The sequence below is a fragment of the Carettochelys insculpta genome, chromosome 10, assembly GCF_033958435.1.
Source record: "Carettochelys insculpta isolate YL-2023 chromosome 10, ASM3395843v1, whole genome shotgun sequence".
NCBI classification, from domain to species: domain Eukaryota; kingdom Metazoa; phylum Chordata; order Testudines; family Carettochelyidae; genus Carettochelys; species Carettochelys insculpta.
Genome location: NC_134146.1, coordinates 46,270,957 through 46,340,010, shown reverse-complemented (window position 1 = coordinate 46,340,010; position 69,054 = coordinate 46,270,957). Strand labels below are relative to the sequence as shown.

The 69,054-nt window shown below is 57.6% G+C and overlaps 2 protein-coding genes across 3 annotated transcripts; both read right to left on the bottom strand.

Moving 5' to 3' along the window:
* Positions 1–20,117: 20,117 nt before the first annotated feature.
* Positions 20,118–24,530, bottom strand: LOC142018359 (mitochondrial ubiquitin ligase activator of nfkb 1-A-like). The gene is made up of 4 exons (XM_075004103.1): positions 24,329–24,530; positions 22,940–23,027; positions 22,385–22,505; positions 20,118–22,166 (listed from the first exon to the last, which is right to left on the bottom strand). The coding sequence occupies exons 1-4, from the start codon at positions 24,443–24,445 to the stop codon at positions 21,440–21,442; spliced, it is 1,053 nt and encodes a 350-aa protein (XP_074860204.1). The 5' UTR covers positions 24,446–24,530; the 3' UTR covers positions 20,118–21,439.
* A 4,358-nt stretch (positions 24,531–28,888) lies between these two features.
* On the bottom strand, positions 28,889–56,329 carry ECE2 (endothelin converting enzyme 2). 2 transcript variants are annotated; one of them, XM_075003863.1, is made up of 19 exons: positions 56,288–56,329; positions 52,201–52,287; positions 50,961–51,105; positions 49,974–50,189; positions 49,046–49,170; positions 48,154–48,300; positions 47,515–47,580; positions 46,730–46,918; positions 37,638–37,780; positions 37,215–37,329; positions 36,502–36,612; positions 35,765–35,863; positions 35,376–35,453; positions 33,816–33,919; positions 32,936–33,046; positions 31,794–31,861; positions 29,790–29,980; positions 29,546–29,641; positions 28,889–29,065 (listed from the first exon to the last, which is right to left on the bottom strand). In XM_075003863.1, exons 1-19 carry the CDS (start codon positions 56,327–56,329, stop codon positions 28,889–28,891), a joined length of 2,310 nt encoding a protein of 769 aa, XP_074859964.1. The 2 variants fall into 2 exon arrangements, with proteins under 2 accessions (XP_074859964.1, XP_074859966.1); XM_075003865.1 differs by lacking the exon at positions 52,201–52,287 and having other exon boundaries at positions 56,288–56,320.
* Between the last annotated feature and the right edge of the window lie 12,725 nt (positions 56,330–69,054).

Genomic DNA, 69,054 nt, shown 5'->3' with positions numbered 1-69,054 from the left:
GAGCCCAAATGAGTTCAGTGGCTTGTTGACTTCTACCCCTTCCTCCAGTAAGTAACCAGTGAGTGTTTTCAGTGGCACAGGGCAGCGTTTTAAAACAAGGCCACGTTTCTTAGTCACCTGGGATCCAGTGTCTGGCATGGAATAGACAAGTTTATGTCAGTGGCTATATAGGCAGACACAATGGCCCCCTTACTCCAGGCCTTCTTGGACTTCGTCTTGCCCTGTCTCTTTGTTTCTCCTGCTCAAGACATTTCCACTCTGCTTCCCTGCAAACAGCTGGAGGATGCTCTTGACTACCAGTTGTTAGGAGTTAATGGTCCAGGCCCTGGGTCTTCTGTTCATATGTTTTGATTTCATTCAGATATTGATGGTGCTGCAGAATCCAATGCAGCCAGCTTGAATGCCTGCAGGACAGTCCCCGCTGCCCCTGGTCCCTTGAACAGGAATTAATGCTCTTCCTACTCAGTGCGTAAAGTGGTTCACAGCTATTGTTCGCAGACTTAATACAAAAATGTCACACATCCACCACATCTTGTTTGGCCTGGGTACAGCGTAAAGCCAGGTGGATATTCTGGTGGTTGAGGACAATGATGGTCCATGCCGCAGTTACTAGCTCTAGTAGGCATCCTTCAGTCTGCATAGACTATGGATCGTGCCCTTTAAAGTTTCAACTGAGGACTTCATTTACAGCGTCTTTTGTGACTATGAAGACCCACACGAGAGTGACAGTCCTTGCTGCATCTCTTGCAGATGTAGTGGGTGTCTGGCAAATCCTTATTGTGCTTTCTGTGCGCTCGCTTCTCCTCTGCTAGCTGTCTGATCTTCATCTCGCCCTTCTGAAGGCCCTTGTGTAACCCCTGCCTCCATCTGCTGCGGTCGTCTGCTAGTTCTTCCCAGTTGTCCAGCTCGATGTCTACCTCTCTGAGGTCTCTCTTGCAGACATCTTTGTTGTGCAACTTGGGGCATCTGGGAGGTCTTTTGCCAGAGGCTAGCTCACCATACAGGATGTCTTTTGGAATCCTTCCATCATTCATCCTGTGGACGTGGCCAAGCCAGCGGAGTTGACGCTGCCTGAGGAGGGTGTGCATGGTTGGGATTCCAGCTTGCTCGAGGACGGCAGTGTTGGTCACTCTGTCCTTCCATGATATTCCAAGGATGCGCCTGAGGCAGCACAAGTGGAAGACGTTCAGCCTCTTTTCCTGGCAGGCATACAGGGTCCAAGTCTCGCTGCCGTAAAGGAGGGTGCTGAGGATGCAGGCTCTGTAGACTTGCATTTTGGTGTGTGTACACAGCTTGTTGTTATTCCACACTCTCTTGCTGAGTCTGGACAGAGTTGTGGCTGCTTTTCCGATCCTCCTATTTAGCTCAGTGTCCAATGACAGAGTGTCAGTGATGGCGGATAACGTTGTACAAGAACAAAGGAGACAGAAGCAACTGCAACAACTACCGTGGAATCTCCCTCCTAAGCGTCTCTGGTAAATTGTTTGCTTGCGTCATCCTTGGCAGACTCCAGAAGATTGCTGAGAGGGTGTACCCCGAATTGCAGTGCGGATTCCGCGCAGAGAGGTCTACCGTTGACATGGTCTTCTCTCTAAGGCAGCTGCAGGAGAAGTGCAGGGAGCAGAGAAAGCCACTCTACATAGCCTTCATCGACCTGACCAAGACCTTTGACTTGGTCAGCAGGGATGGTCTGTTCAAACTGCTCCACAAGATAGGCTGTCCTCCACGGTTACTCAAGATGATCCAGTTGTTCCACAAAGACATGAGAGGAACCATCCAATATGACGGTGCATTATCGGATGCTTTCAGAATCAGGAGCGACGTCAAACAAGGATGCGTGCTTGCTCCGACATTGTTCGGGATCTTCTTCGCACTCCTCCTGAAGCATACCTTTGGATTTTCAACAGAGGGCATCTTGCTGCACACAAGATCTGATGGGAAACTGTTTAACCTTGCAAGGCTGAAAGCTAAGTCTAAGGTGCGGGAAGTCCTCATCAGAGACATGCTGTTCACAGACGATCCTGCTGTAGTGTCTCACACAGAAGACCAGCTTCAAAAACTGCTGGATCAGTTCTCCAAAGTGTGCAAGGACTTTGGGCTTACCATCAGCCTAAAGAAGACAAAGGTACTCGGTCAGGATGTTGCTGAATCCCCATCAATCAGCATTGACAACTATAAGTTAGAGGTCATCCACGAGTTACTAGCTCTACTGGTGGCCTTTAATACTGCAGCCCAGGAGGTGGAGCTGCTGCTTTCATGGGAGAGGACAGGGCTGCCCAGAGAGGGGTTTCCTCCCTGGACCTCTGACGAATCTCCCAGGGTAGTGCTGGACAATTCCTCTTCTGCCCCAAAAGATTTCTCAAGTGGGTTCCACAACGTTTTTCACGGTCCCCCATTTATTCAATGGGCATGTGTAGCCACCCATGGCTGAGCGCTATCAAAATGCCTAACACAGCTTTGTTGCCTTTTCCCAGCCCAGTGAGAGACTGGTGGAGCCAAAGGCGCGTGAGCCAGGAGTGATCTCACAAAGGTATGACGTCCAAGGGTTAGAGGTGGCACCCGGGCAACTTGGCAGAGATTATATCAGCCCCTGAGACTGCAGGCTTTGTCCAAAGCTTGAACCTTGGGGTGCTGATTGGATTTTAGATGACCAAGCAGCAGCAGAGATAGAGACACTGGTTTTCCATTTGTGTCTGCCTGGAGATGTTAGGGCCTTTTTCTCAGATGTGCACCTTGAGGTGTGATCTTTGCCTGTCCTCTCAAGACTGGACAACTGTAATTCTGTCCCTCGATGGGGAGTGGTGGCACAGCAGATACATTCCGCTGCTGAACTTAGCGTAGATGGCAGTGGCTGGTTAAATGGCAGATCCCAGCATGGGGACGTGGCATCGGTACTCCGGACTCTGCATTTGGCTGCTGATTGCCTTGGGAATTTAAGGTGTTGGTTCTCATCTACAAAACCCTAAGTGGCCTGGGGAGATGTGAGTGTCTGTGCCATTCCTGCAGTCAGCCAGAGTCTGCCAGGCAGGAACAAGACAGGCAGCTGGCAAAGTGCTCTCCAGAGGTATGCTTGATATTGGAACTCGCTCCTCTTGGCCTGCAACCGCGGGACTCTTGCGCTTCCAGATGTACGGCAGAGCCCAGTCTATTGCCGCAGGCATTTGTTTCTTGTGGGAGCCTGAACCGTGGGTGGATTTGTTCCAGGATTGGTTCTTTTCGGGTAGCGGTGAGCTGGGGGCAGGGGTGTTATTCATGGCTAGCTTGTGCCAAGGTTGCATTGGAATTGGTGGCAACCGCTCCAGACGTTGGGATTGGCCTTTGTAATGTGTCTCTAAATCCAAACAAACAGCCATCTTGGTATTTGTCCCACAAGGCACTGAACTGGGAACCCACCAGCTCATCTCACTTGGGGCCATCTGACCACCGTCAGATGCGAACTCCTGCCAGTCGTTCCTCCCCTGGCTGCGCTGCGGGCCAAAATCTTACTGGGCCTGCCAGGGCCCTTTAGTCGGTCCTATTGGGAAGGTGCTTGGGCCTTTTCACACGCCCTTTCTGGCGACGGTTGCAGTGATGGAGAATTATAGCAACTTAGCTGGAAGGGAGCGCGAAGAGCCATCAAGTCCAACTCCCTGTGCTGAGGCAGCACCAGGAAAACCAAGCCCACATTACCCACGAAAGCTTATGCTCCAGTATGTGTCACTCCACAAAGCATCACAGGACTTCTCCTTATTTTTGTGCGTAGACTAACACGGCGATCTCTCTGACACTAGTCAAGTATTATTTTTAAATTAAATATCTTCCAATAAAGTTGTTAGCTGCTGTCTGAACATCTCTGGGTGGTTTCCTTTTTTATCGACTGACGTGTAGACGATGGCTTGAATGGGCTTTGGTGGGGTCTGTGAACAGGTTGGGGAGAACTTGTGGGGTTGTGAATGGCAAGAGGGGAGACTGGAAAAGGCTGGGAACCACTGATCTCGACTACATCGGCCCTGTTTTTACCCTTTCCTCAGAGGTCAGATTTTCTAAACCCCCTATATCACTTGTATTGGTTGCCTCTGGATTCCCCCTGGGTCGCCCCCAGCTTTCTGAATGCGTGGGGCCCACAACTAGCTGCTGCGTTCCAACCAGGGTCACATCAGTGTGGCCTCCTGTGTCTTCCATTTACCTCCTGTGTCTTACGTCCAATGCGGCTATTAATAAACCCCAGAATCATATTAACCTTTTGCACAACTGCATCACGTTGTTGACTCATATTCAATTTGTGAGCCACTCGCCCCGCCAGCTCCTTTGCCGCCTCACCCGTTCTTCCCCCTTTGTAGCTGCGCATCGATGAGCCCAGTGACGGTCGTCCCTAGGAGCAGAAATCCCAGCCGGCAGTCATTCAGTTCGGCCCCCTGTTCCCGTAGGGGTCAGAACCAATCCTGCACCTTTGCTAAGTGCACAGGCTCTTTGCTGTTGTAACTCTGGCCCCTGGGCAGTTCTTGCTCAGGGGGTTAGGAGAGTGGTGGGCAACCTGTGGCCCATTAGGGGTTCCATGTGCGGCACCCCTTCTCTGACCCCTCCCCTCATGCTTCTCACACCTGGGGGCCCTGCATCACCCACACCGCTGCCTTCCCAGCACCCCCAAAGCACTCTGAATTGAGCTCTCAGAGGGAAGGGAGGAGTGAGGCCAGGAGGGATTCAGTCTATTTGTGGTGCTCAGAGGGGCTGGGAGGGTGGAGCATGGACAGCGGGTGCTTGGGAGAGGAGGCGGGAAGGGTGTGGGCAGGGATTTGATAGTATAAACCAAGGGTAAATGTTTATTTTTGTTGTTGTTTGAAATTGATGGAAGTTCTGTTAATACATAGACTCAAAGAACACTAGAACCAGAAGGGACCTGTTCAGGATAGTCAAACTGTTCAGGATAGTCAAAACCAAAGCAGACTGTGAAGAACTTCTGAAAGATCTCAGCAAACTGAGTGATTGGGCAGCAAAATGGCACAAGAAATTTAATGTGGGTAAGTGTAAGGTAATGCACATTGGGAAAAATAACCCCAGTTATACATACAATATGATGGGGGCAAATTTAGCTACAACAGATCGGGAAAGGGATCTTGGAATTATAGTGGATAGTTCTCTGAAAACATCCACGCAGTGTGCAGTGGCAGTCAGTAAAGCAAATACGATGTTAGGAATAATTAAAAAAGGGATAGAGAATAAGACGAAGAATATCATACTTCCCCTATATAAAACTATGGTACGCCCACATCTTGAGTATTGAGCCAAGATGTGGTCTCCTCACCTCAAAAAAGATATATTGGCATTAGAAAAGGTTCAGAAAAGGGCAACTAAAATGATTAAGGGTTTGGAAAGGGTCCCATATGGGGAGAGGCTAGAGAGACTGGGACTTTTCAGTCTAGAAAAGAGGAGACTGAGGGGCGATATGATAGAGGTATATAAAATCATGAATGCTGTGGAGAAAGTGAATACAGAAAAGTTATTTACTTGTTCCCATAATATAAGAACTAGAGGACACCAAATGAGATTAATGGGTAGCAGGTTCAAAACTAATAAAAGAAAATTTTTCTTCACACAGTGCACAGTCAACCTGTGGAACTCCTTGCCAGAGGACACTGAAGGCCAGGACTCTAACACAGTTTAAAAAATAAATGTTTGGAGGTTAGGTCCATAGATGGCTGTTAGCAAGGGGTAAGGTATGGTGCTTAGCCTTTTGTCGAAGGCGGGAGATGGATGGCAGGAGACAAATCACTTGATCATTGTCTTCGGTTCACCTCCTCTGGGGCACCTGGCATTGGCTACTGTTGGCAGACAGGCACTGGGCTAGATGGACCTTTGGTCTGACCCAGTATGGCCGTTCTTATGACCTTGAGCGGTCCTCATGGCAGGACCAAGCACCGTCTATCCCATCCCCAGTAGATGTCTACCTATCCTAACATGACTGAGTCCGGCATTTTGACTTGTTTGGAAGCACTCAGCTGGCTGTGTATCCATCCTATTCTTGGGGTCGTGGTTAGTGCAAGTGGCTGATGGCCATCTGGTGGCCCATGGAGATGAAGGAGGGCAACTCATTCAGCCCACTCACTAGCCGTGGCTGCCCAGTGCTGGGCTGGGAGGTTGTAGGGCTTGGGGAGGGAGATGAAGGAGGAAAGGTGATCCTAACCGTCAGCATGGCCAAACCCTGGAATAAATTGCCTCGGGAGGTTGTGGAATCTCCATCGCTGGAGATATTTAAGAACAGGTTAGATAAGTGGCTATCAGGGATGGTCTAGACCGTACTTGGTCCTGCCATGAGGGCAGGGGGCTGGACTTGATGGCCTCTCAAGGTCCCTTCCAGTCCTGGCATTCTATGGTTCTACGATTCTATGATTCTAAGGGCTGGTGGTTAAAGAAACATGGAAGGTTTTTATGCTGATGGGAGCATCACCTAAGACCACCTCAGAGAAGGGTTGATGTACAGGTGATCTGCAGGCCCCGCCTGTAACCAGGGCTACAAGTAGAGCACTACTGGCCTAGCGAGACCAGACCCAGGGCATGTTCTCAGTGAAGGATCAATTTAAGGGCCTCTGGCAGCCCACGAAACGCGGGGAGGGGCCTGCATGCGGCACCAGGCAGCCGAGCGGATGCTCGGAGCTCAGCCAGGAACGGCAACTGCTTTGTGACAGCTGCTCTAGGGGTCAGGATTGTGCCCCCACCCTCAAGCCCTCGGAGGGAGCAGCTGGTTGAACAGGCCACTAAGAGGCCGAGGTGAGGTCCTCAAGCCAGCAACCGTGCCCCAAACAGAGGGTCTGCGGATGGCTAGGCCATGAACGGGAAGGAAGTTGGAGCGGCTCAGTGACTGGCTTAGGCACGTTGCTAACCCTCTAGGCTCTGGGTGGAGTAGGGGTAGAGCCCTGTGCAGGTACTAACACGTGGACCTACCCCAGATCTGCAGCCGCCAAACTCAGCGCCTCATCCAATGCACAAGCCGGATGTCACACGTGTCCACACAAGGAGGGGCGGGAGCACAGCTGAGCCAGGAGGGTGCAGGATTGGGCAGGGAGAAGGCAGGCAGCTGGAAAGCAAAGACGGGGGTGAGGGGCAGCTGGGACCTGGGGCTCCACAGAGCAGTGCTCAGCAGGCAGGGCTGGTGCATGGTGCCTCCTGCAGGGAGGGGTAGATTGAAACTTCCTGAGTCCTTTCTGTGCTGGCAGAGCAGGCTTCTGGCCTGGCACCCTCCCACCCGCCCCAAGCTGGTGAGCACTGACTTGGCGGCTGGGTGGAAGGTGGGAAGAGTCTGTGTGGGTTATCCATTTCACTAGCCATGGATGTGACGCAGATGCACAGGGCTCTAGTGTGTGGGCCTGGGTCTCCCCCTCCTTGCCTTCCTGCCCTGACCTTTGTAGCGACCAACCTCTGGGGTATTCACCGGAGCACAAGTGGGTGATACATGCTGTAGCCAGAGCCCCCTCTGGGACAGGGAGAAACCATATGGCCATGAGCTGACCACTAGGCCAGCCGGTCAGCCAACCTAAGACAATGGGAAAGCAGCTAGGACCAGGGCACACTGGTGTCCTGCATTATTGGCTTTGCTGCAGGAGGGCCTGGGGGAGACATCATGTTCTTCCTCCTTTAGGTGAGATGTGACGATGGTCTCAGCCCCGAGTGGCTGGGAAAATCCTGGCAGGGCCAGGGACTCTGGTAGGATCCAGTGCAGGGGATGTCACTGGGGCTGTTCCCTGCTGCCCGCTGCCCTTCCCAAAGCTGCCTGCGTGAGTGTGTAGGTGACCTCCAATGCCACTGCTCTGAGCCTCTTGGTGACACACATCCACCGAGCTTCCATCTGCAGCACTCTAGGCAAACCCTGCTGGCAGCAGCCCACTCTGCCTTCGACAGCTGGCTGGCTGGGCCCTACTCCGGTAGCAAAGAGGAGGGGGCATGAGCCTTCGTCACTCCAGCAGGAGGCAAGGACAAGAGCGGAGAAGCAGGAGCAAGGGGGACATGCTTAAACTAGGTCAGGGTGGGGGCTTGCTGGGGGAATGGGCCTGGGAGCCCCAGGACTGACTGGCTTTCCTTTTAGCAGAAAGTGGCATCATTGGGTGGAGCCTGTTGGCAGAACACTGTGGGGAACTCCTGGCCTGCAGCCTGAGCTGCCTCTCTGGGATCCAGAGATGGGCAAGGCCTGGACAGGGCTTGTCTGCTGGGCTGAAATCCCCGGTCATTCTAGAATGGTGGAGTGGGATGACAGCTCTGTGGAGTATCCCCCAACAGCCCTGCCCCTCTTTCCCTGTGGGCAGGTCACATCTTGCCCTGGGGGCCCACCAGGAGCTGCAGGATTCAAGCCAAGCCCAGGTTCTGCCGAGGTTCTCTCTTTACCAGTCACTCTCAGGTGGACATTCCTGCGCTTTACATCCCTCCCCTGAAGCAGAAACCTCCCTTACGACATTGGGTCTCTCCCTCGCCCAGGGCTGACACCCTCTAATAAATCACCTCCACATCTCCTCTCCTCCTGAGCCGATGAGTCCTGTCTCCTGAACTTCAGTTGCCATCCTTGCTGTGGCCTTCTCCATTACCGCTTGTGCTCTGCCGTCACATACTCTGACACAGGCTGCCAGTGGCTGTAACGGACCTGTGATGGGGGTCGAACCCTCTCCACCGTGTAAGAGTTAAGAGGAGCTGGACAGCCCAAAAAACACCCCCAACTGGGCCAGAACCAATGTGAGATAAAGGCCTGTTGGAGTGGAGGAGGTGGCTACCACAAGGGGAAGGCTTCAGGACTCAGGTTGAAGAGGAAGGGGAGGTGGCCACTGGGGGCAGTGGGTCTTGGCAGGCTGTCCTGAGAGGAAGCTATGGAAAAGGGACAGGGAAGTGCAAGGAAAGGAACATCCCTGGGCAAAGGGTCCTGAGGGAAGGACATGACTGGGTGGGGGTTTTGAACAGGGACTTAAACCCTGGGGGAGGATCAAGGCTGGGCAAGCAGAGCTAGAGGGGCAAAGTGCAACAGAGGGGACTGCATGAAGGAGCTTGTACCCTGAGGCTGTCCATGAAGCTGGGGCGAGGGAGACGCAGGCATGAGCGCAGAGAGACTCCGGAGAATAATCTGAGGGCCTGGCTCTGGGAGGCAGAGCTGTGGGACAGCCTGAGGACGAACGCTGCAGACCCCAGGAGGGGGACCAACCATGTGTGGAGGATGGATGCTGGGAAGGACCAGAGTGTTTTTGCTCCAGAAGAGGCCGACTTAAATCGAGAGCTGGCTGCAGGGCTGAGTCAGGGGACGTGGCAGACCAGTGCGGCCACCGGCATGGGGGAGGTGTGATGGGGAGGGAACCACTCGTGTGTGCCGGGCCTCTGTCTGTCAGAGGCCGGAGATGGGTAGCGGGAGAGAGATCGCTTGATGGATACTTGTTCAGTCCACCCCCACCCCCCCCGGGCACCTGGTGCTGGCCATTGTCGGCAGAGGGGCTACTGGGCTGGATGGACCTTTGGTCTGACCCAGTCTGGCCGTTTTCATGTTCTCACACGGCTCCCAGTCCAGGGAGAGGCTCCAGGGCTCCAGCAGTGGGTCTGCACCCACAGTGCCCAGCCGCTAACAAACAATGACCAAAGCCATGGGTGGGGGAAGCGGCGTCCTGCAAGGTCAGTTTGGGGACAGGGTATCGAACAGACACATGGGAGAACCAGGGACCATGGAGACCATCTCCCTTCCCCCAGAACTGGGGCTCTCCTGCCCACCCGCATGCCCAGGGTGCAGAACGCCGGCTGCCTGGTGGCAGGAGCAGGCTGGACTGCAGATGGACGGGGCGAGTTCCTTGAGGCTGCCCTCTGGCGTGCTGCGCATCTTTTGGAGAGGGCCTGTCTCGTCTGGCTGCTCTCTGCCTGGCGGAGGCGCTCCAGCGAGGGGGCTGCTTGGGCTGAAGTTTTGAACCCCAACTGGCTCTAACACCAGCCTACCTGGCCTGAGCCCAAGAGGGGCTAGACCTTTGCAGAACCTGACCTTTCTCTGGGAACTCCTGCCAGTGGGACAGTGTGGAGGTGGCTGCAGGTGGTGGCTCCTACCAGCTGCTGGCCCCTGCTGTGCTGCAGAGCTAGAGGTCCTGTGACTCCTTGGTAGACATGCTGTAGCACTCACGTGCAGCCAGTGGAGGGTACGCAGCCATGTCTGCACTGCCCCCATGGGCAGGAGGTTAGCAGAGGTGACCTGCCCCAAGCCTGAGAAGACTGGAGTTTTGTGGTCTGACCTGGCCCTGACTCGTGTTGTTGTGTTGCAGGGCTCTAGCACAGGCTCCTTAAGCCTGCCCAGGTCTTCAAAAGCGCATGGCTCTGCTCCATTCAGGATGAAATCAGTGCAGGGAACCATTCCTCCGCTGTGCTCCTTCTTGCAGCTGGAGAGGAGAGGTCTCCTTGTCCCAGAGACACCCACCCTGCTCTGTCTTTCCAAGTGCCAGTGCAGACTGCTCAGGCAGAACACCCCTACGGGTGGAAGGGAAAGCAAAGGAGAATGCCGAGCGTAGGAGTGAGCAGGGTTAGCAGATGTTTAAGGCCCACGGGTTCTTTGGAGGAGTCCCTCACCGGGGGACAATCGGCTGGGCAGCTCTCTGTTTCTTGGCTGAGTGCTTTAGTCAATACCTACAGCTAATTATGGAAGGGCAGGATCTGCCAGGGCCTCCCCTTGTCCCTAATGGGTTTGCAAGCTCCGTGCTGTAGGGACTGTCTCCTCCCACCTGCACGTGTGGCATGTGGAATATGGCATGACAGAGGCCCTGATCCTCACTGGGGTCTCTGGATGGCAGATAGTAGCGACCGTACCTGCTGGGAACTTTGCCTTTTTAGGCTCCTGACATTCATTTTACAAGAGGCAACCAGCTGAGCAGCCCCTTGGGGCTCACTGGGTCTGGTGTGGAGAGTTACAAAGACCCACTGGGTCCAAGCATCCCGCCCTGGGGCCCCCAGCTGGCCCTACAGAGGTGGTCTCCAAGGTCCAGGCAGAGCGGCCCTTGTGGGCAACTGAGCCAACAGGCCGACTTCTGTGCAAGGATTCTCACCTGCTCCCGCTCGTCCATATTAATAGGCTGCAATCTTCTGTCTGTCGCCATAACTATCGTTGCCATAGCAACAGACGGCAATGTTAGCGAGAGGGGGAGTTGCCAGACTGAAGACTCTGTGTGTGCGGGGGTGGGGGGGGGCGTCTGTCAGTCAGAGCAGGGGGGATGGGAGAGAGCTGTCACAACAGGGTGGGGGTGGGCTTGGCTGAGCATCTTCCTTGCATGCACACAGGTGCCCTCCCCAGTGCCTGAGCCACCATGGCCCAGAGTATTTAAGACAGGAGGAGCTTCCTCCCTTCGACCCCCGGAGGCTGACGACCCGCCTGGTCAGTGTAACAGCCCCTGTCCAGTTCGGACTGCTTTGTTTGCTCAGCAAGCAGCTCAGTGGTTTGAGCACGGGCCTGCTAAACCCACCGTCCTGACTTCAGTCCCTGAGGGGGCTGTTTAGGGATCTGGGGCAAATAATCTGTTAGCAGTGGGGATGGATCTGACTGCTAAGGGCAGGGAACTGGACTTGATGACCTCTGAAGGTCCCTTTCAGCCCTATGAGAGAGGTACATCTGTATATCCCCCTGTGCATGGACAAAGGAGGCTGGACCCAGCTCTAACCAAATGGAACCAGCTCTTAGCGAATGCAGCACCCCCATGCTGAACCAAATCAGTGGGTCCTTGGGAGCTGATGAGACACAGGGCTGCCCTTGCCAGGGAAGACCTGCAGAAACTTGCCTGGCCCCTTGGCTGGGCACATCCCCAAGATACATCCAGAGGGAAAGGGCCCTCTGGGGCACATGGGGACAGCTACTGGCCAACAGCCAACCACTGCATCCTCTTCTGAGAGCTGGCGTGCTGAGCTGGCCCTCCCAGGCTTGGCATGTAGCACCTCCCCAAGGGAGGCTGAGGGAAACCATCTCTGCCTACCCCACAGACGCCTTGTTCTCCTGCTGGGTCTTCCACCCTGCATGGGCGCAGAGCAGCAGAGGGCTCCTTGACAGCTGGCCCTGCAGGAGGAAGATGGGTGCGGCGTGCACAGGCTCTTTCTACTGCGGAAGAAGAATGAGGCAGGGACAAGATGCACCAGCAACATCCTGAATCCACATCTCCTTCCACCAGCCTCCCTGCACCTTCTCAGGAGGGACTAGAGCACATAGGTTCTACGTGTGCCCCAAGGGCTAAGCCAACAGCTGGGCTCCAGCCATCAAAGCTCAGCACAACCCAAAGCAGGAGCAGCATTAGCCCTCACTAATATGCCTGCCTGGGAGTTTCTGCATGCCTATAAACCCCCTGGAGGCAGAACTCTGGGCTTGACCCCTGCCCCGTCAGATCCTGTTAGAACTGCTCCATGGGATGGGTCCTTCTCTCCTGCCAGAGGGCGCAGGGTCTGGGATTGATACCAAGCCCTTCACTGCTGAGCAGTGAACCCAATAGCAACCGTATCCTTGCAGCACTGCAGGAGAACCAGTGGATGGGTGGGTGTCTTGCCTCCTGCTTGATAGGGATAAGCCCCAAGGCCCTTCGTCCTGGCCGAGGCACCAGGGCTACCAACTCTTGGGCGGCTTGGAGATGAGAAGAGAAGCTGTGTACTGCCTGAGGTACTGCCAGAGAGCACACCCCAGCCTGGCCCCAGGCTGCACATGCCCCTGCTCAGACTGGAATGCTGGCCACAGGCCTGACCCCAGCACCGGACGAGGTTCCTTCTACTCAGCAGAATGAATTTTGTTGTGTGCGCCGAGGCATCGTGGAGGTGCACCACCAATAGACACACACCCTGCCTGCTCTGGGTGGCTGGGGGTGCTGGGCTAATCAGCTGGGTGGCTGCCCAAGTCCTCGGCTTACAGGGCACACCGAGGCTGGGTGCAATCCCACCCGGTGGAGGTGTCTCGGACTCAGCCTGTCCTGATTTACACGCAGGCACCACCGGTCAGGCCAAGAGAGATGATTTGATTTGCATGAGGGAGGTGTCAGACAGATGTGGGAGGGGTGGGTTGGAGGGCAGCAGACACCCTCCCGGCATCTATGCTTTAAATTGGTCAAGAGCTGGTTTGGGGGGTCTGGCAGCGGAAGTAGGGGGCTGACTGGGACAGAGTCTTATGCTAGAGGGTTATAGATCCTTTGCAAGCCCATCCTTTGCAGTCCTGGCCCTGCCATTATCATGCCAGGCCCCCGTCAAACACACAGCTACGTCCCCCACCAAACACACAGCCCTCAGCCAGAATCCCCCCCCAGCTGCACAATCCAGCCCTCCTGCCCATGTACACGCTGACTTACAACCCTTCCCATCACCTGCCCTGTGTTTTCACACCTGTCCAGCTTCTATACACACCCACCAGCTCCTCTCGACACAGCCTCCCAGCATGAACACCCACCGAAATCAGTCCGACCCCTTTCTTCCCCCACGCCAGGGGCTTTATCGACCGGCTCTTCAAACACAGGCATAGCTGCTCCTGTGGCCAGCAATCACTGGACTGGCTGGGCCTGGCATAGGCAGCTGAGACTAGTGATTCCGATTTCTGTGCCAGCAGCTACGCTGGAGTCTGGCTGGGGGGGCAGAACTTTCAGGCCTGACTCCTGCCAGCAGCTGGCAAAACATCTGCGTCAGGCAACTGAGGGGAAGCGCAGAGTAGCTCCTCCTAGGGAATAGGGGAGATCTTCGACTCAGCAGGCTCATCTGCGGCTGTCTGCCTAACGAGGGTTAGCAGCGCACTGTGACACTGCCTTCCCGGGCAGGGGTATCCCGGCTGTTATGTCAGAGGATTCTGTCCCCGGATGACTCTGCGTTGCATCTGCCCCAGTCTCTCGGCTTTAGCTGTCCCCTCTCTCAAGGGAGACAGACAGTCTCTGCCTCTGATTAGGACTTTTCCCAGGCTCCCTGTGAACATGGTTTTATCCCCAGCAAGCCAGCCTGCCTGAGTAGCCAGCAGCTGAGATTTGCCTTCTCTTCCGGGGCTGTGATCGCCCTATTACAAGTTACCAGCCAGCTCTTTCTAATCAAGCACATTTATTCTTAAGGTGAAAGCATTGCAGAGAAAACCTGCTAAAAGCAGGCACACAATCTACCTGCATGCTGATAAGCTTCCTGGAGATCCCCTGCAACTCCAACAAGGGCTTTGGCCGGCAAATGGTCCTGCAGGTGTCATGCTGGCCCTTTGGAGGGAGTTCTGTGGTTACAGGATTGTAAGTGCTTTTAGTTCTTTCTGTTCCTTTAGGCAGCTGGGACCTCTGAGCTGAGTCTCATGCCACAGGTGATCTGCACACAAAGGTGCTTTCCACGGGGCTGGGTTTTTGTTTGGAAGATAAATTTGCACTCGCCTCCACCTTAGAGAGTCCCACTAATCTCTGCTTGAGCAACTGGTCAGTCTTGACATTCGAAGCCCCAGGACACTCCCCAAGGCTGACCTGCCTTGTGAGCGGCACATAATCCAACAATACCACACCAACAGGGCATTGTTAATGCAATAGACTCCAGTGTAATTCAAACCAGATTTTCAAAGACAGTCCAGGCATAACTGCCTGCAGGCAGGCTCGAACCTAGGACCCCATGAGCATCAGGCAGATGCTGCTCCCGTTTGAGCCCAAGGCCAGCTTGCACTCAGCGTAGGCTATAGAGGGGACTTGTTCTTTCTCTCTGATGTGGCCCAGGTGCCACTCTATGGAACAGTGAAGCACACACAGGTGGGTGGGTTACACAGGGATCACCGAAGGCCGTGTGTCCCATTCAGGTGCTTTCTGCTGCATAGAGGGGCTTCTCAAGGCCCGAAGCTGGGAGAAGGGGGCAGTTTTGCTGATCTCCGACCTTGGGCACAGCAGAACCATTGCAGCTACTGTCCTCGCTTGGGTCGGCAGGTCCTGCTGAGCCTTCAGCAAACCGACCACCCTTGGCTCTTTGAGAGTTAAACCGACATCAGCAAAAGCAGCCCCTCCCCAGCTCCTTTCCTCTGCAGCAGCAATGGCCCAATGCAAGGAGTGGTTTGGGAAACTCCAGTCAGCCCTGGCTGTCTAGCAACATCTGGGCAAGACTGGACTTTACAATGCACCAAACAAAGGTGACAGACCTCCTCCTGGACAAGCTCCTCTGCTTTCAGCCACCACAAAGATGCCAAAAATGGCCCAGGCCCCCTCTTCCTTCCTTTGCCAGGCTTCTTGGACCCAGGGCCCTTAACTTGGTGGATATGGAGAAGAATGCCCAGCTGGGTGCATCTTGGGGCAAAGGGGATGAACAAGCAAGTCTACATGTACAGCTGTGGGTGAAGCCTGGGGTGTCCATCTCAGTCAAGGAGCTTGTGTCTCTTCCACAGAGACCCCCTTGCACTGTATGTGGGAGAAGGCACCAGAGGAGGCGCCTGGGGCAGGTGGATTCCCTGAGCTGGGCAAGGCAAGGGCTCTGGTGGGACAGCAGGACGGTGTGAGATGGTCGTCTGTCAGGCACATCCATGGGGACCTGCTCGCTGAACCTGCTCCTCCAGCAGCATGGTGGTGAGGTCCCTCTCCTTTCTGTTAGCCCCAGCACAAGGGGACTCATTGGGATGTTGCATTTGGCTTGCCTCCCCTTGGGCATAGAGGCTTCCTGGGCTTGGAGATCCTTGCAGATGCTGCTTCCTGCTCTTTCGTTGGGGGCTTAACCCCCGGAGGCTGCAGCAAGCAGCCCATCAGGAAGCAGGCAGCCCCCAAGCTCGGCTGTGAATGGCCAGTGAGTGACTGGCAGCTGGAATCAGGTTTGAACTCTGCTCATGGCCCCACCTGCTGCAGCACAAAGAGTGGGAGGATGCCGCGGACTGAGTCCCCATTCTGTGTCCTAGGCGCCTCACAATTTCACTGCTCCAGAACTGCCTGGGTGCTGAGAGCTGTCCCGTGGCACCTCCAGCAACTCTGTGCGGACTCCTTGTCAGGTGCTGCCATAGAGGTCCTGCACGCACCATGGTTAGGAGCAGCCTGCCGGCTCCTGCACAGTCCCACCACCAACTACTTCCGTTATGGAGGTTCCTCCTCTCTCCAAGGGACATGGCCACTGCCAGAGACAGGAGACCAGAACGAACTAGCCAGTGCTCTGATCTGAGAGGTGAGATCCTGAACAGGAAGGACCAAAGTTGGAGGATAGACTAGCCCACCGCATGGGTCTTCTCCACCCTTAGCTCCTAGGAACAGTTTGATGCTAGGAAGTGGGCTGCCCTGTTCCCAGAGATCCCATGAGGTGACCAGAGCACATGACGCAGAGGGAGCTGGTGCTGGGGGCCATGTGTCCTTTGGGGAGGGTGTGAAGCACTCTCAAGGGGAATTTGTAGTCCATCCCAGCTTGGAGAGGACACAAACAAGGTGAGACACCCTGGGGTTCTGTTGTCCCCCACCCTCCAGGGCCCACTCGCTCACTCACACCAAATATTCTCTGCACACAGGGAGCCCTATTCCTGCCAACCAACTCTTCTGCCATCTGGTGTTTGTCTCCTTCCTGAAATACTTCGCACTGGGAGGCTGAAGCTGAGGAGCATTTAACTCCTAAGCCAACGGGGTCCTCTCTGCCCCTACTCCACAGTGCCCTAGTTATTAAACTGGAGGACAGACTAGACCTCGCTGGGATGCGTAGCAAGGAGTAGGTGTCCTGTTGTGGAGGATCTGTACTTTCCCCTCATGCACTGATCCACATGGGCAACATCTGTTGTGCATTCCTGCAGCCTCTCCCCAGGAAGAGAAGCCAGCACAGCAGAGTGCTGTTATAGCCCACGAGCCCTCCTCCCCACAGCCTTATAGGTTTTGCTAGAGATGGCAGGTCAAAGAAATGCCGTGCACTTCAAGCAGAAGATGGTGACGCTTGTGGTGGGGTGTACTTCCGGGTGGGAGGGAGGTCATTCCTGTTGTGGGGCAGCACTGGAGAGACCTTGGCCTGGCTGGGGTCTGAGCAGGCCTGCTGGGGATGGAAGGGGCCTGCTGGGGAGACTTTCCCTCTGCAGAGGGCAGGCAGGGGTGAGGGAGGTTCCTTTGATCTGGCTGAACTTCTGTGTAGCAGTTCACATGGCTCCATGCAATTACCTAAAAGCCTTTGCAGTGAAAGGTGAGAATGACGGTAACAGTGATTGGCTAACGGTCTGTCCAAGAAGCAGGCTCTGCCCAAAGAGTCCTACTGACTCAGGAAGGAACCACATGTGTCCTTGGGCTATTTGCTGCGGTCAGCTGCAACAGGTTTCCACAAAAGATTTACAGCATTCTAGAGTCAGGACTACTACCCTGAGATCGGCTCAAAACCAACCTGGGCTCTTTTCATTGCCTTCCCAGCTCGGAGGGAGGGGTCGGGCAACACCCGCATCATATGTCCGAGTTCTTCCTCGACAGCCAGGAGCCCAGGTGCTCAAACACTGCGACGCTCCCATGCTCGTGTGACTCTGCAGCTTTAAGGACAATAGCAACCATTGTGAATGTGGGTAACCCCACAAACCTTTTGCCTTTCAGGAACCGGCCCTGTGAGCTGCTGCTCCCCTCTCAGACTAGGTCTCCTCAACAGCTTCACAGGTTCTGCGTGCTTTGGCTTGGGCCCTGGCTGGCCCATTTCCCCCCACCCCCCACACCAGGGACCTTGCGCTTGTGAAAACAAATGATGAACTCTGGAGATCCCAAGCATGCTGGCTCTGGTTTCCATGGCAACCGGAGTGTGTGAGCAGGAGCGGCAGCCGAGAAGGATGGTGTGGAGTTTCCATAGCGACGGGAAGAGCGAGGCTTCCGTGGCTGCAGGGCTGGGCCTTGCTGCTGGCTCAAACGGTCTTTGTCCCCTCCTTGTGTGCCAGCAGCAGGACAGTTGGACGCACTGGGCGTTAGGGGCGCTGTGATCCAGGGTAGAGGGGTCATGCCCCCAGCAGGACATGAGTTGGAGCTGCCAATTCCCCACCTGCCTCAGCAACGTGACACCCCCCTAGGTCCACTATCACAGAAAAACTACTTCTGCTCCTCCTCTAGGACCTCACAGCAGCCAGGCCCTACAGCCTTGGTGGGGGGGGATCAGTGGGGTCCCCCTGCTCTTGGGGCCCACAACAGGACAGGACCTGGCTGCTCACAAGGAGGGATCAGTCCAGGGGCTGGTACCTTTAGGGGGCCATGGTGGCAGCAGGGCTCCAGCTGAGCATTTCTCTTTCTGCAGGGCTCATTCCACACTCAGGCGGTCTGTCCTCAGGTTCCTGGCCTGCTTGTTATTTTTCTCTGCCTCTGCAGTGCCTGAAGCCGACGGCCCTGCAAACCCAGCCCGAGGCCCACTGCACCTCACTTTCTGCCATCCCTCCGCAAACCCTGTCCCCTCACCCCACCCCCGCTGGAGGCAGCCAGGAGAGCTTCTGCAATCAACCCTGCCACTAGCGAAGCACAGAGCAAAACTGGTCATTAGTCCCTGCAGGGCTGGCCCTCAGCACGAGCCCTCCTGCAGGCTGGGAGAGGACACAGTGATCCCCCCAGGCCAGAGTGAGTGCAAGGGACTGTCAGGCAGGACTTAGCATTTGAGATCTCCTGCTCGCTGCACCAGCTCCTTACCCATCTCTCAGTCTTAGGCCAGGTGCATTTCCCACTCACCCCCGCTCAAAGCCTCCTGTAGGACAGGATGAGAGCCGATGCTAAGCCATATCCCCAGCACCCCCGCCCCAGAGCCAGTGGTGTGGGGATCGTGGCTGCAGGAGCTACGCTCTTCCTCTCTCCTGCTCCAGGGAAGCTGCTACATTCCAGCCGCTGGTGCCCAGGTGTCGGATCCAGGCGCTGTGGGGTTTTGAAACTTACTGCTGGAGGCAGTGACTGTGCAGGTGGCTAATTACCAACATGGCCCAACAGCACTGTCAGACCCAGAGCACAAGAGCCAGAACCTACTGATGAACCTCCCGGCCTCATCACTCCACCTTCATGGCCACAGACTGGGCAATCCTTGCACCTGCCACAAAGCCCCTGGGGAACAGACAGCCCAGGGAAGTGGGGAGCTTACAGAGGAAGGAGGCCCAAGGGGTAGCTCAGAGGTTTGAGCATCGACCTGCTAAACCCAGGGTTGTGAGATTAATCCCTCAAGGGGGCCACTTGGCAGCCTGGGGCAAATAGGCTCCCCTGTGAGGGCAGCAGAGTGGGCTCAATGACCTCCAATCAGTCCCTTCCAGCACTATGAGATAGGTACAGCTCCATGCTGTCATGAGATAACTATGCAAAGGAGTGGCAGACACTATGGGGAAGTGATGTAATGGCACAGCAACCAACTTCCCCAGCACTGTGCTCAGTGACCCCCTGGTTGCTGCTGAAGGTAAGATGGCACTTGTGATCCCAGGCTCTGCCTTGTGTTTTAGCCCAGTGCCTGCCACTGATGGCAGGTGGGACTTGAGCCCAAGCTAGTTACACAACCCAGGGGCAGGGGGCCTTGGTTTAACTGGGGCTGGAACCCACCCTCTTTGCTGGGCAGATACCAGCAAAATCACTTGTATGTCCACCCAGGCCTTCCCACAACCCTGACCCTCTTTCCCCGCCAGACAGCCCAGGCCTCCTGCTGTAGGCTGGAGCAGAGTCCTGGGGCACCTCTGCTCTGCTCCCAGCCACACACAGGGCAGGTGCAGAACCACTGAGGTGCAGTAGCAGGGGAAAAGGCTTCGCTGCGGGGATGCTCGCGGCTCAGCTAGGCTAATGCAGGCATTCAGCATAACTGTGCAGCAAAGACATGCTCCTCACTGTACGGTCACCTTTGAGAAGAGCTCTTTTCCCAGCATGCCTGTCCGGGTCCAGCCCTTTAAACCTGCGTGAGCCAAACTCTCACACCCCTGAAGTAGCCATTGAACAGACCTGCTGGGTTGTCCCTCACACAGGGGTTGCATCCACATTCCCAGTTTGCCTTGGGGGCTGTTGAACTGTTTGTACCTCTGGGGCTGCAGTCGTGAAAACCATGAGCAAGTGGGGCACCTTTAGCTCTCCTGCTTTTTGGTAGGGTGAGCGCAACCACCCATAATGAGTAATTCTCCCGCTGGGAAAGCAGCCCATCAAAGACCTGCTCCATGGAGCGCGTTTCTTCAGTGGGGGGCCTGTCCAGGTGATCCCACCTCTGCTGAAAAGGTAGCCCATTCTCTTACTAGGCTGAGGCTTAGAGAAAGACACAAGCCCAACCTCTGACTCTTCGCTTTATAAATAACAACCCACATGGATTCAGTGAGTCCCTCATGGGGCTCTCGCCATTTATCGCACAGCAGCTCCGGGCACCTGGGCAGGGAGGCAGCGCTCCAGCCAGCCAGCTCGGAGTTTGCAGGAGCTCAGCGCAGTCCAGACAAGCTTCACGCAACACGTACGTGTGTGTGCATGCGTCCCAGCCCAGTCCTTGGATATGGCCTCCACTCTGGCTCCTTTCTTCTTCCAGCTTAGGCAGGAGACCGGAGGGCTGTCCTCCCCGCAGGATCCAGCAGCCGGGGGCAGTCAGGAGCCATGGCTGCTGGACCCACTGTCCCATGCTTCAGCTGTGGCACTATCTCCAGCACGTGGGTGTGAACCGGGGGTCAGATCCGGATGACGAGGCGGCCTCTGCAATCCAGTAACCTCACACAGGAGACCAGGGGGGAAAAGACAAGCACGCTTCCCCTGCGTGGACCTGCCTGGGTAACAGGCCACGGGAGCCTAACCCCAGGAAGCATCAGACCTGGCAGTTCAGTTAAGCAATGCATCCTGCCCCACCAGCGGGCCCTCTCTGCCCTCAAACCCCCAGCAGCCTTGCACTCCCTTCTCGCCCCTGGCAGCCTGGTATCAGGACACCGGTGACAAGGACGTGCTAGAAAAATAAACTCGAGCGTAAAATCTAGCCCCTTGGCACGGCGTCCCAGCTACCTCCCCAGCCCCGGCTGGAACACCGCACCTCACCTCACCTGCTGGGCTCCACTCTGCCTCTTCTTGGGATCAGCATGGAGAGGGCCAGGCCCAGGAAGACACAGAGGAAACTAGCAAGAGCCCAAACACTCCTCCCATCCAGGGCCGCAGCCCCCCTTCGAACTGCCCCCTGGCCACAGCAGGCACAGCTCTATTTCCCCCTCCTCCCCCCGACACCATCCTCCTGGGAGAGCAGCTCAGGGGCTGCCCTGGGCTCACTAAACATTCCCATCAGGCTCTCGGGGCGGAGCTGGGAAGAGATGCACTATGAGGCTGGCAGGAGAGGGGAATCATCGTGAGCTTCACCCTGAGCGACGCTAATTCAGGCCACTCACACCCATCACCATGGACTGCTACTGAAGTGGGGCGGTCGGACACCCCCCCAAACCCCACTTGGGGGTGCTGCAAGCTCAGTCTCCTACCACCCTAAGGTTGTATGCTCACCCCCACCCCGTCACTACCCTCTTGTGGATTGCACGTTGCCCCCCGAGCTGCTGGAGTTTTACAGACATGGTGGTGCTACCTTATGCCAGGGACTGCACTGCTCTTTCCCCAGTACAGTTTGCAGTCCCTCCTCCCCCTCAGGCCTGGTAGAGGGGCACCACTCTGTCTATGGGACTCCTGCAGATGGGGCAGGTGTGGCTCGGCAGGGCCTGGAAGCAGCGGAAGCAGCAGCAGACGTGGCCGCAGCCCAGCAGGACGCACTCGCGGGGCTGCGTCAGGCAGATGACACAGGCATCCTCCGACGTGTCCTCCCCAGACTCGGTCGCCGGGTCCCCACTGTACCGCAGGGCCTCAAGCTCCCGCCGCTGCTCCTCCTGCTCCTGCTTGTGCCGGCGCTGCTGATAGGCCCGGCAAAGGGTGTACAGGATCACCGCCAAGCCCGCCAAGCCACACAGCACCGCTGCCCCCTTCCAGAAGCTGCTCACCGACTCCATCTCTGCCAGCAGAGCCTGCCAGTCCCCCAAGTGCAGGAAGTAGTCGGACCCGTCAGCTGGGGGCTGCAGGCGGAGGGCCCCATTTGGATGCAGGACCAGCTCCCCGATGCCAGTCAGGCTGGCCCCCACTCGCAGCATCTCCTCTGTCTCCAGGAGGCCCTTGGGCTTCTCCCCACTGAGGTAGTGGCTGATCAGGTCTCTGAAACTGTGGGTTGGGTGCTGGAAGTGCTCATACACAGTCTCCAGGGGCAGCCGGACAGCCCGCAGGGGGCTTTCTACGCTCACCTGTGTCCCTGCCTCAGCACTGGCGGATGCCAGGGTGAAGGGCACTGTGTACACCTGCTCCGAAACCACCCGCTCGCTTTCGTTCCTGCAACCAAGCGAGAGCAAACAGCTGAGCCTGTGGTTCCCAGGCAGACCTCCAAGCCACCCCAGGCCTGCAGAGGACACCACCCAAGGAGGGAACAGGCCACACGTGCTGCAGGTCAGCTGGCCCTGTGTGCACTCCCACACTGCCTGCTGCTTGGGCCCTGTCTTCCCCACCACCAGCCTATCCCAACTCCTCGGCCTGGCCCAATGACCACTCACCAGCTCCGGGCTAGACTGTTCCAGACCAGTCGATGCTCTTTCAGAACTAGTTTCTGGATCACTCCCCGCAGCTCTTCATGGTGCTGGCTGGACAGAGCCGCTTTTGCTGGCAGGACAATCCCTACGGAAAAGGCGATGGAAGATCATGCAGGCAGGGCGTGATCTTTGCCAGGCTCACTGTGGTTCAGGGAGCAGAGCGTAGCAGCTCTAGAATTCCCCCAGGGATACAATTCGCCACAGCAGGAGGCTGGGTTTGCCTAGTGGGCTGGGAGAGCTACAGTTGCTTAACTATGAATCCTTGCTCCTGCTACGAGAGTTCAGCCGATTCAGCAAGGGGCAGGGCTCCCTTCTGGGGCCAAGGGAGGACACCCAGGAGGTGTTACTGAAGAGCCCCCTGATATGTTGCTCTGCAGACCGGCCCTATCCGTGCCCACAATTCCCCAGTTCCTAGTGTGGAGACTCCAAACACAACAGGAGACGACACGCCGCTGCTGTGATGATCGCTGAGCAATGGGCCCCAGCGCACTGAGCTGGGTAGGTGTGCGGGGGTCTCACCTTCTAAGGCAACATAATGCAGGCACTGGCCACTGGTAGCAGACAGCCGCTCAGGCAGACTATCATCCACCTGTAGCTTCGGAGCCTCCTGCGGAAGCAGAAACCACCAATGAGTGTGAACCTCAGCCACTGGTTATCTCACTGAGCTGCTACTCAGCTCCTGGGGTGGGGGGAGAACACCCTCTGTCCAGGCCTGGGTGGGCCCCACCTCCAGAGGCCAGTGGGTACCTCCCTCTTCACTAGGATGTCTCTGGCTCCCAGGTCTGACACTGTGACATTGGCTGTAGGTGCTGGATTTTCAAGCAGCCCCTTGGGACAGGGCGACTCTGGCATTTTTCAAGGGCATGAGGCCCCCCACTGGTATCTCATCGTTCTGTAAAGTGAACGGCCCTCCTTCCATTCTAGGGCTTGCTTGGCTGACGTGTATAGTCCCCAGCAGCGCCTCTGCTCAGACGATTCACCTAGGAGTGGGCACATGAGACCCAGCCCTGTGCAGTCAGCCCTGGCCAGGCACGGCTGAAGCACAGCATGGCACACCTTTCCCAGGTGCACAAGTGGGAAGTGAGCGGTCCCGCAGCAGAACTGCGGAGGGGACTGAGCGACCAGAGGGATTGAGAGAGGGGAGAACATTAAACACCAAATCTCCCCCCCTGCCTGTAAGAACACGAGAACAGCCATACTGGGTCAGACCAATGGCCCACCCAGACCTGTGTGTGACCTTCCAACAGCGGCCAAGGCCAGATGCCACAGAGGGAACGAACAGAACAAGTGATCCCTCCCCTGTCACCACTTCCAACCTCTGACAGACAGAGGCTAGAGAGACCCTTCCTGCCCATCCCGGCTAAGAGCCCTCGATGGGCCCATCCTCCACGAACTTCTCTAGCTTTTTTTTGAACCCTGTTAAAGTCTTGGCCTTTACTGCATCCCCCGGCGAGGAGTTCCACCGGTTGGCCGCGGGAAGAAAAACGCCCTTGTGCTTGTTTTCAGCCTCCTGCCTACCCAGGCCGTTTGGTGACCCCTAGTTCCGGCACCAGGGGAGCAAGTCGATAAGTTTTCCTTAGGGGCCTTCTCCACACCACTCCCGATCTTCGAGCCCTCAGTCCTACGCGGCCCGCGGGAGCCACCCTGCCCCACGTGCCCTTGGTCTTCGGCGACTCGGGGCCTCGCACGCAGTGGCCGGCGCTGCTCACGGCCAAGGCAGGAGGCGCCAGGGGCCAGGCGTGCGCACCGGGCGGCGTTCCCAGCTCGGAGGGATCCTGGCTGAGCCCTGCGGGGAGGGGGTCCCGGGGCAGGGGCCAGAGGGGGTGAGGGGCCCCGAGAGGAGCAGGGGGTGCCCCGGGGCGGGGGGGGGGGGCTCCCGGGGGTTCCCGGTGGGAGGGGGGCAGGTACCTGGATCCGGGCCAGCGCTCGGGCCCGCTTCCTGTACAGGTAATAGCAGAGGCCGGAGCAGGCCAGGCTGGAGGCCAGGCACAGCAGCTCCCCGGCGCTGACGGGCAGCGCGTCCATGGGGCCGGCAGGGGGCCCCGGGCCCGGCGGCAGGGCCCGTCCCGCCCCGCCCCGGACTCCCCCGAGAGCCGGGTGTCCAGGCCGAGCCCCGCCCCGCCGCGCTGCCCCCTGGGAGACGGAGTCCGGCCGCGCTCAGCTCCTGGGCACCCTCGCAGGCCCCTTGGAGGCGTCGGAAACTACCATTCCCGTAGAGCCTTGCGCCGGGCCGGGGGCTGCAACGTCAGGCCCAGGGCAGGCGGTGTCCGTCCAGGGACTACGGCTCCCGTGAGGCATTGCGGCGAACGCGCTAGATTGCCGGAGCGGGGCGGGCTGTTTTCCAACCCCCAGGCGGTCAATGCGGGACACGAGAGTCCGGCGCTGAGCCAGCGGGGGCGGGGCCACAGGACTCCCTGGTGCGCGGGGAAGGGGTAACAAGATGCACACGTGGGGCACGAGGGGCAGGCGCAGGGGAGGTGGGGTAGCAAGATGCACACGAGGGGCAGGTGCAGGGGAGGGGTAACAAGATGCACACGTGGGGCCGGCGCAGGGGAGGGGTAACAAGATGCACACGTGGGGCAGGCGCAGGGGAGGTGGGGTAACAAGATGCACACGAGGGGCAGGCGCAGGGGAGGTGGGGTAACAAGATGCACTGGGGGGACTCAAGAGGCAAAAATCCTGGGTATATTGGTCTCTCAGAAGGACAGTTCATGTCTCCTGGTCTTAAGTAGCTTATTGAGACACCAGGATGTGTTTATTCTGTTGCCCACTAGGGACTGGGGAGGCTGGCAAGGAGGAATAGTGTTTACTAGACCTTCTACTGGTGTATTGTGGGAGCACCAAAGGTTGGCGCATACAGCTCGTGTAGTGCTGGGTGCTGTATGAACACAGCCAAAGCATTTACAGACAAAAACGTGAAGGGGGGAAGTGAGGCTGGGACACAGGGTGTTGTATCAGGCACAGCTGCATTAGCTTGAAAGAGCTGTTTGGTTCTTAGTTCCACAAATGAGGCCAGTGCTTGCAGAAATAGCTTCTGAATTTGGGTGACCAGCCTGAGACACCTGAGGGTCTGATTCCACAATGGAGTCGGTGGGAACTGTGGATGCTCAGCTCTTTGAAAGTCAGGCCTAGCTCCGGTGAGGAGGAGGAAGGGGAGAAGATGAAAGCTGGAAGGTGGGATGGATTTTGAGAGCTTTCATTCACCAGCTGTTCCATATGTACAAATAACCTCTCCAACCCGCACCCCAGGACAGGTATCTCGGGTTCCCTGGCTTGCAACGCCGCTTCTGGTGACTGATCTGCATCAGCATCAGAGTCCAAAGGCAGGAAGGAGTCGTCCTCCTAGTCTGTTTGTTTTTCTTTTCTCATTGCTAGAGCTTACAAATCCTGGTGCTGCTGCTTCTCAGTTCAGGGCCCAGCCTGCACCCAGGGCCATGCTGCAGTGGATCCACATGAAGCAGTTGGGCCTGGGAAAGCTTGTGGCTTGGAGAGGGTCGTGAACTGGCCCAGCAAACGCAGAGCTGATGGAGCAATTAGTCCCACAGTGGCTATGCAGCCTGCCCAATGGGAGCAGCCCTTACACTATGGGATGGGGTCCCTTGAGGTCAGGGCTCCAATCTGTCCCATCGCAGTAGTGACTGAGGTGTTACCAGCCAGCAGCCCCGCCTGACATGAGCAGAGGGTCCAGCTTCCAGTGCCTAAGGGCAGGAATTGGCTTCCTTGTTGGGCTGGGAGCCCAACTGCTCTCCCCTTGCAGAGGGAAGGAAGGGGTGAGGTGCCTCTGTGGGGCAGGGAGGGGTGTGAGAATTACGCTGCTGCTGCCCATTAGGACAGTGGATACACGCTGCCCCAGTTTGCAGGACTGCTCATCTGGCCCTTTACACCACAGCTAAATTCCCCTGAAAATTGTAAATTCAACAGCGTGAGCTGGACCCCAGCTCCTGGTGGCTGTTGTGGGGGATTTGCTAGGCGGGGGGGTGCCTGTCCCCGTGCGGCCAGGTGCTCAGGCGCATGTGGGCCCTGGCCTGTGGACCATGCTGTACAGGGAGTGCCTGGTCCTTTCCGGAGTGGGGAGTATGTGCAGAACTGGACTCCAAAAGCAGAGGCTGAGGGGCTCCCTTTGCTTTATGGGCAACGGGCTTGCAGCTCTGGGGCTCATCTCCCTAGCAAATGAGTGACTCCAACTGGGAATACTGCCCCCATCTCCTCAGCTGAGCAGCTTCCCCTTGTGGGAGATGGGAACTGTCCTATCACCCCAAGATTCAGCCCAGCCCACATGACTCTCCTAGCAGTCCTTAGATGGGAGGTAAATAGAGGCAGCCAGGAAGGCTGGTGGGGGGTTAGTTGGTTCGAATGACCTCACTGGTACATTTGCACACCTGGGCATTTCTTTTTCTATGTGTAACCTCAGCTCCAGACTGTTCAACAAACTAGAACATCCACGAAAGTCACTGCTAGATTTTTTTTCAGGCTTAACTCCAGTTTAACAAAGGCACCCCTGCCCAGCCCTCTGGGAATTTCCTTAGATGCTTGAAAGGTGTAAGTATCAGAAGGAAGCTGAGTTAGTCTGTATATTCAGAAACAACAAGAAGTCCTGTGGCACCTTATAGTCTAACAGATATTTTGGAGACAAATTTGCAAATGAATTGCAGCTCTGAGACCCTCCCACTCATGCATCTGATGAAGTGGGTCTTTGCCCATGAAAGCTTATGCTCCATCAACCAAGGATTGAACAGAGACTGGGAGTGGTTGGCCCATTACCAAAGCAGCTTCTCCTCTCTTGATGTTCACAACTCCACATTATCTGCTGCTAATGGGTCATTTCCACCCTGTCTGAATAGACCTTGTCAGGTCTGGTGCTCCTCTTTACTGAGACCCCCTCTTTAAATCCTCCTCTGAAACCACCCCCATGCATCTGATGAAGCGGGTCTTTGCCCACGAAAACTTGTGCTCCAAAGTATCTGTTAGTCTATAAGGTGCCACAGGACTTCTTGCTATTTTTGAAAAGTATAAGTGTTCTGTGTTGGGATTTCCCAAAGACCTCTCCTGGTGAGCTTCCCAGCACTGCCCCACTGAGAGTCTGTGTTCCTACTCCCCTTCCCTTCTGTGGTACCCTGCCAGGTGCTCATTCCAAGCTACCCGGGACCGTGCAGAATTAAGAACTTCCCAGAGCCCAGTGCCAAAGTGGAAACTGCTTTTAATTGTTAAATAAAGCCACCGTCCACCACCCAAAGCTAGTCCAAGGCACCGCTCCCCACCCTGACCAACCGATTGAAGCAAATGAGAGTTTCTAAGCCAAGCTGGTTTTGGATTACAATGAGCCTAAGGTTAAGTGCCCCGGAAACGAGAGCCACTCACATTCTGAAGCTCCCAGCATCAGATGCCTTGTCCGATCCCCGCTCCAAGGACCCGGGAACAGCCTGCCCTGGCATGCAGAGGGGTTAGGAGAGGGAAGCTGGGAGGGGCCGGGAGCTGTTTTAGAACAAGCAGCTTGTTTCAGGGCTAATCCCAGGCAAAGTCCTGGCGGCAGAAGAGAGCCTCGGGGGATTAACGGCCGCTCCTCCATTTGCTTTAAAAAGATTAAAAAATGCCTGGGGATGTTCTCCGCCTGCCAGCCTAGCACCAGAGGGCACTGGGCTGCCCCCCTCCCTGTGCCCAGTGTGGCGGTAGGGGGTGCTGCACTGCTGCCCACTGGGCCCTGTCCCTTCTCCCTGCTGCATCCCAGCCTGGCACCAGGGGCAGGAGGCTGCTGTCCTGCCTATCCCAGCCATGCCCGTCTCTGGGGTTCTCTGCCCCGTCCCACCCGGTGCTCCCATATCTGGCCTCCCTACTCCAGCATTTGTCTCCAGTGTGGGCGCACTTCCTGGCGGCCCAGGGAGCCGCTGCTGGGAGCGCCGGCACGGATGGTGCCCTTCTAACTGCTGGGGCATCACCCAGGCCCTGTTGGCACCAGGGTTGTCTGGCTGGAGGAGCTGCCCCCAGGCTAGGCCTGCAGTGTGGGGCTGCACAGGACAGGGTCTCCCATCCCATGGCCGGGTTGGGTGGGCATGGCCGGCTGACCCTCCGTTGCGGGGCATGGGGAGGCAGGGCTGAGCGGCTGGAGGGGGCCGACGCTCCTGGTGATGAGAAGGCCGGCAGCGGTGGCAGGTGCCGATCGTGGGGAGAAGGTCAGTGGTGCAGGGTGGGGAACGAGCAAGGCAGGTGGGCTGGGTAGCAGGCTGCACCCAGCAGGAAGGGCAGAACAACAAGTCTCCTACGCTCCCTCCTGGCGCTGTGTCTGAGATGGGAAGAGCCTGCGCAGGGCAAGCCAGAGCAGGGGAGCTGAGGCAACTCCTGGAGCTCACCCCCGGGGGCACAGCTCTGCGTGGCTGCTGCCCGCCTGTGTCCTGGGGAAGTTGGTTAGTTGTGTATGTACAGCTTCATCATCCCGCACTCTGGCCGCCACCTCCTTGCCCGGCCGCGCCCCCTCTACCACACCTCACAGTGCTTGCCGGGGTTCATGGGCGAGCCCACCGGGCACTTAAAGTGCTGGACAAAATCCCGGGAGTTGCTGAGGGTGCCGATGACCCGGAACTTGTCTGGGCTGTGTGGGTCGGTGACCAGCCCCTCGTGCGAGCTCTCTGGCGTGCGCACGGAGCACCACACCTGTGTGAGGGACAGAAGGGACAGAATTAGGGCTGCCCAGCCCTGCACCCAGCCTGGCTCCTGGATAACAGCTGAGACTGGGAACTGTACCTCCCAGTGCAGCTGCAGCCCTGAGACTGGCTTGGGCGGGGAGGTAGTGCCTGGAGCGAGGGGAGGGGCAGACTGCATGCGCCAGACCCCGGGAAGGGCTGTGCTGGGCCAGGATGGTCCCATCTGGCCTCATGGAGGTGCTCATGTGATTCTCAAGTGCCTTTAAAAATCAGGGCCTGTTGTTCCCAAAACGGACCAGCCAGGAACTGTGGGTTAGCGCTGAGGGGCCCTGGCAGAGCTGGGAGGGCAGAGAGGAGGGGATATCCAGGGGCTGCGGTCAGTAGCGGAGCAGTGTGGGTATGTCTGTGACCTGGAGGGGGCTGTAGGTTGGGATGGAGGGGTAGCATTGAGGCACCCTAGGACAGCTGTTTCCCATCCCCAGAGCTGTACCTGTGCAAACCCGACAAAGAAGAGCTGGTGGTTGGTGAGCCCCACGGCAGGCAGGTGCTTCTCCTCCCCGTTCTTCCGCAGCCAGGCTTTGTAGGCCTGCAATGAACCACCCAGCCCTGCCGTGAAATGGATGCGAGCGTGGAACGGTGCTCCCCTTCTCCCAGGAATCCAGCAGCGGGAACTGAACCCGGGCCTGCGGGGCCGCAGAGCTCGGCGCCCTGGCCCCCGCCTGGGGGTTACTCACATTGTAGGCGGTCTTCAGGCCCCCGTTGTCGGCAATGTTCTCGCCCAGCGTCTGCCTGCCGTTGACGTGCTCGCCGTTCACCGTGTACTTGTTGTACTGCTCCATCATGCACTCGGTCCGGTTCTTGAAGGCCTCCAGGGAGGAGTTCTGCCACCAAGGACGCAGGTTCCCCTCCTTGTCGTACTCACGACCTGGGAGACGAGCGGGTAGGTTATGAATGGCAGGAGGAGGAGCCAATCGCTGGGACAGCTCGAGGAGTCCTGCCCCTGCACCCATCTCAGGTGCTTCTCCGCTGGTGGCCCCCAAGAGAACTGAGCCACTCCCGCCCCCGCCCGCCCTGCATAGCTTCAGTTCCATCCCGAGCGGCCCCCGGCACCAAGGCTGTTGTGGGCCGCCCAAAGGTTGAGGTAAGCGACCAGGCTCCATGGGATGGCTCAAGAGGGATGGGGTGGCTGCCCGCGAGTGAGTGTGTCTGGCAGTGGAGGGGCTGCTGAAATGGAGACATGGAAAGGGAAAAACCAGAGGCACAGCCCAGTCAAGCTTATGGTGGGGATGGAGCACCTGCTCTCCGGGCTTCAGGGCTCATTCGTACCCGTCATGCCTCTGTCAATGAGCAACGGGGAAATGGCAGGACCACCTCCCAGGATGCAGCCTTTGAGACCAAAGTCCCCCCATCTCTCCAGCAGAAGCTGCCTGGGCTTTCCCCCCCCTGGGACCCCTCTAGAAGAGGTCACGTTTCACGGCCTGCTCGGTTCTTGCCATCTTCCATTGTTAACAGTGGGGTCAGCTGGCACCGGTTGTGCTGGGGGCTTTTCTGTCTGCCCGGAAGCGGCTGGGATCCCAGCTCCCTTCACCTCAGCCACCATGTCACAGAGGACTTGCTCTTCCACCCAGGGCTGGCTACGAACCAGCAGCCTAGAGGAAACCGTATTGGTGGTTCAGTGGTAAAATTTGTGCCTGCCACGTGGGAGGCCCATGTTCGATTTTCAGCCAGTGCAGTGCCTTTATATGACAAGGGATAGCTTGGAGGTTAGAGCACTGGCCTTGTAAGCCCAGGGTTGTGAGTTCCATCCTTGAGGAGGCCTTTCAAGGGGCTCGGACAGATTAGATTTAACAAACAAACTGAGAGCGATGGTGAGAGCTCGTGCTGTGAGGGCAGGGGTCTGGACTCCCTGACCTCTTGAGCTCCCGTCCAGCTCTCCATGAGATATAGATGTAAAAAGTCTATGCCTGTTCTCAAGGCATGGAGTTACCATACCCCTGTCAGTGGGGGAACTCCATCTGCCTCCCAACCAGACACCCAGGGAGTGACTCCTGGCACGGAGGCCCCAAAGCTGCCTTTCATGTTCCACCTTTGACCCTGCCCAAGCAAGGCTCTACAGCATGCAAACAAAACAAGTACGAGTCCAGCTGGAGAAGGGGCAGATCCCCAATTGCCACAAGGAGCAGTGTGGAGGGGGAGGGACTGGGAATGGCCAGCCACTAGCCATGGCCCGAGATGCAGATGCATGGGTCCTCACCAAGCAGATGGAGTGGAAGCGAAAGCTGCACAGAGAAGCCTGGGGAGATGCCTGCAGGTATCACCTGGGGAGACAGGAGGACAAACAGATGGCGAGGAGAGCCGGTGGAAGGGGAAGGGCCTCCTGAGGGCTGTGACGAAGCAGAGGGGGGCAAGGGGCATTGGCCATGCTGCAAGAAGATGGCATGGGGGAAGCACAGGATGGAATGGATGGCAAGGCCCCTGGCAGAGGAGAGATGCCTGGAACCTGTGTGGGCCGTGTACAGGACAGAGGTGTGAGCAGTGCCGTCATGCAGAGAAGAGGATGAAGAGGTGATGGTGGAGGGAGCACTGTGCTGGGGGTGAGGGTGCTGGCCATACTCTAGGGGCCCTGGACCAAGTGTCCCTTCCCATCCCGCCGTGCCCCCGGAGCACTCTTGGAACAGCAGAGTGTGCGTGAGGCCAGGGAGGTGAGAGGGGAGCCCGACAGGCCAACCGAGTCCTACCTTGGTCATCAAAGGCATGCGTCAGCTCGTGTCCCATCACAACCCCGATGCCACCGAAGTTGAGGGCTCTGGGTAAAGCCAGAAAGAAATTGTAGTTCATTGCCTAAGCGCTTAACATGGCCTTTATCCCGGTGGCCTTGGAATCTCCCTGATCGCCACTCACACAGCAGAGTGAGCCAGCCCCAGGCTGCGTTGCCAGTGCCCTCTGGGGCCCTTACGAGGAGCGGCCCTTACGAGGAGCAGCCCACGAAGACAGCCAGGGGCCTGCCTGCCCATGGAGGTGAGGTGAGAGGCCACTGAGCAGCATGGGTCCAGCTGAGAAAGCTGCCCAGAAGGCTGCACTAGCAGGGCTGGCAGGAGGTAGAGCCTTGCCTAGAGTCAGTTAGCATCACTCTTGGGCAAAGCATAAACTCTGCCCAGCTAAGGGCTACATCACCAGCTTGCTGGGAGCTCAGTGTTGGCACCTAGTGGGCACAATACCTGCTCTCGTTAGCTCAGAAGGCCGGCCTGTGGGAAAGGCCGCCAGCCCTGGCAAAGGGCACGGCCAGGCACACAGACCATGCTGGGACTTTCAGCCTCTAAAAGGCTCTGAGCCAGACGGCCACCCCTGCTGCATGCCGACACCGGCCAGGCCTTTTCCACAGCGCTGCAGCTAGGGCTCCTCCGCCTCCGATTCCCTGTGGGAAGGGCTGCCGCAAGCCCTGTCCTCTCGCCGGGTGAGAAGGGCAGCGAGCAGGCAGAGACGCTGCTTACGCTCCTTGTCTTCCTGTGACTGCTCACCCCACCCTGCACCCTCAGCCACCGTGGGCCCAGCTGCTTCCCAGGGGACATGCTACAACGGACCCAAGGAACAGCCGAGGGCTGTAGCGAGCGTCCAACCCCAGAATCACAGGGCAGGAAGCTCCTCTGATCGGGGCAGGTCTGGGGATGCTGCAAGGGGGAATCTTCCCTAGCACTTGGCTGGCAGCAGCTCAGACCCAGAGGCTCTCTGCCTCGGAAGCTCCATCCTTGCTCCTGGGACTGGGTGCTGCCCCCGCGTGAGAGAAGGGGCTACCCAGGCCTTGGTGCACCCAGGCCTCCCGGCCCCTCGTTCACCCGCCTCTTCCGGCCACCGCCCCCAGCAGCGAGAGCCCCCGACGCACTTGGGGTGGTTGCGGGCGTAGAAGGGAGCCTGCAGGATCCCGGCGGGGAAGACGATCCCGTTCTTGGTGGGGAGGTAATAGGCGTTGACAGTCTGCGGGGTCATGCTCCACCTAGGGAGGGCCAAACGCGTTAGGCAGCTTCTCCAGCGCCTGGAGCCCTGCTAGCAAGGGACAGGGCGGGTGCCGGCAGCAGCAGGCAGCCATGCAGGGGAAGCTCCTGTCTGCCCCCAGAGCCGCCTTTACCATGGCCCTCTTAGTCTGGCCAGAAGTGCAGAGACCTGCTGAGGCCCCCAGCAGCATTCCAGCGGTCTGGGAGTGGAGGAAGGCAGGAAAATGTCAGCCCCCTTCTCCTGGCTCTAAGCTGGGGCCGCTCTTTTCTCTCCCCAAGGGAGCAGGCGGCGGGTGCTGTGGCTGTGATACAGCCAGAGCGAGGCAGGCCCTGGTGTGCGCTGTGATGTGCAAGGGAGGCTGTGCACAAGTACATGTGTGCTTGTGAAAGGATGCATGGCGGCGTGTGTGCAAGGGGGGGCTCCCTGGCAGAGAGCCTTGCAAGGGCACTGTCCTGGCCGAACGCTGCAGGCGTCTTCCTCGTTTCCCTACAGGCGCAGACTGGAGACTACAACTCCCAGCATGCAGAGCAGCCAGCCGCTGGCTTCTAGGCACAGCATGGCATGCTGGGCCCAGGCTACAGCCCCAGGCCACCCTGGAAGCGAGGGAGGACCCAGGCTGACTTGCAACACAATGGGGCGGGAGATGGACAGCATCAGCCATGCCCCCAAACCCGCTCCCAGGCCTCCCAGTCATGCACCCCTCCTAGGGGCCTGCCTTCACCCTCTGCCCACGCCTGGCCCCAGTGGGTGTGGACGCAGCTGCTCCTTACTGGTCCCGGTTGGGGGGTTTCCGTAGCTGGTCGGCCATGACCTTGGCAGAGAAATTGTAGAAGTTCAGCATGTTCTGGAAAAAGGACTCTTCGGAGACTTCATACTGAGAAAGAAACACAAAGGCCAGAGATGGGCTGGGGCTGCACCCCTCAGTCCTGCAGGCTGGGCCAGGGAGGGGCTGAGATGGGCTAGGGCTGCACCCCTCAGTCCTGCAGGCTGGGCCGGGGAGGGGCTGAGATGGGCTAGGGCTGCACCCCTCAGTCCTGCAGGCTGGGTCCGGGGGGGCTGAGATGGGCTAGGGCTGCACCCCTCAGTCCTGCAGGCTGGGCCGGGGGGGCTGAGATGGGCTGGGGCTGCACCCCTCAGTCCTGCAGGCTGGGCCAGGGAGGGACTGAGATGGGCTAGGGCTGCACCCCTCAGTCCTGCAGGCTGGGTCCGGGGGGGCAGAGATGGGCTAGGGCTGCACCCCTCAGTCCTGCAGGCTGGGCCGGGGAGGGACTGAGATGGGCTAGGGCTGCACCCCTCAGTCCTGCAGGCTGGGTCCGGGGGGGCTGAGATGTGCTGGGGCTGCACCCCTCAGTCCTGCAGGCTGGGTCTGGGGGGGCTGAGATGTGCTAGGGCTGCACCCCTCAGTCCTGCAGGCTGGGCCGGGGAGGGACTGAGATGGGCTAGGGCTGCACCCCTCAGTCCTGCAGGCTGGGTCCGGGGGGGCTGAGATGTGCTAGGGCTGCACCCCTCAGTCCTGCAGGCTGGGCCGGGGAGGGACTGAGATGGGCTAGGGCTGCACCCCTCAGTCCTGCAGGCTGGGTCCGGGGGGGCTGAGATGGGCTAGGGCTGCACCCCTCAGTCCTGCAGGCTGGGCTGGGGAGGGACTGAGATGGGCTAGGGCTGCACCCCTCAGTCCTGCAGGCTGGGCCGGGGAGGGACTGAGATGGGCTAGGGCTGCACCCCTCAGTCCTGCAGGCTGGGCCGGGGAGGGACTGAGATGGGCTAGGGCTGCACCCCTCAGTCCTGCAGGCTGGGCCGGGGAGGGACTGAGATGGGCTAGGGCTGCACCCCTCAGTCCTGCAGGCTGGGTCCGGGGGGGCTGAGATGGGCTAGGGCTGCACCCCTCAGTCCTGCAGGCTGGGCCGGGGAGGGACTGAGATGGGCTAGGGCTGCACCCCTCAGTCCTGCAGGCTGGGCTGGGGAGGGACTGAGATGGGCTAGGGCTGCACCCCTCAGTCCTGCAGGCTGGGCTGGGGAGGGACTGAGATGGGCTAGGGCTGCACCCCTCAGTCCTGCCGGCTGGGCTGGGGAGGGACTGAGATGGACTAGAGCTGTCACCCACAGGTGGGGAAGGTATGGGGGTGTGGAGAGATGGCTCTAGGCACACAGAGTAGCAGTGCCACCCCCTAGCAGGGCCAGGCACGCTGGGTGGGTACCAGGCGAGATTTCATCTCACTGGACCTTGGCTCACTGGAGCTCTGCCATGTGCCTGGCACGAGCACCTGGGAGCCACTGGCTGCCCACTGGCCTTGCAATCTTGGGCCCAGGTCCCTCTGCTCGGGGCCACCTACCCCGTCGTAAACGTCGTCCAGCTCCTTGTTGTCGAGGATGAAGTCCGGGAAGCCGATCATGTCGTAAATGGCGTCTGCCTGCGAGGGGGAGGTGAGGGAGGTGCCTGAGGACAGGGGGACCTGGGTGGTCCCAGGGCACAGCCCCGGGTCCTCGCAGGAAGTGTGCAGGTCGCAGAGGGCCAGCACTGCTGCTCTGGGGAGCATGGGGACTAGGTGGCTGTGATTCCCTCCACCCCCAGCATGGCCCGGGGATGCCCGGCCGCGTGTCTCAGCCTGGGGAGGCTGCGCGGGGACAGCAGGTCCGGGGGTCCGCTCTGACATCACCTCCCCTCTAGCTCGGGGAAGGAGCTGGCTGGCTCCCCTCCCGCGGGGGGTCTGGGTGAGGTCACCTTCTCCTTAGCAGCCTGTCGCGTCGTCTTGTCCATCCAGTCGAGCTGGTCCAGGGATTCCTCGAAGGCCGCCCGGATGTCACTGATCATCTCCTCTGCCTGTGGGGGAAAGGGAGAGTCAGTCCCCCGCATGCACTGGAGACAGTGACGCAGCACTAGCCCCCTCTCCCAGCTCTACCCCCCAGTCCTCGCCCTCCCCTGAGTGGAGTGAGAAACACACACATCTCCCAGAGCTGGAAGGGACCTCGGGAGGCCATCGAGTCCAGCCCCCTGCCCTCTCGGCAGGACCAAGCACCACCCCTGACATCTCTTTGCCCCAATCCCTAAATGGCCTCCTCAAGGATTGAACTTGCAACCCTGGGTTTAGCAGGCCAATGCTCCAACTGCTAGGGCTGCATGCAGCCAGGCCAAATTCCCCTCACCTGGGAGGCTCGCGGGGCAGGGAATTCCCCTCCCGCTGTTCTGTGGGCCCCTGCCCTTGGCTGCCGAGGTCCCTCGTGCTGGGACACTCGCAACCAAGGAATTAGAGGGTTGCAAAGGAATTGGGGTGGGGAGCAAACAGGGAGAGAGAAGAAGTTGGGATCTGCGGGGAAATTGGGGTGACTGCAAGGGAGCTGTGGGGGGGCTAGTGGAGGGGTCAGGATGAGGGATGGTCAGAGGGCTGCAGGGGAATCCCGGGCGGCAGGAGCGCCGGCGTGCGGGAGGCTGGAGGGCTCGGAGGAGGCCGGGCTACTCACAATCTCCTTGCTGTCTCTGTCGAAGGTGGCCTTCACGAACAAGGAGCCCAAGGCGAAGCCCAGCGTGTCGTCGGTGTTGGAGATGCAGGTTTGCCAGCGCGGGGTGCAGGACTCCAGGGAGAGAGACAGACAGGGTGAGACCTGCTGCGTCCCTGTGTGCTGGCTGGCCGTGCTGTGGGGCAGGGGCTGAGCTCGTGCTCTGATACGGGCAGCAGGGAACAATCTCTGACCTCCCTTCTCTCTGCTGTGACCATCTGCATCTTTTCCGGGGCCCCCTGGGGCTCCAACCTAACCTCAAGTCCATCCCCCCGCCTGGACTCCTTCTAAGGCAGGTGCGTCCTCATCTCCCCTGGGCCCCCTCCCAAACTCTGCCTGCCCCTTCTCAGGCTGCACTTCCCAGCCTGCCCCAGAGTCCCTCCTGCAGGCCACTCGCCCCAGCTCAGCCCTGTTCCCCAGCATCCCCGGCTTGCAGCCAGCAGGGCTCTCTGGCGCCCACCCAGGGCTGCGGGCTGTGGGCACAGGGCACCTTTGTCTCAGCAGCCTCTCCACACACAGCCACGGCCCATTCGGGCTGGGGGACGGCTGCCTGGCTCAGGACCCTGTGGCATTTCCTGGGGGATATAAAGCAACACCCACAGGGAGCGGGATTCCCCCACGTGCATAGAGGGGCCTCACTGGTGTGGCCCGGTGTGCCGCATGAAGCAGCCTCTCACCTTCTTGGTGCCATAGAGGGTCTCCAGCAGCTTCTCTTGGGCCGTCTCGAATCGCTGGTCCAGGCTGGAGGCGGTTTTCTGCACCAGATTCCAGATCATGTAATTGTTCAAAATGCTGCGAACAACAGAACCACGTTGACTTCCCGAGACCCCAACCCTGCCCGGATGGGCACAGTCCTGAGAGTGCCGCCTGCCCCTACCCACTCACCCCACCCCCATCCCACCCCCCAAAAGGCCTGGCCCCGAGACCGGCCCCTGCAGCCCTGCCTGCTCAGCACACCCTGAGGCACAGGTCACAGGGCCACGGGCACTGCCTGAGACTCCCTCACCCCCAGGGGGCCTGGCCCCTGTTCCCAGTGGGTGTTCTGCAGTGCCCACCCCTCAGACACCGAGCGGCCTGAAGCCCTCCAGCTGGGCTCTTACCTTCTGTCCGTGCTGTTGATGAGCTCGGAGACCTGCTGCAGGTACTCCCGGCCATACACCACCACAGGCTCAGCCTCGCTCAGCTCTACCGGGGACAGGGCATAGGCCATGTAATCCAGCCAGTCGATGGCAGGGGCAAGAGCCTGTGAGACACAGGGCTGTGAGGGGGAGCGCTCCCAGGGCAGACTCCTCCTGCTCGGGGTACCTGGGGCTCCATGCAGAGCCACCTCCCTGTGAGGGAACCCCAGCCCACAAGGGGTTTCACTGGAGGCAGGAGGAGGAGGAACGTCCCTGGAGAAGTATGTCAGGTGCCTCAGTTTCCTGCCAGCCCCCATCTCGGACTTGCTGCCTGGCTGCCCCCAGGCGACACTCCAGTCTCCCACCACTACCCTTGCCTCTTCGCCTCTTTCCTCTCCCCCATCCCTGCTCCCTGCCGATCCCCTAGCCTGGCCACAGCCCCCCTGCCTCACTCAGGTCGTCCATCCCCAACCTCTATCCCCTGCTCACTCAGGTTATCCATCCCCGACCTCCATCCCCTGCTCACTCAGGTCATCCATCCCCGACCTCTATCACCTGTGTAACTCAGGTCATCCATCCCCGACCTCTATCCCCTGCTCACTCAGGTCATCCATCCCCGACCTCTATCCCCTGCTCACTCAGGTCATCCATCCCCGTCCTCTATCCCCTGCTCACTCAGGTCATCCATCCCCGACCTCTGTCCCCTGCCTCACTCAGGTCATCCATCCCCGACCTCTATCCCCTGCTCACTCAGGTCATCCATCCCCGACCTCTATTTCCTGCTCACGCCAGTCATCCATCCCCGACCTCTATCCCCTGCCTCACTCAGGTCATCCATCCCCGACCTCTGTCCCCTGCCTCACTCAGGTCATCCATCCCCGACCTCTATCCCCTGCCTCACTCAGGTCATCCATCCCCGACCTCTATCCCCTGCCTCACTCTGGTCATCCATCCCCCAACTCCATCCCCTGTGTCACTCAGGTCATCCATCCCCAACCTCTATTTCCTGCTCACGCCAGTCATCCATCCCCGACCTCCATCCCCTGCCTCACTCAGGTCATCCATCCCCGACCTCTATCCCCTGCTCACTCAGGTTATCCATCACCGACCTATATTTCCTGCTCACGCCGGTCATCCATCCCCGACCTCTTTCCCCTGCTCACTCAGGTCATCCATCCCCGACCTCTATCCCCTGCTCACTCAGGTTATCCATCCCCGACCTCTATTTCCTGCTCACGCTGGTCATCCATCCCCGACCTCTTTCCCCTGCTCACTGAGGTCATCCATCCCCGACCTCTATCCCCTGCTCACACAGGTCATGCATCCCCGACCTCTATCCCCTGCTCACTCAGGTCGTCCATCCCCAACCTCTATCCCCTGCCTCACTCAGGTCATCCATCCCCGACCTCTATCCCCTGCCTCACTTAGGTCTCCCAGCTCCAACGTCTGCCCCTGTTCCTTACTCTGGTCCACCACCCCTACCTCTGCCCCACTCGGGTCCTCTGTCCCTGGCCAGCCTCAGGAGAGACCTCCCTTCCCATTCGACAGCATTACATCTCTCCCTGTTGCCATGGTGACTTGTTGCTTGGTGACCATCGCATGATGGCTAAGGCTGGCTTTTCTATAGAGTTCAGAACTTTAAAACTTGAAGGGAGGATCTTGGCGTCCCTCCCCTGCACAGCAGAGTTCAGGGCTGAGACAATGGGGCTGCAGGTTGAGATGCAGGGGCAGGAGCCTGGAGGTGGGCAGCGGAGCACTGGGCAGTAAGGCTGAGAGGCAGTGGCAGAGCTGGGTGGGGGTCCCTGAGGTGGGTAGCCTGCCACTGGGCAGCAGGTCTGGGTGGGGGTCCCTGAGGTGGGTAGCGGGGCTCAGGGCAGCAGGGCTGGGTGGGGGTCCCTGAGGTGGGTAGCAGGGTTTAGGGCAGCAGCAGGGCTGGGTGGGGGTCCCTGAGGTGGGTAGCGGGGCTCAGGGCAGCAGGGCTGGGTGGGGGTCCCTGAGGTGGGTAGCGGGGCTCAGGGCAGCAGAGCTGGGTGGGGGTCCCTGAGGTGGGTAGCGGGGTTTAGGGCAGCAGCAGTGCTGTGTGGGGTCTCTGAGGTGGTCAGCCGGGCACTGGGCAGCAGGGCTGGGTGGGGTCTCTGAGGTGGGTAGCCTGGCACTTTGCAGCAGTTCTGGGTGGCGTCTCTGAGGTGGGTAGCCCGGCACTGGGCAGCAGGGCTGGGTGGGGGTCCCTGAGGTGGGTAGCGGGGCTCAGGGCAGCAGAGCTGGGTGGGGGTCCCTGAGGTGGGTAGCGGGGTTTAGGGCAGCAGCAGTGCTGTGTGGGGTCTCTGAGGTGGTCAGCCTGGCACTGGGCAGCAGGGCTGGGTGGGGTCTCTGAGGTGGGTAGCCTGGCACTGGGCAGCAGTTCTGGGTGGCGTCCCTGAGGTGGGTAGCCCACCATTGGGCAACAGAGCTGGCTGGGGGTCCCTGAGGTGGGTAGCCTGGCACTGGGCAGCAGGGCTGGGAGGGGGTCCCTGAGGTGGGTAGCCCACCATTGGGCAGCAGGGCTGGGAGCGGGTCCCTGAGGTGGGCTGGCATTGGGCAGCAGGGCTGGGTGGGGGTCCCTGAGGTGGGTAGCCCACCATTGGGCAGCAGGGCTGGGTGGGGGTCCCTGAGGTGGGTAGCCCACCATTGGGCAGCAGGGCTGGGAGGGGGTCCCTGAGGTGGGTAGCGGGGCTCAGGGCAGCAGAGCTGGGTGGGGGTCCCTGAGGTGGGTAGCCCAGCAGTGCTGGGTGGGGATCCCTGAGGTGGTGTGATGAAGTGGGGGATACCTGTGTGTGTGTGTGTGAGTGGCTCACAGAGGGTGTGGGGCTCCTGCTGAGGGTAACCCTGACGACCAGGTAACACCTTTGTACTGCAGACAAAGGAGGAGGTGGAGCCTGAGGGGTTTGAATTGGAACTGGGAGTTGGAAGCGGTTAGTCTGGGCTGAGGGAGAGAAAGACAAAGGAGGGGGCCAGGCCCCAGCTCTGAGGGCCCCTCGGGGCCTCCTCTCCCCAACATGGATGGGACTGGCTGTCTCTGCCGGCTGTACTGACTCCTCTGTATGATGCTGTGTCCTGTCGGCTAATAAACCTGCTGTTTTCCTGCTGAGTGAAAGTCACTCCTGCCTGCGGACAGGGTGCAGAGCTTGGGGAACCCCAGAACCCCATCACACTGGTGTCAGAAGTGGGATGTTCTGCACCCTGAGGATGGAGCATCCAGCAGTAAGTGACCGGGGCCCCGGAAGAAGTGGGGCCTGCGAGACCCAGGTGTGCTGAAGGGCAGTGAGGTGCAGTTCCCCAAGGCAGAGGGGCTTGCGGCCAAACCCAAGCAACTGCGGTCGTGGTCCTCGAGAAGGGGTGTCACACCCGAGGAGGGGTTACTCCTGGGAATCTGTTGGAGTCGGTCCCAGAAGGTGGAGGGGCCAAGAGCCCAACCCCCAAGAACAAGTGACCCCTGAGGAGGCTGACGCTGAATAAGTTCTTCCCAAGACAGTGTGCTCATGGTCCCTGAGAGCGGGTGTCACACTGAAGAAGGGGTTCCGCTGGGAGTCTGTTGGAGTCGGTCCCAGAGGGCGGAGGGGCCTACGGCCTAACCCTGGGCAGCTTGTGACCCGCAAGGAGCCTGGCACATTGAAGGGATTCTTCCAGGAATCGTGGGGTGCAGAGGGCATCAGCCTGAGAGCCTGCAACCACGCTGAGCAACTCCGCTGTGAAGTGGCAGCACCTGGAAACCGAATCGAGATTAAAGAAGCTGGACAAGGCAGCGTGGATGTGCAGTGGCAGAGCTGAGGGTTAAGGAAAATCCTGCAGAGGTGAGCCCGGATCGGGGCAGGGAACCCTGGACTGCCTGGAGCTCTGAACCGAGTGGCCTGCCGCAGCTCAAGGAGGGAAGGAGCGATTCCAACCCATCATCTACTAGTGGCCAAGACAGACCTGCGAAGAGTTTTCCAGGCCTGGGCCGAGGAAGGTGCCTGTGTGTCTGTGCAGGAAAGCAGCTTGTCCACTGGGAATGGCAAGTTGTCTGTGAGAGAAGCTGCTTCACCTTCTGTGTGTGTGTGGAGACCAGCCGGGGGGCTGGGACAAAGGAAAAAGTGTCTCCCATTGTCTGTGTTGAACAGCAGCAGCAGCCTGGGGAGAGAGCAGAGCCTGCGTTTGGAAAAGGTGCCAATGAGGGAACTAGCCCATTGTCTGAGGAAGATTCCCCAGCCTGGGGTGGCTGGAGAAGGATCCACCAGACAAGAGCATTCCAGGTGTGTCTCTGAATGCAGCCATGGGGGCTGGAGCAGAGGGAATGGCTCCGGGATGGGGCAGTGGTATCCCTGCTAAGGACACTGGTCCTTGGTGCAAGAAAGGTGCTTCTGCTTCTGGGGAAGTGAATCCTTTGCCTGAGCCTGTGGGGGCTCGAGATGGAGTCAAGATCCCAAAACTGGATCTGAGGGCAGCTGAAGCCCAGATGGGAAGTGGGCCTGCCTCTGTGTCTCTCAGGGGGGATGATGCTTTAACTTGGTCTAATCCAGTTAGGATCATCAGGGAATCCCAGAGACCAGACGATTCTGGTACTTGTTCTTTGCCTAATGCTAAGGTGTTACTGGGAGGGGGTGAGAGGACTCTGTCCTACCAGAGTCATCCTCTCGCCAGGACACAAGAACAGACGGGCAATGGAGTTACGCTGACTGATGAAGATAAAAGAGCTGGTAGCAGAAGGGAGGAAAGGGACCCTGACCTTCTGTCCGGTGGTACTGGCTGTCTGCCTGGAGGGGGATTACGTGGGAATCTGCCTGCTGGGCCAGAAGTGATCCTGGGTTTAGGTGAAACCCAGGAGCTGGTTGTGGCTCAAGGGAGCAGTGCCCCTGTGGAGCCAGATAGGGGTGAGTTATTGTTTGGGGAAGCTCTTAAGGAGGAAAATTTCCCTGAAACTTTTCCTAACCCATCTGTGGGGACTGCAGAAAATGGAAGTGAGGTGGAGGAGAGTGAACAGGAAAGGTGCTTGTCTGTAAGAGCCGGAGCAGCCCTTTGCCTGGGGAGAAGTTTGTTTCAGCTCGTGATGGCCAGGACCTGCCTAAGTGTGAAACCACTGGCTGTGCTCTGAAAGGGTCCAAAGCAGGCAGGGTAAAGGTTTCTCAGGAATTGGAAGTTGATGCAAGTAAAGTAAAAACTATCAGATAGTGTGAGCAGCCCTGTGAGAACCAAATAAAACAGCTGCACAGTCAGTCTCTGTAGGATGCAGGAGAGCGCCAGCAATTCCCCATCTCCAGATGGTGGAAACACTTATATTCTTATACTGGACTCCACTTCTGATTCCATGGGGAAGCAGTAGTTGGAGGTGGAAGGACGAAGGAGCTGTGGGCCTGGTGGGCCAGTAAGGGATAAACAGGGATTCCTTCATGTGGATTCTGCGTCTGGGACTCACAAAACAACTCTCAAAAAGCAGTTTGGTTTGCAAATTTCCCGACTGGTGGGGGGGGCCATCTCCCTAAGATCATCAATGGCCCAGCTCTTGTTAGAAGAGAGGGCACAGCCAGAGAAATCAAATTTCCACCCCAGGGGGCAAGAGAGAAGATTAGAACTTGATGGTGCTAAAAAAGGCCTCAGCCATTTATCCCCAAAATACCAAATTCTCAAAAAGGTTGCACAAAAGTTGTGGTCTACCAAAGAGCAACGTAAATGTACAGTTGCAATGGGTTTGTTCTGTTACTCACGCTAACTGCTGTAACCAAGGGGTGCTGCTACCAAAAGCTGTAGAATTGTACCATGCACTAAATGTTTAAAAAGAGCCATGTGACATGATGACATTAATGTAGAAGCATAAATTGTATGCTAAAGGAGTCTGTAACTCTAAAATGTCACCATTGTTCCCTGTAACTAGTCTTGCAACCTCTGACATAAGAAGGAACATTCCAAACCTATTGTGTGGCATGGAAGGGGAAACTAAGGCACACAGCCATTGTGGTGGTCTGGCTAAATGCCAAGGATGAAAGCATTTGTACCTTCTGTTACTGGACTGTAACTGAATTCCAGACATCGGCTAAAGCAGCTGTATGAACTGGTGGTCAGATGGGGCAGGACCCAGACCACAAAAGACCTGTTTAATCTGTTGGTGCTGCAGCAAGACCAACCAACCCAAGGGAAGTAAAGGAACTTGCCCGGCTGCATCACATGAAAAGGGCCAATACCAAGCTCCTAAGTTGGAGCCTCCTCCAGCAGCATTATAACATGGAGGTGGTGCACATCAAGGGGAGCACTAAGGGTACAGCCAATGCCCTGTCACAAGGGGAGAGCCCCGAACTTCCCCAGGTCACCAGTTAAATGACCCCGCTCAGTTCGGTCTGGAAGGGGGGAGAGATGTGATAAAGTGGGGGATACCTGTGTGTGTGTGTGAGTGGCTCACAGAGGGTGTGGGGCTCCTGCTGAGGGTAACCCTGACGACCAGGTAACACCTTTGTACTGCAGACAAAGGAGGAGGTGGAGCCTGAGGGGTTTGAATTGGAACTGGGAGTTGGAAGCGGTTAGTCTGGGCTGAGGGAGAGAAAGACAAAGGAGGGGGCCAGGCCCCAGCTCTGAGGGCCCCTCGGGGCCTCCTCTCCCCAACATGGATGGGACTGGCTGTCTCTGCCGGCTGTACTGACTCCTCTGTATGATGCTGTGTCCTGTCGGCTAATAAACCTGCTGTTTTCCTGCTGAGTGAAAGTCACTCCTGCCTGCGGACAGGGTGCAGAGCTTGGGGAACCCCAGAACCCCATCACAGGTGGGCAGCCTGGCACTGGGCAGCAGGGCTGGGTGGGGTCTCTGAGGTGGGTAGCCCGGCATTGGGCAGCAGGGCTGGGTGGGGGTCCCTGCGGTGGGTAGCCCACCATTGGGCAGCAGAGCTGGCTGGGGGTCCCTGAGGTAGGTAGCCTGGCACTGGGCAGCAGGGCTGGGAGGGGGTCCCTGAGGTGGGCTGGCATTGGGCAGCAGGGCTGGGTGGGGGTTCCTGAGGTGGGCTGGCATTGGGCAGCAGGGCTGGGTGGGGGTCCCTGAGGTGGGTAGCCCGCCATTGGGCAGCAGGGCTGGGTGGGGGTCCCTGAGGTAGGTAGCCTGGCACTGGGCAGCAGGGCTGGGAGGGGGTCCCTGAGGTGGGTTGGCATTGGGCAGCAGGGCTGGGTGGGGGTCCCTGAGGTGGGTAGCCCACCATTGGGCAGCAGGGCTGGGAGGGGGTCCCTGAGGTGGGTTGGCATTGGGCAGCAGGGCTGGGTGGGGGTCCCTGAGGTGGGTAGCGGGGCTCAGGGCAGCAGCAGGGCTGTGTGGGGGTCTCTGAGGTGGGTAGCCCGGCATTGGGCAGCAGAGCTGGCTGGGGGTCCCTGAGGTGGGTAGCCTGGCACTGGGCAGCAGGGCTGGGTGGGGGTCCCTGAGGTGGGTAGCAGGGTTTAGGGCAGCAGCAGGGCTGTGTGGGGGTCTCTGAGGTGGGTAGCCCGGCATTGGGCAGCAGAGCTGGCTGGGGGTCCCTGAGGTGGGTAGCCTGGCACTGGGCAGCAGGGCTGGGTGGGGGTCCCTGAGGTGGGCTGGCATTGGGCAGCAGGGCTGGGTGGGGGTCCCTGAGGTGGGTTGGCATTGGACAGCAGGGCTGGGTGGGGGTCCCTGAGGTGGGCAGCCTGGCACTGGGCAGCAGGGCTGGGAGGGGTCTCTGAGGTGGGTAGCCCCGCATTGGGCAGCAGGGCTGGGTGGGGGTCCCTGAGGTAGGTAGCCTGGCACTGGGCAGCAGGGCTGGGAGGGGGTCCCTGAGGTGGGTTGGCATTGGGCAGCAGGGCTGGGTGGGGGTCCCTGAGGTGGGTAGCCCACCATTGGGCAGCAGGGCTGGGAGGGGGTCCCTGAGGTGGGTTGGCATTGGGCAGCAGGGCTGGGTGGGGGTCCCTGAGGTGGGTAGCCCGGCATTGGGCAGCAGGGCTGGGTGGGGGTCCCTGAGGTAGGTAGCCTGGCACTGGGCAGCAGGGCTGGGAGGGGGTCCCTGAGGCGGGTTGGCATTGGGCAGCAGGGCTGGGTGGGGGTCCCTGATGTGGGTAGCCCACCATTGGGCAGCAGGGCTCGGAGGGGGTCCCTGAGGTGGGTTGGCATTGGGCAGCAGGGCTGGGTGGGGGTCCCTGAGGTGGGTAGCCCGGCATTGGGCAGCAGGGCTGGGAGGGGGTCCCTGAGGTGGGTTGGCATTGGGCAGCAGGGCTGGGTGGGGGTCCCTGAGGTGGGTAGCCTGGCATTGGGCAGCAGGGCTGGGAGGGGGTCCCTGAGGTAGGTAGCCTGGCACTGGGCAGCAGGGCTGGGAGGGGGTCCCTGAGGTAGGTAGCCTGGCACTGGGCAGCAGGGCTGGGAGGGGGTCCCTGAGGTAGGTAGCCTGGCACTGAGCAGCAGGGCTGGGAGGGGGTCCCTGAGGTGGGCAGCCCAGCACTGGGCAGCAGGTCTGAGGAGCAGCAACACGGGTGAATGGGATGACTGTGGACATTGCAGCTCCCTCCCACCGCTGGCCCAAGCGCGTGGGTGACGCCTGGTGGGGACCTCCCCCATTTCTGCATCTGGGACGGAAAGCACTGCTGAGCCTGCGGGATGGCCAGGCTTCTCCGCAACGACTCCTGGCTGCTTAGGATGCAGCTCAGCCAGGCCTCCCACATTAGCGACACTCTGGCAGCTGAGCAGCTTCCCTGCTGGAATCCTAATGAGACCTGGCTGGGGGGATGGGCAGCAGAGCCCTGGAGCATGCAGGGAAAGCAGGCAGGGGCTGTAGGGGACTGCGGGGGAGAGCACAGGGGGGCAGAGAGAGGCTGCTGTCTCCCCTTGTGCCCTGGGCTGAGCCCTCACGCTCTGCCTGGGCAGCTCTGACATGTAACCCAGGGCTCAGACCCCTGGCAGTCAACTCTCATTTTCCATTCAGAATTTTGTACCCAGCTGCTCCTGGCCACAGAGGGACCCACCCAGCAAACGGGAGCCTCCTGCTATGGATCCCTGACACCTGCTCAGGATAGACCTCAGCCCACACCCCCGCAGCCCCCCGGCTCCTCCTCTCCCCAGCAGCCTCAGGCCACCCCTCCGCCCACCTGCAGCTCTGCAATGCTCAGCTTGTGGTAGATCTTCTCGTCATCCCGCCGCTCGTCCTGCGGGACGGTGATATTAGCCAGAAGGGTCTCAAACTCCAGCACCTGCTCCATCTGCTCCTGGGTGGAGACCCTCGCCCCACCCAGCAGCGTCCCCAGCTCCACCATGTAGTCCAGGTAAGCAGTCAGCACCTGTCACTCAAGCAGATGGAGTGGGATAAGCCACTGAGGCCTGGGCAGCTCCACACAGCCGGTGATGGGCCGTGGGGGAGTCCAGCTCCCTCAGATCCTGGGCCTTCAATCCCCACATCACCCCCCAGGATGTCCTGCCAGCAGGGTCCCAGCACCAGGAGTCAGTCCCTCTCCTTCAGCCCCTTGAGAGATGGGGAGGGACACGTTCCCCCGCCGGGCTGGATCAGTGTCAGGAGCACAGGAAGCTGTGAGCCCACGCAGGGCGGCAGGGTTGGACGCTGCATGTCTGACAGCAGAGGGCCCCTGGTCACCTCAGAGGTGGGGCCTATGCTGGGGAGGTGCAGAGGATCCACACAAAGGATTAGGTGTCCAGGGCCCCATCCGAGTCCACTGGACAAGCGAAGGTTAAGAGGGGCTCGCTGAGGCCGAAAGCACCTATGGGGGGGCCTCGCAGGGATGCTGGGCCCTTCGGACTAGCTGAGGAGGCTCTTGCCCGCAGTCATGGCTGGCAGCGAGATCACGGCAGACCCCAAGGAAGGCGTGAGTGCAGACAGGGACAGGACGGTGCAAGAGGCTGCTCCCACCCCACCCCCTACCTTCTCGTTGGCTGTCTTGTTCAGGTAGTAATCCCGCGAGGGCAGGAACAGGCCTGACTGATCCACCTGGGGGATGGAGAACAAATGAGCCTGGACTGCACAGCGACACCTCCCTCTCCACAGCCCAGTGAGCCCACCTTGGCTGTGCCGAGGGTGATGGGGATGGAGGACCTGAGGGACCCTCAGCCCTGAGCAGCAGACCAAGGCCACCAAATGGGACCTGCAGGGGACCCCCAAGTGGTGTTCACATCCCCAGCAGCGAGAGGCCAAGGTGCCTTCCCGCAGCCCTGGGCGTTGGCACCCAGGTATGTGAGGTGTCCCAAACCAGTGACCATCTGCACCAACCCCACCCACGTGTCCCTCCTCGGGGCAGGAGGGGGAGGCCTGGCTGAACTGGGCTGCTTAAGCCCACAGTCAGAAATACCCAGGCATGATCACCTGGGTCCCGTCTCTGCTCCCCCTGTCCTTGGCTAAGTTCCCTTATGCCTTGACTTTGCTCCTCCTTCTTGTGTCCTCTGGCTGGGATCCCTAGTGCTGGCCCTGGGCTCCGCCACCCAACGTGTGTGATGCTGTTTCCAAGCGGCGAGGCGCCTGGCGCAGCGTCCCCCTCCCTGGCGGTGCCCGTGGTCCCGGAGCCACCTGAATGATGTTGCTGTTGGAACTCTTGGAGTCAGCGCCCACGTAGACAGTGAAAAAGGGCGAGGCCCGGTAGGTCCCCGACACCATCTTCAGAACTTCCATGAAGTTGCTCTGGTTCCACGGCCCGGTAACATTCCACCCGCCAATCTGCAGGAAATGGGAGCGCAGGGAAATCGGCGTCTAGGGGAGGACCTGCCTCAGAGTCACCAAATTCCTCGGGCTCTAATCTTCCACCTTCGTCTCCAACACAAGTGGGACCCTCCACGCCCTGCCTGTGTGGCACCCACACCAGCCCAGCACTATGGGTGCTGTGCTGCTGGGGACAGGGCTGCCTTGCACAACCCGCCCGGCCTCCGTGCACAGCTCCCCCACCCAGCAAAAGGGGCCATTGTGCATCCCACACGCCCTGCCTACGTTTGGGGTGCACCACCTCTTCCCACCAGCAGGGGGCGCTGTGCTTTCCGTCTGAACATGGGGCTGCTGCGTTCCCCCTCCGCCCCCCACCAGAGAGGGGCGAGTGACATCACACTCACTGTGGGATGAATGGGGTGAGGGCAGGACCAGAAATAGGGCTCAGGTTGGCTAGTGCAAACTCCCTCCCCTGTTAGTGGGCCTCAGCCCTGCCCGGAGGGACCGTGCTCAGCCCACGCCTCCTCTGCTGTAATGCAGATGGGAACATTCCCTGTACTACGGCAGACTGGGCTGAGACCCGGCACTTGGTCTCACTGAGCACCGGGGCAGGGCGTTCTGCCAGGCCAACGCTCCCAGGGCTCAGCCCCTTGCCCGGGGGAGCTCCCCGCTTGGAGACTTTTCCCTTGCAGAGAAGCAAGCGCACTGAGCTGACCTCCCTCCCCATCTTGGCCCCTGCCCGGACCTCCCGCTCCGCACCCACCTTCTCAATCAGGTCCATCAGTGGCTGGGAGCCCAGCTCCCCGATTCTCTGCTCCTTCAGGCAGGACAGGTAGTACCGCTGGGTCTTCCTCTCTGCCTCGCTGCTGGAGTTGAAGGTGGCGTTCTCTGGGGGGTGGATAATGAGGTGATCAGTCACTTCCTCCCGGCTGGGGGGCGCTGGGCACTGAGGGACCTTGGGGCTGGCCCACATTTCCTAGAACTTTGTGGCTGTGCACACGCCCTGCAACCAGGCCTCAGGGCTGGGGCCTCTTTCATCTTCCTGCTGTACCGGGAGCACAGAGAGGGTGAGGAGGATGCCCAGAGCTGTGTTCCAGACCTAGCGCCCCCACCTCAGGCCCAGGCAGGGAGTAGGGCCCAGAGAATCTCCTGGGGGTTAGGATCCCCCAGATTATGTGGCCTCACCCCCCAGGCACTGGCACCAGGGGACTGTCCCATGCAGCTGCCTGAGGGTTTTTCTAAGTGCATCAGGCGTACCACCGTGTGCCCCGGCCAGCGCCGGCGTGGGGCAGACTGCCGCTGGCCCGTTCCCTGGCTGATGCAGGACAGACTGCTGAACAGCGTACCTTCTCCAGCTGGTGTGAACCATGGACGCTGATGCAGGATGTGACCCCAGCCCGCCCAGTGCTGCCTCCCAGAAGCGGTGACCTAGCAGTACACGCTGGTGCCAGGTAAAACACCCAGAGGTTACTGCCTCTGTCTGTCACCAGCTGGGCTGGGCCCACTGGCCAAGTGGAGACAATCGAGGAGTCTCCTAAGCCCCTGTGCTGACTGGCCCCGCGTGTGTCTGGAACGTCTCCTAACCCCACCCAGTGGGTGGGCGTGTGTGTGTGTGTGTGTGTGTGTGGTGGGGAAGGGACCTGCAAGCCCTGTGCCTGTACACAAGGGGGTGCCACGGGGGTTCCACCCACCTAAGAGGTGTTTCATGATGGCCTGGTTCTGGTCCCAGATGCTGTTGAACGTGCTCCACTTGGAGCGCCCGTCGGGCAGCGGGTTCCGTTTGATCCACCCTCCGCAGGAGTACTGGTAGAAGTCCTCGCAGGGATTGGTCTCCCGGTCCAGGGCCTCCAAGATCTTACTGGCCACAGTGATGCAGGCTTCTGTGAGGCACGTGCTGTGGGAAGGGTCTGCATGGGAGAAAGGCGTGGGGAAACTGAGGCACCAAACAGCTAGGACTTGCAGCAAGTTGGTGGCAGAGCTGGGATGGAGGCCTCAGAGCAACCGCATCCCACAGAAGTCCAAGGATCGCCACATTTGCGGCTTGTGCCTTTCCACAGCATGCCCTCCCCCCCCGGCCCAACCGAATGCCGGCGACTCCCCAGAGCTGCTGCTGGGCCCTGGAACTGCGCAAGCCTGGGGGTGCACAAGCCGCGCCTGGAGCCGCTGCCACCGCTGCCACGTGCTTCTCCTGCCATGCGGCGGGGGCACATGCATGGAGTGGGTGGGGGGCACGCCGAGGAGCTGCCTGCGGCTCTGGCTCCAGCTTCGCCACGCGGCTCCCAGCCCTGCAAGTGACCGCAGGTGCCTGGACGGCCGCCAGAGGAATGCCGGCAGCAGGACGGCCGACCCAGGGGCACAGGAGGCGGGTGAGAGCCGGAGTCCTGCAGTAGCACAGTCAGTCCCCGGCGGGGGCCATGTGACCCCTTAGGAGGTTCAATATTAACAGTCCCGGGAGAATCCCCTCCCCATATCCTGCCCCACGGCCTCCCATTAGCACCTCCTGTTCCCCGGGGTAATTCCAGCCAAGGGGGCCCTTCGCAGCTCCCTGGGGCAGGCTCGGGATCTTCCCCCTCGTGAGCAGCCCCAGCGTATTCCAGGAGCCGCTGGGGCTGCAGGGAGAGGATGCGGGGCTCAGGACAGGGGTTCAGGGAAGGCGTGTGAGCCCCTCCCCCTCCTACCTTTGCTGTACTGGATGCCCAGAGCAATCACAGAGCCCAGCAGCAGCAGAGCTGTGACGAGGCAGATGGCGCAGAGTACCAGCTCCAGGTGGCTCCGGGAGCCCAGGCGGCTCATCAAGGGCGTGGCCCCCTTCCTGAACCCCACCTGGGCGGTGGGGGTGGGGGGAGAGAGGGAGAGAGAGAGAGTGTATGTGTGTGCGTGCACGTGAGTGAGTGTGTGTGCATGTGGGCAGAGAAGGGGCGAGAAACCGGATGGATTAAGCCCACAGGGACCATTGACATTAGCCACAGCTCAGCCACGTGGGGAGCCCTGAGGCTCTGCCCCTGGGCAGTCCCACTCCAGCCCTTCCCGGCCTTTGACCCGCCTCCCCTGGCAGTGCCAGCCTGTTTCCCCCTGGGCCGCTCTATGGACCGCGAATGTGGAAAGAGACTCGGCCCCTGCCCAGCACCGAGCGCGACCGAATAGCGATTCCTTTGGGAGTGGGCCCCCTCCAGCCCTGCAAACGGGTCCTGCCTAGGGCTGGAGTTGGTGGGCCCCTGCTGGAGAGGGGTAGTGGGTCCAGCACTGTCAGACCTCCCCCGGCTGGCCACAGCCTGAATGTCCCAGCTGGGAGACCCAGTGGGATAAGCTGGCTCCCACGAGGACTGCCCACACTCCAGGAGCTGGGAGCGAGGCCCTACCACTGGGGCTTGGCCATGTGGAAAGAGAAGCCTGAGCTCCCAGAGGGCTTGGGGGATGGTTAATCACCTCCACAAACAAGTCAAAGGGACAGGAAACCCCACCCAGCCCAGGAGAGCCTGGGGCGGCTGCAGGGCAGGAGTGAGGGGGCCAGCAGAGCTGTGTGTGGGGAGCCCAGGACCGGAGCAATGGGGGAAGAGTGGGTGCAGGGCAAACCGGGGGCACTGGCAGAGCCGGGGACACATGGCCTTTGGGGAAGGAGGCAGGATCAGCTTTGGTGCTGGTTGGAAGCAGCTCGTCTCCTGCTGCAGGCCCTATCGAATGCTCTCGGCAAGTAGCCTGGGCAACAAGATGTTCTTGGCCCAGAGGTTCCAGACCCAGCTTTTGTACATAACCCTGCACCGAACACGAGCTGCTGGGGCTCCTGGGGGGGCTCCGAAATGCCCGGGCCGAGCCGTGCCCTTCCTCGCAGCACATCCGCCCCAGCTCCTAAGGTGCTGCACTGAGTCCTGGCCTAGACGAGGGCCCAGGCTGGTGCTCATTCCAGGAACATGACCCTACCTCCACGCTATCAGGAGAGGCGCTTCCGTCCCCAGCTGCATCCCCGCCCTCGTCATCGTGGAGCGTAGCTCGTTTGTAGTCAGACATCTGCAGAGAGAGAGAGAGCGCAGCCTGGGCATGGGCCTCACAGTGCAGAGCCAGGCTCCTGCTGGAGGTGCTGGTCTCAGTGGTCCCAGGGCAGCGCTGAGGGGTCATGGAGCTGCTTACAGCAGGACACGACCACCTCCCCAGAGGAGGACCACTCCATTTCATGGTGTACCACGGGGGGACTCCCAAGTTCCCATGCTGTGCTCTGAGAATCAGGGAGCCAGGACGGGGTCCAGGGGCAGCCAGGATGCAGGTCCCGGTGATGCCAACCAAGAGCGGGCAAATGCATTTCCCTCTGCCTGCAACTTCAGAGGGTCACATTCTTCCTGGGCCTGGTGCCTGAACAACTCAATGCAGGACAAGGTGGTGCTGCCAGGCTTGTGCTGTTGAGCAGGGGAAGCTCTTGCCCTGCCTGGCACCAGTGGTTGCCCTGAGCAGTGTACGTCCCTTCGCCCTCTGTGGGTTGCCATGGCTGCCTCTGCAGAAGCTGCTCTGACATCAGCATTCCTGACAGGTGTCAGATTGTCTCCCAGAGACCGTCCTCTGTTCCCAGGCAACCTGCAGCTTCATTTCCTAGCAACGCCAGCCACCGCCTCCTCTCTCTGCTCCCCTCCAGGCCCTGGGACTTGCCAGGCAGACGTGCTCAGTTGGACAAACATCTGGAACTGGTGGCCTTGGCAGGCGGGCGCCAGCAGCCTGGCTGAAGCTCAGAAAGGGAACTCGCCTCTTTGTGTGGCAGACACGTCGGCCCAGCCTGTGGCCTTCCATTGACCTCAGCAAGGCCTTCTCTTAGACCCCGGAGCTCGGGCCCAGCTCCTCCTCCTCTCCAACCAGCATCCTCCCATTCCTCTGGGTGCCCCCCTGCTCTGGTGTCACCCCCCATCCCGCGCTTTCCTCTGTGGCGAGCGTGCCATGGGCAGGAAGGGTGGAGCAGCTCCCCCTAGCAGCAGGCTGAGATGGTGGGAGACGAGGTAGAGCCGAGGAGGGCAGAGAAACTTCCCATGCCGCGCAGACCCACCCCCAAAGCCAAGTGGGAGGGAGACAGGCCCGGCCAGACCATGGAGGGCAGTAGCGGTGCTGGGATAGTCTGTGCTGCAGAAAGAGGGGAGTCAGGTTATCAAAGATAATGAAATGCACCAATAGGAGGCAACGTTTGGACTAGGGCAAAAAGACTGTGAACAGTCTAGCGTGGGCAGGGGGTCTTTGCCGCCCGGCTGTCCGGGCCTCTCTCGTTACTACCCCGCTTGCAAAGGCTGACCCGGACGCTTCTGTTCCAAGCCACCTATGTTTGGTCTTTACACCGGGCTGAACCGCGGCATGAACTGGCAATCAAAGGAAAGCAAAAGTTCCAGGGCAGAGGGGATTAGGCAGCATGAGGCCATTCCCTCCACCCCACCTCGCCCACACTGGACTGTCAAAGGCAGGAGGGCTGTGTGCACTGCAGGGACCATAGTGGCAGAGTGACAGGGCAGCCAGCAGAGCCCCCGGCATAGACTTCCGTCACCGCACGAACACTTCCACCAGCAAGGGCAGCTTGGCCGACCACACCACATCTGCGCGGTGTGGGGGACCAGCCACTTTCCAGGTGCAGCCCATGTCACAGTCACCGAGGGCCAGGGTTGCTCTGAGCGTGGCCGAGAGCAGTTTCTTCAACTATGCTCACTCGCAGCTGTGAGGCGCGCGGTTGGAAAAATGCACGGGTGGGCTACTTTTCTGTTCTTAAAACCAGATACAAAGTTACTTCATTGCTAGGATACCTGATGAAAGGACTTCCTTTTGGGTTTGCTGGTTGGGTTTTTTTTTGGAAGAAATATTTCCGAGGTGTTCTGCGTGAGAAACATTATTGTTTGGTGTTCTGTGGTCCCAGAAAGGTTTAGAAACACTGGACTAGCCCAGGGCTCAAGCATGAAGCTTTGTTTATGCTGGAAAGGAAGGTTTTGGACGAGAGGATTTGGCTGCATGGGGGCTGGGGCCCCTCAGCTGGACATTTCATTGGCATTTCTGTCGCGCTGCCCATGCTAGATGGCCTTGGGGTGAGCGGGAAGCCTGTGGGTTTGAGCAGCTGGGGACTGACCCTTGGGGAGGGGGTTTGGGGGTGTAGGGTAAACATGTAAGACGGTTGATTTTGCAAATTGACCAACGGTGAAATAGTTCATGGCAGTTACATGAAAAGAGTCATTAGGCTCCAGGATTAATGCCGGTAAGCTGGTGGAGGGGCGGGGGGAGCGTTCGTTCCTCCCAGCTCTGGTTTGAGGCTGTTTGCAGCCTCAGGCAGGCGTTGCTGTTTAAGTTATCCTCAGCTCCTACTTTCCTTGACAGCAGCAAGGGCTAGAAAGCAAAGCTCAGATGGGGGAGCTTGTGCATATAAGTATAAGTACCATGGCCCTGCCCCGCTAGCCAACAGCTACTGGGAGTGGCTCAGAAAGCTGCCAGCTCAGGAAAGGAGCCTGGGTCTGTACTGAAAAAAAAAAAAACCCCACAAACATTTGGCAAAATCTCCCTGATTGGGGACGATTCCTGGGAGCTGCTGGCATCTGTGAGGATGTCTCAGCACCCTGCTGGCAGCCTTATCTGAGCAGGGATTCCCGCCCCCCCTCCTGCTCAGGGAGATGCCATGCCTGGGAAAACACAGCTCCCTCCATGGAAACCTGCCCTACCCTGCCAGACTGAACAGCCCAACATGCTGCCTGATGGGCAGCTCAGGGGTGCCTGTGACACCAGCTCCTTCAGCCTCCTGCCCACAGGGTGGTGCAGCTGGCTCTGGGAACGGCCTGGCCATGGAAGCCTCTGGAGGGCAGCTCAGGTCCCACACTCCCCATCACAGGCATGCAGCCTTTCCAAGGTCCTCCGGGTGTGGGCAAGCCCAGGAATCCACACAGCCTCCAGCTGCAACGCCCGTTGCCCTGGCATCCCCTGCCCTGGTCCCCTGGGTGGTTGTCCTGTGGCGTTCCTCACCACATTTCTGGAGACCCTAGCAATGTAGAGGGGAGGAAAAGTTACGAGCAGAGGCGGCTGCTCTGGGCTACAGGTGACTTTGCTGCAGCTGGGTCTCTGGCACGGAGGCCAAGCCAGGTTCCCTGGTAAGTGGCCTTTGGAGTAAGAAACAGCAACCCCTCTGCGCAACTGGACTGTAGCCAGCGAGGTCACTGGGCCTGACTGCAAACTGCTCCTTGGAGGGGCTCAAGCAGCGTGAGCAGATGGGGTGGAGCAAGGTGAGGGGTGGGTGGGAAGGAAGCCTCTTTCTCTCCAGCAGGTGTTGCCAAGAGCCACACACCAGCTCACAATGCAACCTCCAGTCCTGGCCCTCTTTCCGCCTCCCGTCTCTCCTGGTGGGCCTGAGTGATACCATGTGCCAGTATCCCAGCTCTGCTGCCCCAAGGTTCTGAGCATTGCTGGGAAGCGGCGTGAGCCTCCAGCAGCAATGAGCAAGTGACAGTTCCCAGAGACCAGGGCACCACAGGATGAGGCCCAGCCACAGGGCAGGATGAGCCCCAAGGTGCGGAGTGGAGGAGGGATGGAGCTGGGTCACCAGACCAAGGGGAATGGGGTGAGTGGAGCTGGAGGACCCAGGCATTTGGAGAGGGAGCAGCAGAAACAAGCTGCAGAACGCAGCTTCTGAGGCATGGGTGGGGCTCAGAACCCAGGAGGCTGAGTGCAGCCTCAGGGTGCCGGGTGGGGCTGAGCCATAGGGTCAAGGGCAGCGGGGCTGGGCCCTGCCAGGTACAGATCTGGCTTCTCCGCCCAGCCTGCAGCACCCTCTGGACGGGTTGGCTGGTCCCTGAGGGAACATCCTGCCCGGGAATGGGGGTGGGCAGGCCCTGTGCTTCAGAGATGCCCCTCCCCCAGTGCCCCAGGGAGGACTGAGCTCCTTGGGGGGGCAGCTGCAGGGGGCGGTAGACAGCACGTGGCGCCAGTTCATCCCCGCCCCACTCGCTGCGCGTCCAGGCCTCCTGCGCGCCGCGCTCTGGGGGGAGCCCCGCGGCCCGGCCCGGCTACTCACGTTGTTGCTGAGGTCCTGCAGAGCCACGTTCATCCTGGACATCCCCGAGCGGCGCGGCGCGGCCCCGCCGCCTAGCTCCGCTCCCAGCCTGGGGCGCGCGGGGCTGCGGCCGCCGCGCCGGCCCCGGGGCTGGCCATGGTGCTCGGGGGCGCCGCGGGGCTCAGGGCGCGGCGGAGGCCCCGGCTGCAGGGGCCGGCGGGGCGAGGGGCGGGCGGCTTCCCGCGCTCCGAGCCCGGACAGTCACTAGGGTGCAGCCGCGGGAGTGTCCATGGGGCCGGGCGGGCGGCATCGGCCGCGGCCGGGGCAGCGGCGGCGAAGGTCACCGAGGCTGCAGGCGCCGCGGGACGCGGGAGCTGCCTGGCCGCGGGCGCACGGGCTGGGCGCAGGGCGCGGCTGCGCTGCGCGGCCACCGTGACTCAGGCGCGCAGGCACAAGCGGAGTCACACCCCCGCGGTGTGTCAACACACACACGCACACACCCCGCAGTTTGTCAGTACCCCCCATCTGTCAACACACACAGACACCGCAGTCTGTCAGTAGACACACAGTCACACCCCACAATGTCAGCATGAACACACAGTCACACAAACGGTGCCATATGTCAACACACAAAGATTGCAGTCTGTCAACAGATACACAGTCACACACCCCACCATGTCAACAGACACACACACACTACAGTGTCAATACACACACAGACCACAATCTGTCAACAGGCACACACAGTCACACACCCTACAGTCTGTCAACACACACACACAGATTGCAATCTGTCAGCACACGCAGTCACACACATTGCAGTGTCAACACACACAGTCACATACACCCTGCAATCTGTCAACACACAGTCACACACGCCACAATCTATCAACATGCACACACACACTCCAATATGCCAGTATACACACAGACCACAATCTGTCAACACACACAGTCGTGCACACACACACACAGACCTCAATCTGTCAACATGTACACAGTCACATACACACAGATGGCAATTTGTCAACACACACACAGTCGCACACACATTGCGGTGTCAACACAGTCTCACACACACTGCAACCTGTCACCATGCACCCACACAGCCAGTAGTCTTGCAATACACAGCCTACAATCTGTCAACACACACACAGTCATGCACACACACAGAGTATGACACAGACTACAATCTGCCAACACACAGAGTAACACACACACACAGACTGCAATCTATCAATACCTGGACATAGAGTCACACACACTGCAGTCTGTCAATGTACAGACAGACACACAGACAAAGTAACACACAGAGAGAACATAGACCACTATCTGCCTCAAACAGGTACTAAATCCAGACTGTTACATGTGTGTGCAGAAACACACTGTCACACACACAGATCATGATCTGTAACACACACACTCAGACTATAGTCTGTCACACACAAGTACTTAGACTGCAATCTCTCTCTCACACACACAGACTTCAACTTATCACATGCACACAGACCATAATTTCACACAGACACACAGATCACAAACACACCAGGGGCGCTCAAACCACAGTCCGTCACAGACACCACACACCTAGTGACACATTATTCAGACCACATTCTTTCTCACATGCATACACCACATACACAGTCGCACAGGGAGATGACACATAGATCACAATATGTCATGCACACACAATTACAGGCACACATGGCACACAGACCTCAATGTGTCACATACAATCACAGCCACACAAAAACTGTCTGTCTGTCTGTCTCTCACACACTCACAGAGTCTCTGCCTCACACAAACAGACACACGGCAGACAAATCACAATCAGTCTCACCTACACAGAATGCCAAACACACAATTACTCAGATACCTGGCACACCAATCACAATGTCACACAAAGAATATTAGTTATACAATCACACAGAGAGTTGCACAGGGTCACAATCCCATCTGCACACAAAGAATCACACAGATTAGAGTCTCCCTCTCACACACGCAGACTTGCACAGTCACACACACACTAAGTTGCACAGGTACACAACTGCACATACAGAATCAGTCTCATAAACATAGAGAAGTACACACAAAGCAGTACACAATCACACAGAATCTCAAACACAGAGTATCACACACAACAACATGAATGGCACAGGCACTGTATCACACAGACCCACTCTCACCTCCTCCCCAACAGAATCACGCTGACACAACAACTTCACAGACATACAATCGCACCCCCAAGCCCAGACACTCAGGTCAATCCCATGTTCATGTACTGGGGTGAGAAGTGCCTGTATCTCAGGAGACGGCTGTGCCAGGTAAGTACAGGACCAGCCTGCCCCATCCAGGGCTTCTACACTGTGTGTGGCATTTGTTCCGCTCTACATTTGTCCTTGCTGCCCCAGCAGAGCAGATGCAAGTGACTTTGTAACATGAGCTGTTTCTCTCTTCCTCCCAGGGCTGGGCACAGGGAGGTGGGGGAGGCTGCAACGGTGGCTGAGCCTTTGAGGGGAGTTGGTCCTCTCTCCCTCCTTTGCTGGGTGGGCAAAAAGTCTTTTAAAACAAAAATCAGACACGTTTACATGTAAATCCAATTATGTCACTTGAGCACATTTTTCTTAGGAAAAATAAACCGTGTTAAAATTAAATTTGAAATCCTGACACCCATTAAAGTCTAAATTTAGTAAAAGCTGTTAAGATCCCTGGTGGTTGTTGTGGTGGTGGTTGTTGTTGATGATGATGAGACAAGGCTCCTGCGGACAACTACAACACGCACTCACACTAAGCTGGACACAGCATGGTAGTGAGTAGAGGTTGAGCTCCCACCCCAAGGGAAGATAATTGGCCTAAACTTCTACTAAGGGGCAGGCTGACTGTGCTTTACCCACAGCCCCTCACAGCACGGGGAGGAGAAGTGTGGAGGCTGGTCAGGGAAGAGGGGCCCTTCCCGCACTAGGAACTGACAAGAGGTGTTGTATCTCTTGGGCTTCTGGGGAGAAGACATTGCACAAGCCCAGCTCTGGATGAGCTGTAGGAAAATGGACACCCATGAGCAGATTGATGGGAGACCCAGGAGTGAGGGTACAACAGGGACCAGCAGCAGCGTTGCATGAAAGCAAAGAAACTGCAGCCAGCACATGAGGCCAAGGAGGCTGACAGTTCACAGACCTTCCACTTTTACAAAAGCTGCATGTCCTACCTGGCAGAGATCCCCCCGCTGCCCCTCACAGCGCCATGGGCCTCCGGTGAGAGAAGCAAAAAGGAGGAAGGAAGAGGACATGCATGAGCCAGGACCTGTCTGATGCTCCACTGCAGTCCTGCCCCAGCGGGCCAGTGCAGGGGATGGCTAAGCATGTGATTGTATTTCCCATGACCGTGCCATCCAGCTGGCACCCCAAGGCAACCCACAGCTATCGACTTTTCATGAATGGACTGGAACAAGAAGAGGTAGCAGTACTACGAAGAGGAGAAGCAAGCCCTGACTTTTGTATTCGCTGGTGGGTTCTTTCGGGCAGTGGGAGGGAGGCTATTTTCAGTGCAGTTATACACTTTTTTCATATTCCAGTAATTAAATGTGTGTCATTGGTATCTTGACGGTTTTCATAAGGAATCGATTGTTACAAACCACACAACTGCACTGTCACCGATTACAGTGTATTAAAATCACTGCAATTGCCTACAAGCTGTCTTCATTGACACCCCGGTTTAAAGACGTTGCCACTCACTGCAGCTTTCTGGATGAAAGTGTCAGCAATCTTATTAAGAGCTAGTTCCCTGGTACTGTCCTGATGCATATGAAGAACTGCGACATTAGTCAGTCGTCTCTGTCCCATTGATTCTTATAAATCCGTATCACAAGGCTTCTAGTGACCTGCAACTGACTCCAAGATCTCTTTTTAGAAGGATAACAGCTAATTTGGGCCCCATTTGTTTGGGTGCATAGTTAGGATTATATGTTGCCATGTGCATTCTTTTGCATTTAACATTGAATTCCATCTGCCATTGTGTTGCCAAGTCCCCCAGTTTTGTGAGATACTTTGTAAATCTTCCCAGTCTGCTTGGGACTTCACCAGCCTCTCAGCGGTCGCTCAATAACGAGTGGGACGCCTTCATGTCACCTGCCTGTTGGTGAATCTGTTGGTGGCTGATGAGCCTGATTCTGGAGCTGAAGGTCTTAGCACAGAAGGAGCAGGTGTTGGTAGCTGTTGAAGGGACGTGGGGCAGTTTTCGATGCTCTTTTCTTCTTCTCCACCTCTCCTCGTCTGCACTGCTGAGGCACCTCTCAAATTGCGCCATCCTCTCATGGATTACCACTCTCCACTGGGGACGGTCTTGGGCGAGGTTCTCCCAGGCGTCAGCTCCGATGCTGCACTTTTTCATGTGTGCCTTCAGCATGTCCTTATATCACTTGTGCTGGCCCCCAACGCTCCTCTGTCCCTCCTCCAACTCAGAAAACAGCATCTGTTTTGGGAGGCGTTGCTCAGACATCCCAACCACGTGACCAGTCCAAAGAAGTTGGTGGATGATAATGGCTTCAATATTGGCCATATTAGACTCTTCCAGGACGCTAGTGTCCATGCGTCCGTCCTCCCAAGAGATATTTAGGATTCTCTTGAGGCAAGGTTGATGATATTGTTCAAGTGCTTTCGGATGAAGCTTGTATGTTGTCCAGTTTTCACATGAGTACAGTGGCATTGGAATAACCACTGCTGGGTACACAAGGAGCTTTGTCTTGGCATAGATGTCCTTGTTCTCAAAGACTCTTTATCTCAGGCAGGCAAAAGCAGAGCTTGCATAGCTCAGACAATGCTGGATTTCTGCATCAATGTCAACTTTAGCAGAAAGATGACTTCCAAAGTATGGGAAATGCTCCACATTTTCCATCAGTTCTCTGCTGACTTCAATAGAAGGCACACGAGATTGTCTCACTGGCGAGAGTTGGTGGAGCGCCTTGGTCTTTTTACATTCAGTGTGAGGCTGAGATTCTCGTATGTGTTGATGAAGGTGCTTAAGATGGTCTGAAGGGTTCTGGGAGAGGCATCAGCAACCATGTTCTCATCCATGTATTGGAAGTCCATGACTGAAGTCCATGGAAGTCCATCTGTTTAGCCTTCAGTCTTCTGAGATTGAAAAGCTTCCCATTTGTTCTACAGACAATCTTTCTGCCATCTTGAAGCGTGCCATCAATCTCCGGATCACCACCTTGTCTCGTACTCCCAGAATCACCCATGGCAGCCACTTCAAGGGGGAGGGTCCAGGCAAAGAACAATGCTAAAAGTCCTCAACTAGGATAGCAAGGGTAATACTACAATGGCTGTGACAGCGGATGAAGGCTGTAGTGGATATGAAACTCCCAGCTTGAATAATTTTGTATGATTTGCCAACTTGGCCACTTCACTGTTTACCCGCTATGCAGATTGTTCAAGAAAATGTTGAACAGTTCTGACCCCAGCCCAGTACAAGGCCCTGGGAGAACAGTACTATTTACTCCACACGTGGAGATACACATCTCATAGAACTGGAAGGGACCTAGGGAGGTCATACAGTCCAGTCCCCTTGGCAGGACCAAGCACCATCCCCCGCTTTTTTTTTAAATCTATTTGCCCCAGAGCCCTAAAAATGGCCTCCTCAAGGATTGAAACTCACAAAGCTGAGTTTATCAGGCTAATACTCAAACCACTGAACTATCCCTCCCAGCTTCCTTCCATTCTGAAAATGGGTCATTTATTCCCACCCTTTATTTCTTATCTTTTATCCTGAAGCACCTGGATAGCACTCAGGATCATCTAAGGATCCTTAATTTAATTTAAGGACAAGACTTTTGTTATCTTAATCACCCTGCCTCTAGTTACAAACAAACTCCCTGTCCCAAGGGCAGAAGTTGTTAGCAGCACACAACTCATCACAGTTGAGCTCTGGCTCCTTTATCTTTCATGGGTGATTGAGCTCCAGAGCAACCATGGAGTCAGTGCTTGTGCTACTGAATGCATTTTGCAGCCTTATACAGTAGGGATGGTTTCAAGGGTTGTCATAGCCGGGGGTGGTAGCGGGGATAAGCTCCCACTATCTATAAAATGCTCCCATGGCGTGCATCTCCAATAGCCTCTGACAACCGAAGTCCAGCTCCTGGCCTTCACGTGTGGCTTAGTTTCTAAGGCCAGTGAAACTGTTTGCACTGACAGGAGAAGGGGCGAAGGCAGGTGACCGGCGCCTTAAAACCAGCTGCTTCAGGCAGATGGAGCTTGTCAGCCTGGGAAGGCCGCCCACCTAGGAGAAGGAAACTCTGATTTAAAACCTCCGCTGCCTTGCGGTGATACCTAGTCATGGGAAAGGCTTCAGGAGTAAACCCCAAGGAAAAATCCAGAGATGGAGCCCCTAAGGCAGTTTGAGGTTGTGCTCAATCTCACTCTGGCAGCTCCTGCGACGACATTGGTGCCAAGCTGTACTGGCTTCTGCCTTTCCCTTGGTTTACATCAGTGGCATGGAGAGGGGGAACCTGCTGCTGGGCATCAGCTGGTTCTTCAAATTTACTTGCCCAGGCCTGTGCCCTGGAGAGGACACTCCGGCATCACTTTCTGAGTGGTGACACAACACGGGAAACAGCAGTTACCGGTATTAAGCCACTGCACTCGACTGGCGTAGAGTGAGGCGCCAGGGGTTGCTTCCGACGGTGGGAGAGGTCTTCAGATCTCATTGGGCAGCTACCGCCTGCCTCAAGCTGGGCAGCCCCCAGCCAAGTAGGTGCTGCCTTGCCACGGTCCACTTGCTCCACTGGGTGTGTGGGGCTTAGGGAATCACCGACAGGTGGATCGTTAACCTCACACCAGGCAAAACAAACAAGCAACAAAATAATCTAGCCTTCAGGCTGGGCACATGGAATGTAAGGACCATGACTCCGGGCCTTACAGAAGACCTACAGAGCATTAGTAACCCCCGGAAGACAGCAATCATTAACAATGAGCTGAGAAGACTGCGGATGGACATCCTGGCCCTCCAGGAAACAAGGCTATCGTCCTCTGGATGTCTCAGGGAGAAGGACTTTCCTTTTTCTGGCATGGGAAGCCTCCAGAAGAGACCAGGGAACACGGTGTTGGCTTCGCAATCAGAAACAGCCTAGTTGGCTCAGTTATACCACCAAATGTGGGAACTAAGAGAATGCTGAAAATCCAGCTTCAAACACCAGTGGGCATGGTCAACATCTTCAGCGTCTATGCGCCTACTTTAACTTTTGCCCAGGAAGTTAAGGACAAGTTCTATGATGAACTTAGCATTGCCATCAGTGGGGTACCTTCCCATGAGCTGCTATTCATCCTTGGCGACTTCAACGTCAGAGTTGGCAGCGACCACCACAGCTGGCCATCCTGTCTGGGACAGTTTGGAACAGGGAAGATGAATGAAAACGGACAGCGCCTCCTTGCACTCTGCTCCCAACATGACCTCTGTGTAACCAATACCTTCTTCAACGTCAAACCCCAGCACGAAGTTTCATGGCAACACCCAAGATCGAAACATTGGCACCAGCTTGACCTCATCCTCACCAAACGCAGCTGTTTAGGTAATGTCAGGGTGACACGTAGCTACCACAGCGCAGACTGTGACACTGACCATCTGCTTGTGGGTAGTAAGGTGCACATCCAGCCGCGAAGCTTCTTTCGCCCCACAAAGGAAGGGAGGCCGCGCATTGACACTGGCAAGACTCATGACCCTTCAAAAGTATGCGAGTTTGTCCAAGCACTTGAAGAGGTCTTGCCCTGCCCGGACGACACTGATATCAGCAAGAGATGGGAACAACTACGGGACGAAGGGAGTGTGGGCTAACAATAAGCTCACTGTACACAACAAGGTGCAGGTCTACACAGCCTGTGTTTTGAGCACACTGCTGTACACCTGTGAAACATGGACTTTGCGCTCAAAACAAGAGCAGCGGCTCAACACATTCCACATGCGCTGCCTTAGGTGCATACTCGGTATCTCATGGCAGGACAAGGTCCCCAGTAGCGCAGTGCTTGAGAGGGCAGGCACTGTCTCCACGTTCACCCCTCAAACAGAGGCGTATGCGCTGGCTGGGCCATGTCTCACGCATGACAGGTGGCCGAATACCGAAGGACCTCCTCTTCGGCAAACTGGAGTCTGGAAAGAGGCCGAAAGGGCGACCTAAATTGCGCTACAAGGACACGTGCAAGCGTGACCTCAGCGCTCTCTCTATCAGTGTGAACACCTGGCATTCGCTCGCCTCAGACAGGCATGCCTGGAAACAGGGAGTGAAGGAAGCTCTTGTTATGTATGAAACTACCTTGGTGAAGGAAGTGGAAGACAGGAGAGCCCTCAGGAAGATCCATGCCCGTGATACCAGAGCGACATCTGCCTACTGCTGCTCACAGTGCGGAAAGGACTGCCACTCCCAGATTGGATTGCACAGCCACAGAAGACGCTACTCGAATCAGTCCAACTGGGGCGCAAACCCATGATCCCTCGGGATTGAAGGATGCCTACTACAGTAGGGCAGGAGGGGCCATGTGCAGGTGTGAGTTCATGTGCTCAGGGATGTCCCTCCTGAGAGGTCCAAGAAATGTTCATGGAGATACTCTGCAAGCCCTGGTTCCAGGGACGGCTGCTTTATTTCTTCCTCTGTGGTAGGATAACTGAGGCAGGCACCATCACAGTATACAGACGAGCGCATAAAGGCCACAGCAGCTTCAGGAGGCCCGTAGCAGTTGTGCTCTCCCTGCCTTTGTTACACTCAGGAGTGAGCTGTCAGAGAAACCAACACTGCCTGCATTAAAACCTAGCAGATACTTGAAATGCTTTTCCCAGATTGTCCAGCTTGGCAAACTCACCTAGCAGCTCTCCTTCATGTGCCGCTCCCCAGCCAACCCAGCCAGCTACATGCTCCAGGTGCACTCCAGCATGGAGGAGAGGGGACATATTGGATCTCCTGAGCCCTGGGGGAGATGAGGTTGTGGGAACACAACTAGTGACGCGGGGTAGGTTTGTGGACATCTGTAATAATCTGAGGGGTTTCTGGGCCAAGCTGAGAGTACCAAATCCTGGGCCATCTGCTTAAAATCAGGCCACTTACAGCTAAGACTGGGGTCTCCTTCTCAATAAGACCAACCAAGCCAGTCACAAAAGTACCTCCGCTGCCCCTCTGGCTATCCAGAAGCTACACATGCAAACCCACAGTTTCTCCAGCTCCTTCTGATGCCGAAACCTATTTCACCAAATCCACACAGATTCTCCTAGGCCCCAAAGGGTCCAGCCACATTCCCAGGTCAATATATTCTTGGATTTTACCGAACAGCACCCTGTGCTGATCCTGTAGAATCTAAAGCTTTACTAACAAAGAAAGAATAGGATGTGAGAGAACAATTGTTAATGTGATAAATTACATATATCAATTAAAATTATTAATGCAGGCCATGGCGATGTTACAAGCTGCTGTTCTTTAGAGTCTGTGAAAATACATCCCATGAGGGACGGGTCCTTAGTTGTTGCGGGCTTAGCTCATGATGCCTGAAGAAGAACAAAATGACCACAGCCAAGGGACATCTTTATAGACTTTCCATGTGGAGGGGAAAACTCTTTCTCCTTCACGTAAGCAATAGAAGGTCACCTTCTCAAGTTGCCTGTTGTGGCACTCTGCCATTGGCTGCATCCCAGGTGACAAGTCTCAATCAATTTCCACAAAATGTGGATTTCACAGCTGGGCCTCTCTTCCTTTGGTCAGCCCATGTCACCCAACCGGGGAGGTGATCACACCTTCCACTGTGGTTCCTCAGTGCCAGACCTTTCTAGTACAGGTACAGAGCCAATGTCTACAAACATGGCACAGACAGACAAGTAGCAAAAACAGATTCAGTGCATCACCAGCGTTCATGAGACACCTCACCTTGCCCGCCTGGCACAAGATTGGGTGCAAACTTCTTACAGGTGTCATAGAAATGAATCATATAACGCTAGGAATGAAAGGGACCTTGAGAAGTCATTGAGTCCAGCCCTCATGGCAGGACCAAGTATTGTCTAGACCATCCCTGATAGACATCTATCTAACCTGTTCTTAAATATCTCCAGTGATGGAGATTCCACAACCTCCCTAGGCCATTTATTCCAGTGTTTGACCACCCTGACAGTTAGGAACTTTTTCCTAATGTCCAACCTAAACGTCCCTTGCTGCAGTTTAAGCCCATTGCCTCTTGTTCTATCCTCAGAGGCCAAGAAGAAAAAGTTTTCTCCCTCCTCCTTATGACACCCTTTAGAGACCTGAAAACTGCTACCATGTCCCCACTTAATCTTCTTTTTTCCAGACTAAACAAGCCCAATTCTTTCACCTTTCTTCATAGGTCATGTTCTCTAGACCTTTGATCACTCTTGTTGCTCTTTTCTGGACCCTTTCCAATTTCTCCACATCTTTCTTGAAATGCGGCACCCAGAACTGGACACAATACTCCAAATGAGGCCTAACCAGCACAGAGTAGAGCGGAAGAATGACTTCTCGTATCTTGTTCACAACACACCTGTTAATGCATCCCAGAATCATGTTTGCTTTTTTTGGAACAGCATCACACTGTTGACTCATATTTAACTTGTGGTCCGCTATAACCCCTAGATCCCTTTCTGCCATACCCACTCCTAGACAGTCGCTTCCCATTCTGTGGCTGAGTCTACACTAGCCAAAAACTTTGAAATGGCCATGCAAATGGCCATTTCGAAGTTTACTAATGAAGCGCTGAAGTAAATATTCAGCGCCTCATTAGCTTGCGGGCGGCCACGGCACTTCAAAATTGACGCGGCTCGCCACCAGATGGGGCTCGTTTTCGAAAGGACCCCGCCTACTTCAAAGTCCCCTTATTCCTATGATGCAAGAGCTCCTGCTTAAGCCAAGGCGGTCTTTTGCCGTATTTTCTATCTGTCCTACACGGTGGAATAGCTTGTTTTTGGCTTAATAGCTTAATAGTGTCCTTTTGAAAAACTGCCAACTCTCCTCAGCTGCTTTTCCCCTCAGTCGTGCTTCCCGTGGGACCTTACCTACCAGCTCTCTGAGTTTACCAAAATCTGCCTTCCTGAAAGCCATTGTCTCTATTTTGCTGTTCTCCCTTCTACCCTTCCTTAAATTTGTGAACTCTATGATTTCATGATCACTTTCACCCAAGCTGCCTTCCACTTTCAGATTCTCAATCAGTTCCTCCCTGTTTGTTAAAATCAAATCTAGGACAGCTTCACCCCAGTAGCTTTTTCAACCTTCTGAAATAAAAAGTTGTCTCCAATGCAGTCAAGAACTTATTGGATAGTCTATGTGTCACTGTGTTAGTTTCCCATCATATATCTGGATAGCTGAAGTCCCCCATCACCACCAAATCCTGGGCCCTGGATGATTTTATTAGTTGTTTAGAAAAAGCCTCATCCACCTCTTCTACCTGAGTAGGTGGCCTGTGATACACTCCTAGCAGGACATCACCCTTGGTTTTTTTTTTACCCCTTTTAGCTTAATCTAGAGGCTCTCAACACATCCGTTTCCTATGTCCATCTCCACCTCAGTCCAAGTGTGTACATTTTTAAAATATAAGGCAACACCTCCTCCCTTTTTCCCTTGTCTATCCCTCCTCATCAAGCTGTACCCTTCCATACCAACATTCCAATCGTGTATTATCCCACCAAGTTTCTGTGATGCCAACAATGTCATAGGTGTATTTATTTATTAGCACTTCCAGTTCTTCCTGCTTATTACCCATAAGTCTTGCATTTGTATACAGGCATCTAAGATACTGATTTGATCTTGCCTCCCAGTTTTGCCCTGGCCCTCCTTTTTCTCTGCCATTATAGCCCGTGCTCCCTCCCATTTCCAACCCATCTCCCAGGTCTCCATCTTCGCTACTTACCCACAGGCTTTGCTGCCCTGTCCCCATCGAACCTAGTTTAAAGCCCTCCTCACTAGGTTAGCCAGTCTGTGTCCAAATAGGGTCTTCCCTCTCCTCGAAAGGAGAATGCCATCTCTGCCTAGCAGTCCTTCCTGGAATAGCATCCCATGGTCAAGGAAGCCAAAGCCCTCCTGGCAACACCATTTACGCAGCCAGGCATTCACCTCCGGGATGCACCTGTCTCTGCCTGGGCCCCTACCTTTGACGAGAAGAATTGAAGAGAGTACCACCTGCTCCCCAGACTCCTTCACCTGTACTCCCAAAGCACTGTAGTCACTCTTGATTTCCTCAGTGTCACACCTCACAGTATCGTTAGTGCCCATGTGAATGAGTAGTATGGGGTAGTAGTCAGAGGGCTGGATAATCCTCGACAACACCTCTGTAATGTCTCGCATATGGGCCCCTGGAAGGCAGCACGCCTCCCAAGATGAAATGTCAGGGAGACAGATGGGCACCTCCGTCCCCCTCAGGAGAGAATCATCTCGTGTGATGGGGATAGAGGTGACCTTACATTTGATCTCTCCTCTGTCAAATGTAGCCACTCACTCGCCCATGCTTTCCCACTTCTCACTCACAGGCACCCTGACATCCGAACACACCCTCACACATGTTCCACCACTCACTTACGGGCATACTCTTCCCCACTGCAATGCACATTCATGCAGCCTATGGGCTAGGAGAGGCCCACTTCCTGTCCATTAGGACGGAAATGGAATTGGGAGCCAGCTGCCATACACTGAGGCTGTGTTCACACTCCACAGCTGTTACCCATAAGGCTGCGGAGCTGTTGCAGTGGGTTAGGCAGGAGGATGGATGGTTGGATAGGGATGGTTGTCATGGTGTAGGGGGCACCAGGCCCTGCACTCC

What these genes read in the sequence shown, in the direction of transcription:
- LOC142018359 (XM_075004103.1), bottom strand. Translation starts at nt 24,445, where the DNA reads ATGGACGCGCTGCCCGTCAGCGCCGGGGAGCTGCTGTGCCTGGCCTCC. An exon ending in GAGCGCTGGCCCGGATCCAG is followed by an intron (nt 23,028 to 24,328) that starts GTACCTGCCCCC and finishes CTGCTTCCGCAG; the next exon opens with GAGGCTCCGAAGCTACAGGT. An exon ending in GCATTATGTTGCCTTAGAAG is followed by an intron (nt 22,506 to 22,939) that starts GTGAGACCCCCG and finishes CCTTTTCCGTAG; the next exon opens with GGATTGTCCTGCCAGCAAAA.
- ECE2 (XM_075003863.1), bottom strand. Translation starts at nt 56,329, where the DNA reads ATGTCCAGGATGAACGTGGCTCTGCAGGACCTCAGCAACAAC. An exon ending in CCAACAGCAACATCATTCAG is followed by an intron (nt 47,581 to 48,153) that starts GTGGCTCCGGGA and finishes TCCATCCCCCAG; the next exon opens with GTGGATCAGTCAGGCCTGTT. An exon ending in ACAGAGACAGCAAGGAGATT is followed by an intron (nt 35,864 to 36,501) that starts GTGAGTAGCCCG and finishes TTTCCCCCACAG; the next exon opens with GCAGAGGAGATGATCAGTGA.